The sequence below is a fragment of the Nicotiana tomentosiformis genome, chromosome 8 (assembly GCF_000390325.3).
Source record: "Nicotiana tomentosiformis chromosome 8, ASM39032v3, whole genome shotgun sequence".
Classification (NCBI taxonomy): domain Eukaryota; kingdom Viridiplantae; phylum Streptophyta; class Magnoliopsida; order Solanales; family Solanaceae; genus Nicotiana; species Nicotiana tomentosiformis.
In genome coordinates this window covers 130,972,736-131,035,532 of record NC_090819.1, presented here as the reverse complement: position 1 = coordinate 131,035,532, position 62,797 = coordinate 130,972,736, and the positions used below count along the sequence as shown (strand labels likewise).

Here is a 62,797-nt window from a genome sequence, read left to right as displayed (position 1 = left end):
AACAATTAACTACATAGATAACAAAATTCTTTCAACATTGAGAGGTAACATCTACCTCGAGCAAAAGGCAGAGGCTCTTTTAAGTGATCCATTAACTTAAATGGATCAGTACAAAAATAATAATGCAAAAAGATAAAGTAGTACTATCAAAGTATCAAGCTATAACAAGTTTGGCTGCATTCACCTGTGCTTTTCTATGGCCAAAGCGTACAGAGAGAAGTCTGCTTGCTAATAATATGGGGGAAAGTATTTGAGATGGGTTTTTAGGGATTTGAGGGGCAGTTAGGTTTTTAACCATATTTATGCAAGTATTAAAAACCCTTGCATTACTAATGTCATGGTTTTCTATGCATTGCTTATACATAGGATAATACCAAGTATGATGTATAGCAAGTATTAGTTTTACACAGGTTGAAAAAATATACAAAACAATGTATTAGTAATGCACAAAGCTAATGCTTGCATTATTTTTTCTAATACCTCCTACCAAACGACCCCTAAAACTTAAAACCTTGCGTGAACACTGTATACAGATAAGGACACGGTTTGACACATGGCACGAGCGGAAAGTGACACGAGGCGGAATATAAGGTGAACACGTTCGTCATTGGACTTTCATATTCATATAATAATAATAATAATAATAATAATAATAATAATAATAATAATAATAGTATAGTAGTAGTAGTAGTTTGTCAATGTGATATACCCAATAATAAAATCGCAATTAAATTAAAGGGACTTATATAGTCATTGAATAACTTTTTTGTTCTATATTTTTCTTTATTCTATTATTCAATGTATAGTATCTTTACATTGTTAATAGAATTTTTTATTAGCATATTACTTTGTTTAATATTTTTGTCTGCTTGCTTTCTTTTTGTAATATAAGAGAAGATATATATATATATATATATATATTATTAATCTTGAAATATTTATATATATATTATTATAAAAGCATGAATACAATGTCGGTTTACAAAAAAAACCTTATAATATTAAGCATAATAACTCATAATAAAAGGACATAATCTGAATTCTAGATATTAGCCTTATAATCCTATTAGTTTTAGGACATAATACTACACGTTAGGAATCCTACGTGATTACCTTTAGAAATCATATTAGTATAATTACTTTCGGGTTGTCTAATTCATATAAAATTGAACAAGTAAATATATGTAATCATATTACTTTTAATATAATTTCATTTGCGGATAAAATTGTAACATTGAAAACTTTTACTAATTAATACTAATTCGCATGGGGTTCATATAAAAAACAAGATTCCTACCCATTGTTATGTTCCATAGTCATATACTATAAATTTCACATGGACTAGAATAGATAATTTCCACTGCCGCCTCATACTACCTACGTAAAGGAGTGCATTGCCTCATTCATTGGAGCACGCACGAATTTGGTAAAATTAAAAAAGACTTCCAAGAAATTGATATTTGCAATTTAACTGGGATCGATTACATGAGAATTTAATGTAAGAAGTGCACGAATGAATTTGAGTTTGTATGTTCTCATCTTCAAGAAGGTTTCGGTTAATATCAGAAATAATGTCATTAGATTTGTATATCTTGGTGTTCAGAAGTATAATCTATCGTGTTCTTCTCTTTTTCTTTGATTTCTTTCTTCTCTTTAGGTCAATTATGTATAGGTCCAGGGAGTAATTCAAGATTTATTGTTGTATCATAAAGTGGTAGATTTATTTTAACCAAAGTATGAACTTGAAAGTTATGATGATAAGTTGGTAACTAATAAAGGTGATACATTTTAAAGTTTGAAATTTTGTGCCTTATAAACATTAAAGAAAATATATAAAAAAGAGGCAAATAAAATTAAACAAGTAAATATTTTTAGTCATGTAATCATATTACTTTTAGGATATACTTCTTAAAAATTTCTATTACTAATATAAATTGAAAACCTATTATAATGGACTATTAATAATTCAATTTGAGAATGTATTATATTTTCCAAATTCATTTAGAAAAAGGAGATCCTATATTATTATAAAATTATAAATACAATATTAATTTACCAAAATAGCCATAAAATATTAAACGGACGAACTCATAGGGAAAAGGCATAACTGCAATTACCTAATATTTGGACTACAATACCTTATGTGCTAAACTTTAATATTTAAAATTTTAAAATTAATAAAATTTTATCTCTTAAATTCTGATTAAAAATATGTTAGAAGGTTTAATAAAATCAATTTCATAAGAATCCTCCGTATTTGCAATACATTATCACTCCATAATGTCCAATACAAAAAAAAATAAAACTAATATTAAATGGACTGCATAAAGAGTTGAAATTGAGAAAGAAAACCTACGATAATATATTTTAATATTATATTTGAACTATTTTCCTACTCAAATAATATTGTTTTATCAATTTTTCGTATAATATTAAAAACTACCCAATTATTAAACAACAACTAAGAAAATATTTAAGAATATAAATGTGTGAGAAAGAGAAAAAAAATGGTTGGTAACAGTCAATACCACTAATGATTCTACAGATATAAAGATCTAAAAGTGAAATATCATATCAATCTTTTACTCTTTGAAAATAAAATTTATGGTGGATAAAATTATAATTAAGATTAAATATTCAAAACAAGAGATGAACTAATATTAATATCTGAATCAACATAGAATAAAATATTTTTTATGTTAAAACCAAATTGTTAAATTTTTATTTAATTATTTAGCAAGAGAATCCAATGCAATTATTTTTTAAATTCATCATATGAGTAAAATTCTTATTCAAGTTAAAAAATATCTTAGGGTACATAAATTTATTCCATAAAAAGAGCATTAGAACAAAAAGTAAAAAGGTTAGTATATTATTAAGAATCAAAATGCTATACACGTGTCTAAGGAAACACAATCAAAACTAAATCCTAAACAAGAACAAGCTTTCAAGACTATATTATAAAGAGTCGCTCTGATATAACGGATTATATATTCTTTGTAGATGCCTCCGGCTGAATCGAAATAATATTTCTATGTCATGCATTATTTGCAAATATCATATCAAGAAGCATGACATTGTTAGCAATAATAGCAAGTGGTATACCAACAACGATTTTATTATGAGGCCACCCACTTTAGATTTGATATATTTCTTCAAACAACTTAAATAACCATCACAAATATATTAAAGCAGAGCAATGATGCTAATTTTATAAGGAAATCAAAGTTGATAATATGAGATGAAGCACTTATGGCTAAGTGTCAAACGATCGAAATAATTGCCTGGAGTTCTAGAGATATATTAGATATTAATGAACCGTTTGGTAAAAATTAATGATTTTGGAGGTAATTTATGTCAAGTACTACCAATAGTTCCAAAATCGACAAAAGCAGAGACTGTAAAGGCTAGCTTGCCAAAGTTATACTTTTGGCCTCAAATAAAAAGATTCAACTAACAAGAAATATAAAATAAGAACAGGTCCAGTATTTAGTGTCTTCTTGCTTCGTGTCGGAAACATAAAAGATGATTTGGTTCTTCCTGAACACTTGGTTCTCAATCTCAATGGTAATAGTAGTGCATTTAATTAGAGAAATATTTCTATCATTATATTAAAACACAATTCGTGAAAATCGCATGATAGAATTAAAAAGATATCTTAGCTAGCAGAAATGAATATGTTGATCAACTAAATAAAATATTGATTGCAAAATTTTAGAGTAAAAACAAAATGCTTTTCTGTTTTTAACTCAGCAGAAAATGATACCAATAATTACTACCAAGAAGAATACTTAAATACTAGATGGCCTTCTACCATACATATTTGTTGTCAAGTTTATTATTTCTTACCTATGTTAGTGTCACAGTATATATTATAGACTAATTTAAAATTGATCTTCCATTGTATATAAGTTGATTTTAAAGAAAAATATGCATGTCATACCACTGAAAAACTTACATACGCCGAATAGCTTATGTAATAGCACACAGATGATATATAGAATTTTTGACAATAACATCATACATACAAAAATTATAATACTGGTCATGTGCTTCTAAGTATATTCTTATCCCTGAATTCAGCTTTCGTCTTTCGAAACTAAAGAATATCCTTTTAAATTTGTGTGAAAATAAATTTTAGTATGTTTATGTTTTGCAAATATAATAAATAAAGCACATGGACAAACATCCTAAATATTAGACTATATTTACCGCAATATATTTTCTTGTACGAACAACCATTTATTGCACTTTCAAGAGGGATATCAAGATCGACAACAAGAGTTTTGGATAAGGCAGAGCAACCAAAGCATTAGGAGGAGACATACACAAAAGAATATTGTCCACAAAAAATGTTCGTTAAGATACCATCATATTAAATACTTTTAAATTATAATACATAATTATCTAACTAACATGACAAAAATGATCATTTGTGTAAGTTTTGATAATGTTATTTAATTTTAAATTCATGTATTATGCTAATGTAATAATAATATTTTTCAGCATTTAGATGATTGTTGTATTATTATACATAAAATTTATCTCATTAATTAAATTTTATTGTTCCTTCACATAAATAAATATTTAAATCATCATCTGTCATTATTAACGTGCAACGCACGTTCATAGATACTAGTATATATATATATATATATATATATATATATAATCTTGAAATATTTTTTATTTTAAATTTTATTCTGTTGTTGTCAATAATATTATCTAAATTTTAATGAATAAAATCTCTATTAAATTACAGGAATTTATATAGTCATTGGATAACTTTTTTGTTTTTTATTTGTTATTGTTAATAATATTATCTAAATTTTAATGAATAAAATCTCTATTAAATTAAAGAAATTTATAAAGTCATTAGATAACTTTTTCGTTATGTATTTATTTATCATATTATCCAATATTTAATATAATTCCATTGTTAATAGAAATTTTTATTTTTATTAGCATATTACTTTGTTTAATATTTTTGTCTACCGTTTGTTTTTGAAATATATTAGAAGATATATATTTATTACTCTTGAAATATATGTTTTATTTTAAATTTTATCCTATTGTTCTATCAAATTAATGAGGCTTATATAGGCATCAATAACTTTTTTCTGTCTTTTTCTTTATTATATTGTCCAATATTTAGTATTATTTCATTGTTAATAGAAACTTTTATTAGCATATTACTTTATTTAAATTTTTGTATGCTAATTTATTTTTATAATATAATAGAAGATATATTTTTTTATTTTATATTTTATTCTACTGAATAATAATTTTTGAATAAACAAATGTTTTATTTATTAAAAGAAAAATATAAATTATTAAAAAAGAAATTTTAAATTTCCATTATTTTATATTTTTGTAATTTTAATTTTTTATTTTAAAATAATTTAAAAACCCCAACTTGAATTGATAATTGTTTTTAATTTTTTTAATTATAAAATATTTTAATTTAAAAAATCCAACTTGAATGGACACTGTTTTTTAATTTTCTGTGATTATAAAATATTTTATAGATATTTAAATTCAAAAATAATAACCAATATCTAATTATTAGCTAAATAACTAATTATTAACTACTTATGTCATGCGGCTTTTTTCTAGGATGTCACTTGACTTAAGGAGAGGGTTTTTTCCTCTCTTTTTAATAATATATAGATATAGATATTGATTGTCAAGATCAATTAATCAGACCTCAATCCTTAACAAAATGATTTTATGAATATCCAATATTTGATTTCATTTATTGGATGTATTAATTTGTTAAGAAAACGAGTTTCTAAAATTAGAAATGTATCTCGCAAAAAATAAGTTAGAATGTCAAATCTTATAGTTACTGTTATACTAACGTAAACAACTAAAAACACTGAATTTAGACATACTAAGTTCTAAACATACTTTAGTTTTCTTATATTCTCTTATAATACTGAATATAGATATTCTATCATATATCAAAGGAGATTTAATACTTCATATAAATCCAAAAGAGTTACTTTGTGCCCCATTTGTCGTTCAATGTTTCTATAGGGAATTCAATTAAACCTCCTTACCTTCTTTTAACTTCGTTCATGCATGTGTATATATATATATATATATATATATATATATATATGATTTTTTAGAAACTATTACTTATATGTTTAGCGAATTTTTTTCACAAATTGGTATCATATGGCACCACAAAATATTTTTGTCATTGTTGCGCTTATAGATTGGTGTTTTTCATAGAATATGATCAAATTATTTCAAGTAACTTTGGCTAATTACATTTACGGTCGAGATCTTTTATTCAAAATTGTCCAGAAATGGTAATAATGGAGGTAATAGTGTGAAAGAATGTTTTTCTCGTGGCATTTGTGGCTCATTATCTAGATGTTTTTTCCTTTACTCTTTTAACTCAGCAATGATGTGAAGGTATATGCTTTGAACTTGTATCTGAAAATAAAATATTGTGCCCTGGGGCCTACATAAAATAATCCAATTAATTGGGTTCATATTTTATTGTCAAAGTTTTGCTCTTTTTGTAACTTAATATATTAATAGTGAACGTGCTTCTTTTTGGTAAAAAGTATCTTTATCCAAAGTTAAAGTATTTGACAAAGTTTTTGAAAAAAAAAAATGATAGTAACTTCTTCCTAAAAATATTTATTTAAAAAGTATTTTTGAGAAAAACACGCTTAAAATTATTTTTTAAAAGCTTGGTAAAATATTAATTGCTACTGAAACAACAACAACAACAACAACCCAGTAAAATTCCACTAATGGAGTCTGGGGAGGGTAGTGTGTACGCAGACCTTACCCCTACCCCAAAGGAGTAGAGAGACTGTTTCGAAAGACCCTCGGCTCAAGAAAACAAAGAGACAAAAGGACAAAATGAGATAATATTAGTATCACCACAACAATCATAGGAAAAATAAGAACACCATGAAATGCAGAAGAAAAATGCAAAGCAAAAACGATAGCTAGTAAATAGGACATGCACTGAAAAACAAAGTAGTAAAACACAACATTGTCAATAACTATCTTAGACAAAAACCCTACATGACTAGTCCCACAATGATACAGAGTATAATTGCTGCTGAAAAGTAATTTTAAATTGATTAGACAAAGGAAAGTATATGTTTTTTAAAAATCTTTTTAAAACAAGCTGATTCGAGAAGCACATCCAGGTTATAAATCTTCTAGAAACTTTCAAAGATTTCGATGAAGGAACGTTTAAGGCACTAAAAGACAGTCTACTGTTTTCCACCGTTTCGGACAATATAGATAGAGTTATAATTTATAAATATTGTCCAAAATGAATTCCAACAATGGAGAGACGGTTTAGGAAATTAAAATTGAATTAGTCTAATTATACTTCGTTTTGGATTGTTGAACCATTTCTTCTGGCGTCATCTGATTCTGGAAGGCTGATTTAGAGGGTGTTTGGGTTCGCTTTTAAGCTGGTCAAATCAGTTTTTAAGCTCTTTTTAATTTTTTTCAGGCAAAACTATAAAGTGCTTTAAATAAGTTTAAAACTGTTTAAAACAAGTCAAAAATAATAAGTTGGGCAACCCCAGCTTATTGTTTTTTGGTCTAAAAGCTATTTCTACTGAAAAGATATTTTCTTAAGCCAATCCGAACGGGTTCTTAATTACATTTGAGATTCCATAAGTTTCTTATTAGTTTTGTAATGTTCGCAATAGCTTAGGTGCATAATAACAACTCACTATAATTCCACAAGTAAGGTCATGGGAGAATAGTGTGTACTATGGTGACCAAATGGATTAGAAAAAAACAGTTATTCATCCATATTATTAGCTAAAAAATGAGTTGGATAATGAACCTTTTAAAAATGGGTCAAATATGGAAATGAACCATATTATCGAGTTAGAAAATGGATAGCTAATGGACTTAACTTTTATAATTGTAAAGACGCAAATTGGGGGTTCCTCAAGTTAGGGAAACTAAAATTTTTCCCAAAAGTGATCATATTCAAGAAGCCATAGGTAATATAGATAACGTATTATCCGCCAGTTAACCCATTGTCTACCCGTATTAAATATGGATCGGACCAAATAATTAATCCATTTTTGCATTACCCGTTTTCGACTCGTCCAGTATTCGACCCGCCCGTTTGCCACCCCTAGTGTGTACGTTGACCTTACCCCTACCCTAAAGGCAGAAAGACTATTTTCGATAGACCATCGGACTAGCTTGGACGTAGAAATGTATAACTATAATAACGGAGAAATTTGTCCAAAAGTTATCCCTTTCCATTTTATGCCATCTCTATCATATAAAGATGGAAAGTATACCGAGAATAGATTAATACCTTAAGACATTACTAATGACCACACTGGGGCCTCACAATTACCGTGAGAGATCCGATCTTCCATTATACGCTATCTCTGTCATATGAAGATGGAAAGTATGTCAAGAAAAGGTTAAGTCATAGGGATACATATTGGCCGTCACTTCGACATTATGCTAATTAAGGTGACTTGACATACTTTTCATCTTCATACTTTCCATCTTCATATGACAGAAGTAAAAGTATCAAAACATAGTAACAACAACAACAACAACAACCCAGTATAATCCCACTAGTGAAGTCTGGGGAGGGTAGTGTGTACGCAGTGGGGTCTGGAGAGGGTAGTTTGTACGCAGACCTTATCCCTACTCTATGGTAGAGAGGCTGTTTCCGATAGACCCTCGGCTCCCTCCTTCCAAGAACTCTCCACCTTGCTCTTGAGTGACTCGAACTCACAACCTGTTGGTTGGAAGTAGAGGGTGCTTACCATCAGAGTAACCCACCTTGTCAAAACGTAGTAAAACTTATTAAAAAAAAAGTAAAAAACGAATAATATTAGGCAATAATAACTAAATTATCGTGCACATGAATAAACTAAGCAAAATAAGCACATATTTTCAACCAATATAGCAACATTGGCTAGAGAACGGCCAAGTTAATGAGCCATTTGGGTTTTCCAAAATTAGGGGAACGGCCGTAACGTTAGGTTTTAATTAGACGTGACTTTTAGACTTTTAATCATTTACTAAGTTTTAAATGAAAATAAATTATGGGAAAAAGTAAAAAAAGATAAATAGCATCCTAGCCATATGTGCCAAACCAGCTAGTCTGGTTCGATTAAAACTTTCCTCTCTTGTCCTTACACTACACTATGTGTCATAACCAGTTCAAAATATGCTTTCATAAAAAAGAAAAGCCAATTTATGGTAAAACTAAAATATCCCTGGAACACATCTAAACTTCCTTGCAATTAATAGAAAAGAGTTTTTTTTTTTGTTTTAATGGTTCAAAAGAATTCCCTTCTTCCCGATTTATGTGATATTTCTTTTTAGGTCACTCCAAAAAGAATGACACTCTTCTAAATCTAAAAACAATTAACTTTATACTTTTTTTTTTCTCACAATGAAAAGCTATGATAACCACATAAATGACATGTTTAGAGCCACAAGTTTTAACAGTCTTCATAGTTTTCTTACTCCATTCCGATTCAAATTGTCACATAAATTGAAACAGAACGAGTAGCAGATTAACTAATCATAGCAGCACAGGGCAAGCATGCCTTGGTGTCTGTGGCACTGTAGTACATGCCGCTGCCGCAGGGGGATTTATCAAAACGGGCTCAGCAGATACCTTCACCGACTATTTTTTGTTTAAGCGGTTGGATGGACGACTATAAACTATAGCAATACAAAGATAAAGTAGCACAAAAACAGACCCCAAGACTGGAAGACGAAAGGCATTAAATGCAAAAAAATTGACTTTTTCGTCCATTCAAGCCTAAGTACACACATGAATGCTGTAACAATACGAATCCTTAGAGCACAAAACAGACAATTTAAATTCCAAGGGTAGCTGGTAAGCATGTTTATCAAGAGGTGACTAGTTTTCATTTATAACAAGGCAGAAGTAGAAATGTATAAACATAATAATGGAGAAATTTGTCAAAAAGTTATCCCTTTCCATTTTACGCCATCTCTGTCATATAAAGATGGAAAATATGTCAAGAGCAGGTTAATTCCTTAAGACATCACTAATACATTGGGTCCTCCCATTTTTCGTCGTCAGAGCTCCAAACTTCCATTATACGCAATCTCTATCATATGAAGATGGAAAGTATGTCAAGAAAAGGTTAAGTCATAGGAAGATGGAAAGTATGAAGATGAAAAGTATGATTATGAAACCACCAATATGATATAAAAAGTCACCTTAGCATAACGTCCTAGTGATGGACAATATGTACCCAATATTGGAACAACCTCATATAGAATTTCAGTAGTAGACAGGTATTCAAGCTTTTCCAAACCCCCAGCCTCTTCGATCCGCTTAGTATAACCACCAGTGCCGCCATCTTCCCCTTCAATACGCTTTCCAAACTTCAATATACTTTCTACTGCTTTTAGACTGATGGTGCCACCAGAGAAGCCAAGATAATCACACAGAGGATCTATGCAGCAATCCATCAAGTCTCTAAAGCCAAAAGCGCGAGGAATAAAAAAAATCAGAGTTAGTAAAATAATCAGTATACAAGAGAGATGATTTACCCAGAAAAAGAGGTTACATACTTGGCGTAAGCAATGCCACTGGTACCGATAATAGCAATTGAAATTGCAGTAGTAGCAATACCCATTTTTTTAGTTGTAACCAGTGTGCGTAGAGGTTCTATTAATCCAGTATCAAATACAGCCTGTTCAAACATTACAGACAACTACTTAGATAAATGGCAATGTAGAGAAGGTTTCATCAACTAAAAAGTCGATCACTAAAAGTAAAAAGGATTTTTTTTTGTTTGGGGGGGGGGGAGGGGGGCACATCTCCACAACTCTTTTTTCATTTCCATTTATAATAACTACTAGACCAACTATTTCACTCTCATATTCACCTAATTGAGAGTTCTTTGGTTTTCGCATCCCTAATGTATGCACTACTTTTTACTCATACGCTTATCCTTTTATTTTTTATGAATTACTGCCTAATCAATTTATTTCTTTTAGGGAGGAATAGCAGTTTTTCTCCCTTTGTTAATTTGGGGTAGCACATTTAACCTTTAAGTAAACAAAATGACTGCTTATATTTGTTTTTCTAACAGAGACTAACAGTCCAAACAAAATATTTACTACTGAGAGCGGCTTTTGGGTATTACAGGTAGAAGACTTTAGAAAAGACTTAATTATACGAAGAGGAAACAATTAGAGCTCTTTCCATTCATCCACAGTTCTAGTTTTAGTTTAAAATTTCAATTTCATTTCTCCGGGCAACTACTTTCTTTCTCTTCCTTTATTTTATAATTGACAAAAAATAGTTCATATTTTGCACCTTGAAAACTGAACTCTTTCACAATTTTGCAAATATATGAATGTATTAAGGGGTAAATCGTAAAATAAATAAGGATTAGGTGTGAATAAAAAAGTAACGGATATGTTAAGGGTATAAAATGCAAATAACTCTCTATTTGACCACCCAACATTTGTAAAATTTGCACCTTAGAAGACATGCAGAAAATGTATGCAAGAGCTGAATATATTAAGTTGTCCTTTTAAATCCTGACGACATACCTTTGCTCGATGCGTGCTCCCAATAGTAATGTATGCTATAGACACGCAGACCATCTCTTCCTATATTCCACTCTTTAGCAAGCCCAACAGGCAATCAAGGACGTTACGTTTAGCAATACTCCGGGTTGCGATCATCATCTTACAAAATTCAGATCTTCACTTGGTTAATAGAAAACAATAGTCCTACACAGTCTAATTTGCAAATAAGAGGAATGCCCATTGAGAGCAAATGCTCTCTATGTGAAGAGCAACCCGGGGACATAAACTGCCTATTGCTACATTGAAAAATTACTCCTCAATTGTGGGATATGGTTTTCATCATTCTAGGCTCAAAATGGACAATGCCCGGAGATATCTAGGAAAGTAAGGCCCCATTTTGAAGTTTACAAGTATAATTTTGAGCGTTGAAGATGCTTTTCAACCTAAATCTAAACAACTCCAAGTTTTTCTTCTTTCTTTTTTCTTCTTCTTTTAATCAAGGACAAGTTTCTTATTACGAGCTTACATACATAGAAATTTTGTCCCAAGATCTAAAAAGGTTAAGTTAGTGAATACCAGTTATAAAAAACTAAAAAATAATGTAGGAAAAAAAGGAATGCAGCGTAGATGGCCAGCGCTGGAGCTGGGAGGTGGACTTGCCCATGACTTAAAGATGACAAAGAACCTATTTTTACACCTTCAGTCGAACGATGTTACTGTAAGAAGACTTTTTTAAAATATTGTGGTGGACAGCTTTACCAAATGGGTGGGCTCTTCGGAGGCTATTAGAAATTAGGCAGTAAACACATCAAATTTGACATTGAATCAGGAACATGCTAAATTATAATCTCACTACATGTTATTTAAGATGTTTCTACCTTTCAATCACTTAATTTATTTTTGTTTGTTCCTTTTTTCATTGGTTAGTTCATCAAAGTGTTTTGGTTCAACCACGAAAGCTCCTTATACACGCGTACCTCTTTCTGGTGCTCATCTCCCAGCTCGCTAATACGAATAACTATATGGATGGCAGGGGGGATTACAGAACGTAAGTGATCTCTGAAACATCAATTGACGTATATATCAGATAGGAAAAAGTAGGTTAAATGAGGAAAATAAAAATATTCCACTCACTTGAAGAGATCAAGTAGCACCGGAAGAACATAAGCCTAAAAGAAGGCCTTAATCATATCACTACGGCTCACAACAGGATGAGGAATGAATTTTAATCTAGTGCAATATCTATTGGAGGCCATATCTACACCACCAGAAAGGTAATAAAGTGCCCAACATGCATTTTTCAGCACTTCTTCATCAACATTTGAAGTAAGAAGGTTACGAAGAGTTGGAAATGTTGGTTTCACCTGACAATTGAATTGTACTCAGTAATGTTTAGCATCAAATAGTTGCAGATGCAAAAAATAAAATCAACAGTAATTGACCGGCCTTCTCAAAGGGCGGTTTTGGCTTGCCTCCACAAAATTTTGATATAGTCCACGTGGATTTTCTCAGCATTAAAATCTCGTTAGTGTTGTTCAAAATTTCCATTAAATCATCCAATGCCCCACACTCAATTAGAGCATAATCACGACCTACAACGGATTGAGCAACCTTTCCTAGTTTCTCCACCGCCTATATTTGGAAGGAAAAAATAATCAGTCTGCTAATAAACATAGCTTCAGTCTATACAGCATAGGGGTCTGCCAATTTTAAAACATACCTGCTCACAAACATTACCATCTGGAAAATGCAAAAGCTTTAGAAGAGTTTCCACCAGCTTATTCTCAATCACCAAATCAGTTAGCTCCAACAATTCAGGAATACCATCTATAATAGCCTTAGCAGCTTCAGACTGTGAGCACAAAATAAGAATAAAGCAAGTGTGGAGCTACAACCAAAAGACACTAAAGAAGAGGCACAAAAAGGTGATCAACACATCACTATATACCTTGAGCTCTGATGAATCCTCTCTCCCTAGAATTTCATTAAGTAGAGGAACAAGTTCACCAGAGTCTCGAGCATCTTCTAGAGCAGTGATTATACCTGTGAATAAAAATTTGAACATAAGTGATATGCTGTCACGCCTCAACTGAGTGAACCCGACCGAGCAAGCCTGTTAGATTTCCTTCTACCCAAACTCATCCACAAATGAAAATAATACATATTTTTATTAATTAGACAAAAAGGTGTTCATGTTCACAATACTAATTCATTGCCAATAGTTCCATTGTTTTTAGTCGTCTTAACTAGAACAAGGAATACAACCATAATATAACGTAGTTAGTCTTTCCCAGCACCAATACGTAACCCACACTATGTCTACGGAGCCTCTATAGATAAAGAAGAGTACAATGATAATGCCGGCAACAAGGCCCCGGCTATACCTCAAACCGAATACATAAAGTACAAAAGAGAAATGACCCCGGAATGAAGTGGGGCTCACCGAGTCAGCTGGGAAGAAGGTGTACTGCTATCACTGATCAATATCTCCTGCTGTGGAACCACCTTCATCCATTTAAAGATGTAGTGCCCCCGACAAAAGGGATGTTAGTACCGTCGAATAGCACTAGTATGTATAACTAAACAGTCCCTCAATAGAATGATAAATAATACAAAAAAGATTATCATAATATCAATGAAAGCCTTAATTTAGGATCAAGACAGTGTTCAAATCAATTATCATATCTCACATTGGGATATTTTTAGTATTGATATACCATTATCCATAATACCATTATTCACAAAACCAGTACCACCGTATTCTTAGCACGAAGTCTGATCACGACCCGATCGACTAGGCCATCTCATTAGAGATATCAACCACAATTTCTCTCAATATCAATACCAGCGTCTTTAACACGGAGTCCGATCACGATCCGATCAGCTAGGCTATCCATTAGGGACATCGACCACAATCACAATTTCAAATTATAAATTTGCAGCACAATCACCACCATGTGTGCGGCATGGTGTCCGAACACGACCCGATCGGCTAGGCTGTCTTATTTGAGACATCAACCTTTTTATATCAATCATCGCATTTCGTATTACTTTCACATCTTTTTATCTCATTGGCACTAATCGCCATAATTATAAGATCATTCTTGGCACGTTGGCCATATTCATTATTTCATGCCCATCTTATCAATTTCAATTATCATCATCATCATCAACAACAAATACAATTAAAATCAAGGTGTGTAATACACATGTGAGCAATTTAGAGTCTAAAGCACATAGAGATATTTTTTTATTTGTAACCAGTGTGCGTAGAGGTTCTATTAATCCAGTATCAAATACAACCTGTTCAAACATTACAGACAACTATTTAGATAAATGGCAATGTAGAGAAGGTTTCATCAACTAAAAGGTCGATCACTAAAAGTAAAAAGGATTTTTTTTTGTTTGGGGGGGGGGAGGGGGGGCTCATCTCCACAACTCTTTTTTCATTTCCATTTCTAATAACTACTAGACCAACTATTTCACTCTCATATTCACCTAATTGAGAGTTCTTTGGTTTACGCATCCCAAATGTATGCACTACTTTTTACTCATACCCTTATCCTTTTATTTTTTATGAATTACTGCCTAATCAATTTATTTCTTTTAGGGAGGAATAGCAGTTTTTCTCCCTTTGTTAATTTGGGGTAGCACATTTAACCTTTAAGTAAACAAAATGACTGCTTATATTTGTTTTTCTAACAGAGACTAATAGTCCAAACAAAATATTTACTACTGAGAGCGGCTTTTGGGTATTACAGGTAGAACACTTTAGAAAAGACTTAATTATACGAAGAGGAAACAATTAGAGCTCTTTCCATTCATCCACAGTTCTAGTTTAAGGTTAAAATTTCAATTTCATTTCTCCGGGCAACTACTTTCTTTCTCTTCCTTTATTTTATAATTGACAAAAAATAGTTCATATTTTGCACCTTGAAAACTAAACTCTTTCACAATTTTGCAAATATATGAATGAATTAAGGGGTAAATCATAAAATAAAAAAGGATTAGGTGTGAATAAAAAAGTAACGGATAGGTTAAGGGTATAAAATGCAAATAACTCCCTATTTGACCACCCAACATTTGTAAAATTTGCTCCTTAGAAGACATGCAGAAAATGTATGCAAGAGCTGAATATATTAAGTTGTCCTTTTAAATCCTGACGACATACCTTTGCTCGATGCGTGCTCCCAATAGTAATGTATGCTATAGACACGCAGACCATCTCTTCCTATATTCCACTCTTTAGCAAGCCCAACAGGCAATCAAGGACGTTACGTTTAGCAATACTCCGGGTTGCGATCATCATCTTACAAAATTCAGATCTTCACTTGGTTAATAGAAAACAATAGTCCTACACAGTCTAATTTGCAAATAAGAGGAATGCCCATTGAGAGCAAATGCTCTCTATGTGAAGAGCAACCCGGGGACATAAACTGCCTATTGCTACATTGAAAAATTACTCCTCAATTGTGGGATATGGTTTTCATCATTCTAGGCTCAAAATGGACAATGCCCGGAGATATCTAGGAAAGTAAGGCCCCATTTTGAAGTTTACAAGTATAATTTTGAGCGTTGAAGATGCTTTTCAACCTAAATCTAAACAACTCCAAGTTTTTCTTCTTTCTTTTTTCTTCTTCTTTTAATCAAGGACAAGTTTCTTATTACGAGCTTACATACATAGAAATTTTGTCCCAAGATCTAAAAAGGTTAAGTTAGTGAATACCAGTTATAAAAAACTAAAAAATAATGTAGGAAAAAAAGGAATGCAGCGTAGATGGCCAGCGCTGGAGCTGGGAGGTGGACTTGCCCATGACTTAAAGATGACAAAGAACCTATTTTTACACCTTCAGTCGAACGATGTTACTGTAAGAAGACTTTTTTAAAATATTGTGGTGGACAGCTTTACCAAATGGGTGGGCTCTTCGGAGGCTATTAGAAATTAGGCAGTAAACACATCAAATTTGACATTGAATCAGGAACATGCTAAATTATAATCTCACTACATGTTATTTAAGATGTTTCTACCTTTCAATCACTTAATTTATTTTTGTTTGTTCCTTTTTTCATTGGTTAGTTCATCAAAGTGTTTTGGTTCAACCACGAAAGCTCCTTATACACGCGTACCTCTTTCTGGTGCTCATCTCCCAGCTCGCTAATACGAATAACTATATGGATGGCAGGGGGGATTACAGAACGTAAGTGATCTCTGAAACATCAATTGACGTATATATCAGATAGGAAAAAGTAGGTTAAATGAGGAAAATAAAAATATTCCACTCACTTGAAGAGATCAAGTAGCACCGGAAGAACATAAGCCTAAAAGAAGGCCTTAATCATATCACTACGGCTCACAACAGGATGAGGAATGAATTTTAATCTAGTGCAATATCTATTGGAGGCCATATCTACACCACCAGAAAGGTAATAAAGTGCCCAACATGCATTTTTCAGCACTTCTTCATCAACATTTGAAGTAAGAAGGTTACGAAGAGTTGGAAATGTTGGTTTCACCTGACAATTGAATTGTACTCAGTAATGTTTAGCATCAAATAGTTGCAGATGCAAAAAATAAAATCAACAGTAATTGACCGGCCTTCTCAAAGGGCGGTTTTGGCTTGCCTCCACAAAATTTTGATATAGTCCACGTGGATTTTCTCAGCATTAAAATCTCGTTAGTGTTGTTCAAAATTTCCATTAAATCATCCAATGCCCCACACTCAATTAGAGCATAATCACGACCTACAACGGATTGAGCAACCTTTCCTAGTTTCTCCACCGCCTATATTTGGAAGGAAAAAATAATCAGTCTGCTAATAAACATAGCTTCAGTCTATACAGCATAGGGGTCTGCCAATTTTAAAACATACCTGCTCACAAACATTACCATCTGGAAAATGCAAAAGCTTTAGAAGAGTTTCCACCAGCTTATTCTCAATCACCAAATCAGTTAGCTCCAACAATTCAGGAATACCATCTATAATAGCCTTAGCAGCTTCAGACTGTGAGCACAAAATAAGAATAAAGCAAGTGTGGAGCTACAACCAAAAGACACTAAAGAAGAGGCACAAAAAGGTGATCAACACATCACTATATACCTTGAGCTCTGATGAATCCTCTCTCCCTAGAATTTCATTAAGTAGAGGAACAAGTTCACCAGAGTCTCGAGCATCTTCTAGAGCAGTGATTATACCTGTGAATAAAAATTTGAACATAAGTGATATGCTGTCACGCCTCAACTGAGTGAACCCGACCGAGCAAGCCTGTTAGATTTCCTTCTACCCAAACTCATCCACAAATGAAAATAATACATATTTTTATTAATTAGACAAAAAGGTGTTCATGTTCACAATACTAATTCATTGCCAATAGTTCCATTGTTTTTAGTCGTCTTAACTAGAACAAGGAATACAACCATAATATAACGTAGTTAGTCTTTCCCAGCACCAATACGTAACCCACACTATGTCTACGGAGCCTCTATAGATAAAGAAGAGTACAATGATAATGCCGGCAACAAGGCCCCGGCTATACCTCAAACCGAATACATAAAGTACAAAAGAGAAATGACCCCGGAATGAAGTGGGGCTCACCGAGTCAGCTGGGAAGAAGGTGTACTGCTATCACTGATCAATATCTCCTGCTGTGGAACCACCTTCATCCATTTAAAGATGCAGTGCCCCCGACAAAAGGGATGTTAGTACCGTCGAATAGCACTAGTATGTATAACTAAACAGTCCCTCAATAGAATGACAAATAATACAAAAATGATTATCATAATATCAATGAAAGCCTTAATTTAGGATCAAGACGGTGTTCAAATCAATTATCATATCTCACATTGGGATATTTTTAGTATTGATATACCATTGTCCATAATACCATTATTCACAAAACCAGTACCACTGTATTCTTAGCGCGGAGTCTAATCACGATCCGATCGGCTAGGCCATCTCATTAGAGATATCAACCACAATTTCTCTCAATATCAATACCACCGTCTTTAACACAGAGTCCGATCACGACCCGATGCTATCCATTAGGGACATCGACCACAATCACAATTTCAAATTATAATTTTCCAGCACAATCACCACCATGTGTGCGGCATGGTGTCCGAACACGACCCGATCGGCTAGGCTGTCTTATTTGAGACATCAACCTTTTTATATCAATCATCGCATTTCGTATTACTTTCATATCTTTTTATCTCATTGGCACTAATCACCAGAATTATAAGTTCATTCTTGGCACGTTGGCCATATTCATTATTTCATGCCCATCTTATCAATTTCAATTATCATCATCATCATCAACAACAAATACAATTCAAATCAAGGTGTGTAATACACATGTGAGCAATTTAGAATCTAAAGCACATAGAGATATTTTACAAAATTTAGCATAATAGCCTTCATTTAAACTTGACTTAAAGTCGAAACATTATTAATGCACATCCCATATTTTAACACATCCTCAATTGGTAACATAACATGAATAAAACATTTGGGATTCTCGTTGAACATATATATTTCAACTCAATCTTACTCGGAATAGCCAGTTTCATAATGAATCACTCGGAACTTACATAATTTACATGAATATCGTGGGATTCAATTCTAAGAGAAGAGTTTAGCCAGCATACCTCACTTGAGCTTTCTTAAACTCTAAAACATTTTGGAGTTCTTAGCAACTTCAATCTATTGTATAAATATAACAAATTGAATCAAAATTTGGAAGATGATCATGGTTCTAGCTCACTTGAGCATTTTATCAAACATTAGATTTGCATAAGGTTTCAATGTCCTTTTTATGAAGGATTCCATCATCCCACAACCCAAGCTTTACCATTTTTAGCTCAACAATCTTCCTATACCCTTTGATAACACATGTATGTAAAATAAACAACTCTCATTCCCAAATATTACCTTGCTAGTTACCCATTTTCAGAAGATTTCGAAATTAGGGTTTAGGGTGTAGAATCTTACCTCTAGGATGAAGACCTAGTGAGCTTCCCTTCTAAATCTTCCAAAACTTGAGCAAGAATTGAAGAAAATTATTGAAGAACACCTTCTCACTCTAGGGAACTCTCTCTCACTCTAAAATATCAGATTATGGCTCAAAAATGGCCCAAAGAGTGTCTTTAACGAAATAGGGTCGGGTTTTAAAATCCAAAAATGGAGCTCCGGAACAGTTCTGCGGTCGCATATGCAATCGCATAATGTATATGCGGACCGCATATCGGTCGCATAATTGCTGATAAAATGATCAAAAAGGCTATCTGTGTATGCGGTCACTATGCGGTCCGCATAACTATTTTGTGATAGCATAATGCACCGCATAACATTTATGCGGTCGCATAGTCAACCGCATAATTGTTTCCAACTGACCCAATTAACTGTCTCACTCTGCGGCCATTATGCGGTCCGCAGAGTGATTCTGCGGTCGCATAATGGACCGCAAAAATGCACTATTCCGCTAAAAATTTTCTTTTACTTTCCTGTGCATTGCTCAACCCTAAACGTTCGAGCCTAGTCCGGCACCATGAAACATTATTTTCTTTGCAAATTTTACCGGGCTTTACACTTAAGTTCTTCAAAATTTTCTGGGGTGTTACATTCTCCCCCGCTTAGGATCATTCGTCTTCGAATGAGGGTTCAAAACCTGTTTTTAACATCTTATGCCACTCAGTTTGTTTCATACCACATTCGAGCAGTCCCAAATTTGACTAACTCCCAACATTTCCAAAATTTTCGCCAGAGTTTCCTTTGTAACTAGGTCCATCCACCTGTCAGAGAGCCCCATAAACACATCCTAACCGCATATACGTATGCCAACGACGTAACATAATACAAAACAACACTAACTGTGGCCTCACAAACAATTATATTACCAACATAGAACACCCTTAACATCAAATGTACAAATCATACTTACTTTATAAAAAGCAACTCTTAGAATTTTTCATAGATCACAACTTTATAAATACATGGTCATTCAAACAAATAAGGATACTTTTTCTTCATTTCTTCCTCGGCCTCCCAAGTAGCCTCTTCAACCTGTTGGTTTCGCCACAACACTTTCACTAAGGCAATTTCTTTATTTCTCAATTTTCGGACTTGCCGATCAATAATAGAAATCGGAATCTCTTCGTAAGTCAATCTCTCATTTACCTGAATAGTATCGACCGGAACAATGAGTGTCGGATCTCCAACCACTTTCTTCAACATAGACACATGAAACACCGGGTGTACTAATGATATCTCAGGTGGTAGCTCAAGCTTGTACGCCACCTTACCGATCTTCTGAATGATTTTGTACGGTCCGACATACCTCAGACTCAATTTCCCTTTCTTACCAAATCGCATTACACCCTTCATGGGGGAAACTTTCAAGAATACCCACCCATCTTCTTTGAACTCCAAATCCCTATGACGAACATCCGAATAGGATTATTGACGACTCTGAGCAGTCTTCAACCGCTCCTTAATGATTTTAACTTTTTTCATAGCCTTATAAATGAGGTCTGGCCATATCAACTCTGCTTCCCCAACTTCGAACCATCCAATGGGAGATCTACATCTCCTACCATATAAAGCTTCGAACGGCTCCATCTGAATGCTAGCATGATAGCTATTATTGTATGCAAATTCTATAAGTGGTAAATGATCATCCCAGCTACCTTTGAAGTCTAGCACACAAGCACGCAACATATCCTCAAGCGTTTGAATAGTCCGTTGTACCTGCCCGTCCGTCTATGGGTGAAAGGATGTACTAAGATTCACCTGAGTACCCAAACCTTGCTGAAATATCTTCCAAAAATTAGTAGTGAATTGTGCTCCCCGATCAGAAATGATGGAAACTGGGGTGCCATGCAACCTGACTATTTCTTTGATATACAACTGAGCATACTGCTCCGCTGTGTCGGTAGACTTAACTGGCAAAAAGTGTGTTGACTTCGTGAGTCGATCCACAATCACCCAAATTGAGTCAAAATTGAGCGGAGTGCGCGGTAATCCTACCACAAAGTCAATATTAATCATTTCCTATTTCCACATTGGAATTTCTATGTTCTATTCCAACCCACCGGGCCTTTGGTGTTTGGCCATCACTTGCTGACAATTTGGACATCTTGCCACAAAATCCGCCACATTCCTCTTCATATCATTCCACCAATAGACTTCCTTAAGACCCTGATACATTTTCGTAGAACCTGGGTGCACGGAATACCTAGAAGTGTGAGCTTCAGTCATAATTCTTTCCCGGAGACCATCCACATTTGGAACACAGAGTCGCCCTTGGTACCTTAGTGTACCATCATCCATGCCAAGAGAAAAGGCCATGGTCTTATGTTTATGAATCCCCTCTTTCAACTACACCAACAATGGATCGTTGTATTGCTGCTCTTTGACTTTCACAACAAGCGATAATTCAGCCCTATTTTGCACAATTACCCCTCCTCCACTAGAGTCCGTAAGACGAACTCCCAAACTAGCCAATCGGTGAACTTCTTTGGCCAATGGCCTTTGATATGCCTCCAAGTGTGCTAAGCTACCCATAGATTTTCGGCTAAGAGCATCCGCCACAACATTAGCCTTCCCCAGATGGTACAAAATATCAATGTCATAATCCTTGAGTAATTCAAGCCATCTTCTCTGCCTCAGATTCAATTCCTTCTGTTTGAAAAAATATTTAAGGCTCTTATGGTCCGTGAATATATCAACATGGACCCAATATAAGTAATGACGCCAAATTTTCAATGCAAATACCATTGCTGCAAATTCTATATCATGTGTTGGATAGTTCTTTTCATGATTCTTGAGTTGCCTAGAAGCATAAGCTATCACCTTTCCATGTTGCATTAATACACAGCCAAGCCCGATTCTTGAAGCATCACAATATACCACAAATCCATCTATACCCTCTTGTAGAGTCAACACCGGTGTCGTAGTCAATCTTGCTTTCAATTCCTGGAAACTCTTTTCACAAGCATTTGACCATTGGAACTTAATTGCCTTATGCGTCAATTTAGTCAATGGAGAGGCAAGAGTAGAAAACCCCTCCACACACTTTCTATAATATCCAGCCAAGCCTAAGAAACTGCGAATTTCTGTTGGAGTTGTAGGCCTCGGCCAATTCTTCACAGCTGAAATTTTCTGAGGATCAACATTAATTCCTTCACTAGAAACTACATGACCCAAGAATATGACTGATTCAAGCCAAAATTCACACTTTGAAAACTTTGCATATAACTGGTGTTGATGTAGGGTTTGCAGAACTACCTTGAGATAATCAGCATGGTCTTCTCGACTTCGTGAATATACAAGAATATCGTCAATAAACACTATCACAAAAGAGTCGAGGAATGGCTTAAAAACTCGATTCATAAGATCCATGAAGGCTGCTGGGGCGTTTGTTAGCCCAAACGACATTACTAGAAACTCAAAATGCCCATACCGGGTTCTAAAAACTGTTTTCGGAATATCTCGCTGCCTGATCTTCAATTGGTGATACCCGGATCTTAAATCAATTTTGGAGAAGTACCTGGCACCTTGTAATTGATCAAACAAGTCATCTATCCTTGGCAGTGGATACTTATTCTTGATTATGACCTTATTAAGTTGCTGATAGTCAATACACATACGTAGTGACCGATCTTTCTTTCTTACAAAGAGAACAGGTATGCCCCAAGGCGACACACTAGGTCGGATGAAACCCTTTTCTAACAAATCTTTCAATTGTTCCTTTAGCTCCTTCAATTCTGCCGGTGCCATTCTATAGGGTGGAATAGATATATGATGTGTGTCTGGCATCACATCAATCCCAAAATCAATCTCCCTGTCTGGTGGGATCCCAGGGAGTTCATCCGGAAAGACTCCAGGAAATTCATTCACAACAGGAACAAACTTAAGTGTAGGTGCCTCAACATCGGTGTTCGTAACTCGGACTAAATGGTAGATACACCCCTTGTTGATCATTTTCGTGGCCTTAAGGTAAGAAATAAACCTACCCTTCGGCACTACATCATCACCCTTCCACTCAATAACTGGCTCATTTGGAAATTCGAACCTAATAATCCTGGTTATGCAGTCAAGCTTGGCAAAACAAGAATAAAGCCAATCCATCCCCATTATCACATCAAAATCGACCATTCTCAATTCAATAAGATCGGCCACGGTGTCTCGACCATGCACTGTGACAACACAATCACTATAAAACCACGCGGCCAAAATAGACTCACCAACAAGAGTAGATACAGAGAATGGCTCATGAAGCTGTTCTGGTTCTATCCCAAATTCCATAGAAACATAAGGTGTGACATATGACAAAGTGGAACCGGGATCAATAAGAGCATATACATCATGATATAGGACGGCTAATATACCTGTGACAACATCTGGAGAAGCCTCTAAATTTTGACGACCCCTCATAGCATAGAAACGGCTAGATCCTCTCGAACTTTGTGCTCTACCCCTAGCTGCACCACGCCCTACAGATGTTGGAGTGCCTCGAGTTGGAGGAGGTGCTGCGGATGTAGTAGCTGCAGAACTAGCTGGCTGTGTTGGGGCCCTCCCTGCACCCTGGCGTGACGAACGACAATCCCTCTGAATGTGACCACTCAATCCGCATCCGTAGCATATAGGTAAGTCCATGTAGCATATTCCTAGGTGCATCTTTCCACAACGAGGGCATGGGGGCCTCCTCTGCTACTAGAATCTACCACCGTGACGACCCTGCTGATATGAGCCCCTGTTGCCCTGATTGGGCCGGAAACGGCTCCACTGCTGCTGCTGACTGGGCCCTGATGGCGGTGCACTAGCTGAAGACTGAGCAAAGGACTGTGATAGCCCTGACGACCCTCTTCTGAAGGCTGACTTGCCACCACCAGAAGAACCACCAAAGTTGCCCGCAGACCGGGCCTTATTACTACCCTCTCGCTCCTTTCTGTTCCTTAATTTGCGGGTCTCTATGGATTGAGCGAACGCCACCATCTTTCTATAGTTCATATCAGAATTCAAGGCAGCTGTAGCAGCCTCATTAATTACCAAGGGACTAAGGCCCTATACAAATCGGCGAACTCTAGCCTCCATAGTGGGTAGCATGTAAATAGCATATTTAGATAGGTACGCGAATCTCATATGGTAATCCCACACACTCAGGCTACCTTGCCTCAGGTTCTCAAACTCAGTAGCACGGGCTGCCTTAGTCTCGGCCGGCAAGACTCACCCCACCTCGCCGGAGGGCTCCCTTCTTCACGGGACTCCTCCCATAGTTCAAACCAAGAATATGCCACCTCTTTCAGGCGGTAGGAGGCCAATTCCACTGCCTCTGTTTCGGTAGCACGCATAACTCTGAGAGTCTTGTGCATCTCATCAATGAAATCCTGGGGATCTTCCTCTGGGTTAGTACCTGTAAACACTGGAGGATCCAACTAGAGAAACCTGTTCACCCTAAAACTAGTAGAATCCCCTGGCTGACTAGAAGAGGTGGGTGCAACATTTGACCTCTGGGTCTGGGAAGCCACTATTTGGCCAACATTTGTATAGCTCCCCTAAGATCAACATCAGAAACAACAGAATCGGAGCTGGAACTGGAGTTGGAACTGGTATATCAGTTGGAGGGACCGTTGCACCCTTAGTAGGTGTAGGGACAGGTACGGTCTGATCAGTTGTAGTAGAGTCAGGCAGTGTAGTAGCTGGAGGAATATTCTCACACCTCGGGTGTTAACCCGCATCATCAATTATAGGATCAACTGTCACTACTGGGTTGACATTGGCTCTTTGGCCAGTTCTTGCCTTCTTCTTAGGTGCCATGTACTGAAAATTAGAGCAACTTAGGAGTTAAAAGGAGGAACAATCTTACAACCAGCCTTATCGCACGATCAAGAACATGAAAGAAGGGTATTATTCCTAAATGTCCATGTAGCATTCTAATTATAGATGTGGTCGACAACACACCGATAATAAGGACTCTACTATACACGGCTTCGATCCTAGGACACTTTAAAACCTTAGGCTCTGATACAAAGTTTGTCACGCCCCAAAACCGAGGAGCGCAACCGGCGCTCAACCTAGTGAACCCGACTGAGCAAGCTTGTTAGATTTCCTTCTACCCAAACTCATCCACGAATGAAGATAATACATATTTTCATTAATTAGACAAAAAGGTGTTCATGTTCACAATATCAATTCATTATCAATAGTTCCATCATTTTTAGTCGTCTTAACTAGAACAAGTAATACAACCATAACATAATGTAGTTTGTCTTTCCCAGCACCAATACACAACCCACACTATGTCTACGGAGCCTCTATAGATAAAGAAGAGTACAATGATAATGCCAGCAACAAGGCCCCGGCTATACCTCAAACCAAATACATAAAGTACAAAAGATACATGACTCCGGAATGAAGTGGGGCTCACCGAGTCAGCTAGAAAGAAGGTGTACTGCTATCACTGATCAATATATCCTGCTGTAGAACCACCTGCATCCATTTAAAGATGCAGCGCCCCCGACAAAAGGGACGTTAGTACCGTCGAATAGCACTAGTATATATAACTAAACAGTCCCTCAATAGAATGACAAATAATACAAACAAGATTATCATAATATCAATGAAAGACTTAATTTAGGATCAAGACAGGGTTCAAATTAATTCTCATATCTCACATTGGGAGATTTTTAGTATCGATATACCATTGTCCACAATACCATTATTCACAAAACCAGTATCACTATACTCTTAGCACGGAGTCCGATCACGACCCGATCGGCTAGGCCATCTCATTAGAGACATCAACCACAATTTCTCTCAATATCAATACCACCATCTTTAACACAGAGTCCGATCATGACCCGATCGGCTAGGCTATCCATTAGGGACATTGACCACAATCACAATTTCAAATTATAAATTTCCAGTACAATCACCACCATGTGTGCGACATGGTGTCCGATCACGACCCGATCGACTAGGCTGTCTTATTTGAGACATCAACCTTTTTATATCAATCATCGCATTTTGTATTAGTTTCACATCTATTCATCTCATTGGCACTAATGGACTTAATTATAAGATCATTCTTGGCACGTTGGCCTTATTCATTATTTCATGCTCATCTTATCAATTTCAATTATTATCATCATCATCAAAAACAAATACAATTCAAATCAAGGTGTGTAGTACACATATGAGCAATTTAGAGTCTAAAGCACATAGAAATATTTCACAAAATTTAGCATAATAGCCTTCATTTGAACTTGACTTAAAGTCGAAATATTATTAATGCACATCCCATATTTTAACACATCCTCAATTGGTAACATAACATGAATAAAGCATTTGGGATGCTTGTTGAACATATATCTTTCAACTCAATCTTACTCGGAATAGCCAGTTTCATAATGAATCACTCGGCACTTACATAATTTACATGAATATCGTGGGATTCAATTCTAAGAGAAGAGTTTAGCCAACATACCTCACTTGAGCTTCCTTAAACTCTAAAATGTTCTGGAGTTCTTAGCAACTTCAATCTATTGTAGAAATATAACAAATTGAATCAAAATTTGGAAGATGATCATGGTTCTAGCTCACTTGAGAATTTTATCAAACACTAGATGTGCATAAGGTTTCAATGTCCTTTTTATGAAGGATTCCATCATCCCACAACCCAAGCTTTATCATTTTTAGCTCAACAATCTTCCTACACATGCATGTAAAATAAACAACTCTCATGCCCAAAAATTACCTTGCTAGTTACCCGTTTTCAGAAGATTTCGAAATTAGGGTTTAGGGTGTAGAATCTTACCTCTAGGATGAAGACCTAGTGAGCTTCCTTTCTAAATATTCCAAAACTTGAGCAAGAATTGAAGAAAATTATTGAAGAACACCTTCTCACTCTAGGGCACTCTCTCTCACTCTAAAATATCAGATTATGGCTCAAAAATGGCCCAAAGAGTGTATTTAATGAAATATGGTCGGGTTTTAAAACCCAAAAATGGAACTCCGGAACAGTTATGAGGTCGCATATGCCACAGCATAATGGATATGCGGACCGCATATCGGTCGCATAATTGTTGATAAAATGATCAAAAAGGCTGTCTGTATATGCGGTCACTATGCGGTCCGCATAACTGTTATGCGATCGCATAATGCACCGCTTAATATTTATGCGGTCGCCTAGTCGACCGCATAATTGCTTCCAACTGACCCAATTAGCTGTCTCACTTTGCGGCCATTATGCGGTCCGCAGAGTGATTCTGCGGTCGCATAATGGACCGCAGAAATGCACTATTCCGCCAAAAAGTTTCTTTTACTTTCCTGTGAATTGCTCAACCCAAAAAGTTCGAGCCTAGTCCAGCACCATGAAACATTATTTTCTTTGCAAATTTTACCGGGCTTTACACTTAAGTTCTTCAAATTTTCCGGGGTGTTACATATGCGAGTTCAATAAAATCAGCAGAAACAAAGCTAAAGCAGTTCATACCGTAATCGAACAATTTTTGGAGTTATTTGATCGCCAACAACTTCATCAAATCGCAATCACCATACTTAAGAACATCAACTATTGATGGAACATCCAACTGTAAAACCAACAAATCAGTTACCTTTTAAAACCACATTCAGACTATCGTTGGAAACAAAATACAATCAGCTTGCTAATCAACACACCTTCAGTGTATACAACATTAGGGGTCTAAAACACACCCGATCTGACCGCTTAGGGTCAATCTACCTGGTTTCTAAGAACACAAAAGACTAATATACGGATCCAGTATTCTAAGTTTTACCCATCAAAAAGCTAAATGGGTATGCACAATGTACTGATTAAATAAGAAGAAAAATAACAATTTACAAAAAAAAAATACCTCATCGTAATCCACCTCGGGATCCTTAGACAGTTTTCGAAGATGCTTCGCAGCTCCACGTGTTACCATGGGCATCTTAGTAAAAATCCTTTAAACGTGAAAACTGCAAGAAGGAAAATAGGTAGTATTATGGGGAAGGGAATGGAAGGGAAGGGAGGAAGATAATTGAATCAATGTAACCGTAAAACTGAAAGATAGAAGCAAAGAGTTAACAGTAGTACCGGAAAATACCTAAAACAGAGCAAACAGCTACAAACACAACACTAATACTAATGGCAGGGATAGACTGATTAAAATGTCAAAAACAACAACTATAAACACAACACTAAAACCAAAAGGACTTGCAATGATGAATTATACAATTAAAATTTGACGTTTGACATTAACTCAGAGATTCGTCAAAGGAAAACTGTTAAGGCATGGGTCCTCCGACTGTTAAGGCAGCGATTCAGAGCAGAAGAGCAGAGAATAAAGGGAAGAAGAAGAAGATCATACCTGGAACTTAGCGTTGAAGAAGAAAGAAGATCTTCTGAAAAACTCTTTGAAAGCAGCGAAAGAAAAAAGTCCAAAGTAGCAGGCATTTGGATGATTTTTATTATATTTTAAAAAAATAGTTTTTGAGTTAAGTTGAAAAACGGTACTATGAAATTTGAAATTATGTTTTGACATATATTTTACTGAACAAAAATATTACAATTTCATTAGTTTGAAAAAAGAATTTCTGAAAACTTATAAATTTTCATGACAAATACTTTTTTTAAAAAACAAGCCGGGAAAAAGGAAAAGATTTCACCTTCCTCATTCCTATCCAAGTTAGTTTGAATAAGAACCCATAAATAGAGAACCTTTTCTTATGTATGAATCAATGTAACCCTAAAACTGAAAGATAGAAGCAAAGAGTTAACAGTAGTACCGGAAAACACCTAAACAAAGCAAACTGCTACAAACACAACACTAACACCAATGGCAAGGATGGGCTGATTAAAATGTCAAAAGCAACAACTATAAACACAACACTAAAACCAAAAGGACTTGCAACGATGAATTATACAATTAAAATTTGACATTTGACGTTAACTCAGAGATTCCTCTGACTGTTAAGGCAACGATTCAGAAATGCTATTTTTCTTCAACATAATCAAAAACCGGTACCGAGATTTATTAATTTTGTGAAGAACTATATTTTCCGCGACATCAAAATATTCTTTTCCAAGCAAAATAAAACTTACATTATAACTAGAATAAAAATAGAGCCTATATTATAATGCTTAAAACATTGACCTTATTTTGGAGGAAGTAGTTCACCACAGAATAAATGCAAGCATTGACAACGAAGTGCTTCGACGAGTGAGTCCATCCCTCCAAGTAGAGTGCTATTGACTAAATAAATTCAGTGGATGAACTCAATGGAATGTTTTCATTAGAAAATTTGTTTGACATGGAAAATACTTTAACAAAGCTAACTTACATCATTGTTTCTTCTTCATATAATTTTTTAAAATATTAGATTAGACTCACCAAAGGTAATAAGTTGACTATATAATTTAAAGAACCCATAACAATCAGAGTAAAGAAACTTAACTAGAGCACCTAATAGTAAGAAAACAAATTCAACAACTCATCACCTCATATGAAAAACCACAAGACATCCTACAAAAGTTTTATGACCCTTCAAGAAAGTCTCCAGAAGAATTGTATAATGCAAATCGCAAAGGATAAAATTATCACATAGACGAAACTCTACAAGAAAAAATATATATACAACATCGCTGTCTTTCTTGTGTGTGAGTGCGTGTTTTTTGTTTTTCGGTATTGATGGAAAGTACATGAAGAGGCAGTGAGGATGGTGTTTCTATATCTGGGCTAACCAATTCGGGCATTGAGCGATTAACCGACCTGTATCTTGGCGTGGCAAGCCGGTATGGCCGGTGTTTGCAGCCTTTGCGTGGCTGGCTTCTCTTTGCCTTATTTTACTAAGATTTGAGCCCCATTTGCTTGAAAGACAAAAAAAGCAGAATCTATTCCATGACTGAATGTTGGGATATGTTGAACCAAATTATAAATTATATTGCAGTCCTAATACGAGCAACAAATACCTTTTTTTGATGAAATTTCAGTTTTGGGGTGTCATGTTGTTTGTGATTTGGAATGATTCTTCTTGTATCTGTAGGAATGCAATTGCGGTTGCCAGATTATCGGCGGTGGGCTGTGCCCAATCATTTAATGTTGTTTCTGGTACAAGAGGCACCACACCCCGATTGTTTGGTTCATTCTCATTGTTTCTGTTGTTGATTGGATTTTCTATTCCCTCAGCCATGTCTGGTTCAATTTGTTCTGTCGAGTTTTGTTGCTGTTTGCTTTTCTTGTTTGCACGATTTAGTGCCTTGAAAACTTTCTCAGGATCTGATAATGCTTCGAGCAATTCACCAGTTCTTGAGGAGTTCCTAGGTATGCACCTGTAACACCCAAGACTACAAACGTTAAAATTTCAATGTATTTGGTTTAGAATGAAAAACATTGACTACACTAAGATTTCTAGCACTTCTTTTAGCTGCAATTAATAACACTGTTAATTCCCAGACAACGACGCTAAAATTTTGATCACGCCCAACTATGCCTTATAAAAAGGACTTAGCAGTCGTTGCAAATATATTCCGGCTAATAAGTGCAGAGTCGAATCCCACAAGGAATTAACCTATCAAACACAGCTACTAGACTCGGAGAAATTCACACAATCAATCTTCAAAAGTATTTAAGTAACAATTTGGGTTTTTATTAACTAAGTATTACGTAATGAAAATGCAATAATTAATAACTAACTACAAATGGGTTGTAAACAAGAATTGGAATGATCTAAGGTTGTAATTTCCTTTATTGTGGGAATCTTTTTCGCTACGTTTTCTACAAATTAGTCTAAGTTTTCTCTATCGACCATGATCACTATAACTGTCGTAACTCTCTCTCGAGTAATTACCACAATTTACTAGACATATTCTCCCGAATTACGCTAGCTGGCATTAAGTACAGCTCAATCAGATCGCACCAAAGTTTCGTTATCCCTAATCCCACCTTTAAACCTCCGTATTGATCCCTCATATATGTTTAGGAGTGATGTTGTTCAACAACTACCTAAATATGTATCTCTCCCGAGTAATACATACTAAATAGGCACATCTAATTGAGGGCTCTTCCATCAACCACATGAATAAAATAGTTGAACAAAAATACTACGGCAAATTTATATTAACATAACAAGAAAATCATCCTTCAATAGGTTTCATCAAAATCTTAGACTATGAATTTAGCTACTCATGATCAAAGTAACACTATACAAAGTATGTTGCATAATTAAAGTACAAGATAAATATAAAGTGATGTAGAAATTGTTGACTCTAACTCCCGACGGTTGTTCTATGCGCTATCCTTGCCTCCGATTGCAAAATTCCTTACAAGTGATATTTTTAGGTCTATTTATATGTGTAGAAAAAGACCTAAACGTGTAGGCCAAGTCCTAGTCAAACCCGAAAACGAATTAAGCCTTCAAAACTCGTATTGGACCTGGCCCCAAGCCTGGCGTCGCCAGCTTAACGCCTGATGAACCTGGCTCTAGGCCTGGCATAGCCAGCCTAACGCCTGGTTCTGCTTGGCCTTTGCCTTGCATTGCCAGCCTAACGCCTGCTTCAAGCCTGGCCTTTTCCTTGCAATGCCAGCCTAACGCCAGCTTCAAGCCTGGCGTCGCCAGGTTCTCTCATTCACTGCTCCAGCGCACGCTTTCGACTTGTAGGTCTCTTTTTTCTTCTACTTTCATCTCTAATTTACCTACACGTAAAATGGACCCTATTACACACAAATAAGGTGTATTTTTTTGTTAAAGCGTATAAAAATACAAGGCGAATAATGTGCTAAACCATGAATTATAGCCACACATCACCAACCTTCTGAGTTCTTTGCAACCTTCTGCATTTTGTTGAAGTTTAGCAGCGCCATGGCCTACTTTTTAGTTTCGCCTATTAGGGATGAAGTTTAGGGATTTTGTGAAAGTATTTTGGAGAGATTTTAGGGTGAAAGTGAATTTGGAGGGATTACCGTGAAATTTTTTAAGAAATTCAAAAATAGCCATATTTACAAGTGGTCATTCAAAAATAGCCACAGTTTCAAACATAATCCAAATTTAGCCACTTTTCATGTAAAAATAAATTTGAACGAAAACCTATTCAAAATACGGAAAATACTCAAGCATAATATACTGGAGTTCCAGCATAAGTATATTGGAACTCCAGTATATTATACTTGAGTTTCAGCATAAGTATAGTGGAACTCCAACATATTATATTGGAGTTCCAGCATAAGTATACTCGAACTCCAGCATATTATAATGGAGTTCCAGCATAAATATACTGGAATATACTGGAGTTCTAGCATAAGTATACCGGACTTCCAGCATAATATACAGGAGTTCCAATATAATATACCGGTACAGCATAATATGTTGGAAGTTCGTACACAGGTGCACCGATCTCCAGTATATTATGCTGGAACTTTCTGTATTGCAGCAAAATAGTGGCTATTTTTCAATGACTTTGCAAACGCTGGCTATTTTTGAATGACTAGTCCGAAAACTGGCTAGCCCGTGCTAGTTTTACTGTAATTTTTGGAGCATTTCTTTTTTACTTTAGTTTTTATCAGTTTCGCGCCCCTATCCCGCTGAAATCAAGTACTATTAGAGACCAGATATTAACTTTTGTATAGACCATAATAAGTGTGGTCGTGTATTTAGAAGATTAAACTGCGTGTTAAAGACCAATAAAAATTCTCATCCATATAAGTACCCTTTAGGTACCATATTTAAAATTTATTGCTAAATGCTAGTCCCAAATAAGGCTTTTTCTTGTAGCGTAAAATGTCAAAAGCAACAACTATAAACACAACACTAAAACCCAAAAAACTTGCAACGGTAAATTATACAATTAAAATTCTTAAGTCAAATCGATGTTTGACGTTAACTTAGAGATTCGTCAAAGGACACTGTTAAGGCATGGGTCCTTCGACTCTACACTAAAGTCCACTTTTATTGAAGGATTCACCGATGGATTTAATGGATTGATTGCGAAATAAGGAGGACGTTGTTTCAAATAGTGTTGGGGAGAGCAGAGAAAAGCAATTAGGGAAGAAGCAACAACATAAAAAGAAGAAAGAAGAAAAAATGGCGATACAAAGAGAAGAAAGGAAGAGTTTAGAAGATCATGCCTAGAACTTAGCCTTGTGACTTGATCGCAGTCCTGAGTCTATATTCAATTTGGAATTCACTAACTTCGATTGTCCAATTAGCCAACCGACCCGATAATTCATGCTTATGAAGGACATTCTTCAAAGGAAAAGTTGTCATGATAGCAATGGATGACATTAAAAATAAGGCCTAAGCTTTTGAGAACCGATTACGAGAGCTAGTCCAACTTTTCAAGGTGCAAATAACGTGTCTCCGCCTCCGATAAAATTTTACTAACATAATAAACAGGAAATTGCATACTTTCTTCATCCCGGACCAAAACAACACTTACTTCTACTTCCAAGGCTGCTTGATAAATTAACAATTGCTCACCGTCCTACGGTTTTGATAGCAACAGAGGGCTAGGCATGTACCTTTTTAGGGTTTTCAATGCTTGCTGGCATTCTAGAGTCCACACAAAATTGTTCTTCTTTTTCAAAAGCAAAAAATAAATGATGGTATTTCTCCAAAGACCTTGTGATGAACCTACTTAGAGGCGCCAACCTGCAGGTCAATCTTTGCTCTTCTTTAACACTTGTTAGTTGATATGGGATATCCTTGATGGCTTTGATCTTATCGGGGGTTTACTTAGATTCCTCTTTGAGAGACCAAAACCCCGAGGAACTTACTGGAACCAACTACGAAAGTGTATTTCTCTGGGTTGAGCTTCATGTTGTATTTCCTTAAAATGTCAAATGTCTGTTGGAGATGATTCAGATGATCTCCTACATTAAGAGACTTAACCAATATATCGTTAATATAAACCTCCATTGTCTTACTAATTTGTTGTTCAAACATTTTATTAACGAGCCTATGGTGAGTGGCTCCGGGATTCTTAAGCCTGGAAGGCATCACATTATAGTAGTATGTGCCAAATTTTGTGATAAATGAGTCTTTTCTTGATCTTCTGAGTGCATCCTAATTTGATTATTCCTGAATTATGCATCAAGAAAACTCATTAATTCATGCCCGACCGTAGCATCAACCATTTGATCAATATTTGACAACGAGAAAGAATCCTTGGGGCATGCCTTATTCAAATCTTTATAATCTACACACATTTTAAATTTATTATTCTTTTTAGGCACTAATACTATGCTTAGCTAACCAATCGAGGTAATTAACCTCCCGAATTGAACCTATATTCCGTAACGAGGTTATTTTTTCTTTGACAAAACTATTTCTGACCTCTGCTATCGGTCGCTTCTTCTACCTTACCGGCGGGAAGTTAGGATCTAAACTCAGCGTGTGGACATCCACTTCCAATGAATACCTCTCATATTTGGATACGACCATGAAAAACAATCGAGATTAGCTTTTATAAAATCAATAATTTTTAACCTGCGTTTGAGGCTCAGCCCCGTTCATAAGTGAAATTTTCTTTCTAAAAACGTCGTGAACAAGGACACTTGTTCGAGTTCTTCAGCAGTTGATTTGGTCGCATCCGTTTTCTCTGTTACTTGAAAAGACCTCGGTACCTAATAAAAATTCAATGACCCCTCTTCTCCATTGTCTTCAATAGGAGTGGAAGAGGGCACCGACTCCTGTAGTTGCTATTTGCTTGTTTCTTTCCCTTTGCTACTCGCAGCAGGTTGACTACTATAAAAAAGCCTTAGGCGGTAATTATATAGCGGCAATAAGGCAATCATCGTTTATGAATTATTTAAACGGAAATATTAACGACACATGATCATTAGCTAGTAAAAGATATCCTTTTACCGACAATAAAAAAAAATTTGCAACAAAAAATCATTAATTAAATTTTAATTTTTTATTATTTTGAACTTTCCCTCTGTACAAAAAAAGATAAAATCTTTCCCTCTAATTTTTTTGGACAAAATATTACATTCCCTCCAATTAGAAAACAATAAGAAAAAATATTTTCTTTAATCAAAAGGGAACTGAACGACGGTCTCCAGGAAACACATTCTTAATTCCCTTAATCTTACATGCTTGCAATCGATTTTACAATTGATTTTGGGTTGATGTTTCTCGATAATGCTCAATCTTCGCTGTCAATCTTCTCCCTCTCATCCGTCTCCAACTTCTCTTTTCGTGTAGGTTTCAAGATTGTTGCAAAAATCATTCTTCTCCTTCACATTCTTGTCTTTATCGGCAAAAGATTTTGCTTACCAGGTACCAATTTGTGATTTTTGATATCCAACTATGGCGTTTTGGGATTTGTGAAAGTATAGCTTTTTCTGTGTTTGCTAAGTCCATTGTGATATCTGGCTGCTGTTAGATTGATAGTCGATTGATTGAATTGATTCCTCTATTTCTCTATTATTTTTGAATTGGTTCCTCTGTATGTTTTCTAAGGCTAATACTATGTTTGTGATTGTTCAGAAATTATTTTCTAAGTGTCGTTGATGCATATTGATGTTTTAGTTGAATACCACTAGTCGAGATATGAATTAAACTATGTTCAAAAATTTTGCCCAAGTATGATATATATATATATATATATATACTGCTTTTTATTCTATTGCTCGTTGATGGTTTAGTGTGTTATTAGGCTTATTACTGGTTTTTACCTTATTATAAAGAGGAGTTTTAGCGGCTAAAAGGTTCGCAAAATATTTTACCTTATTAATGCATTGATAAAATAATCTGACAGGCGGCCATCGTTTTAAACTTTCCTTGCTCCTGCTTTGCATACTACTTGCTAATATAGTTAGACTTTGTTTAAAACCTCTTTAAACAAAGAGATTTGGCATTTTTAACTAAATAAGTTACATGCAACTACACTTTATTCTAAGGAAATGATCTTTAAAAAACAACAGAAACACGTCAATTATTACGAGGGAATGAAACAACAACAACAACAACTCAGTATAATCCCACTTTTGGGGTTTGGGGAGGGTAGTGTGTACGCAGACCTTACCCCTACCCTGGGGTAGAGAGGCTGTTTACGATAGACTCTCGGCTCCCTCTCTCCAAGAACTCCCCACCTTGCTCTTGGGGTGACTCAAACTCACAACTTCTTGGTTGAAAGTGGAGGGTGCTCACTACCAGAGCAACCCACTCTTGTCCATGAAAAAAATGAAATAAAAATTTTAAAGGGAAAAAGAAGAAAAAGTAAAAAGAGAAAAGACCAAAGGTTGCATTTTCCCTAATAATTGTTGCATTCAATTCCTCTCATTAAGAACAATTTTACTTTTCCCACTTTCTCCGTATATATCACTTCTAATCTTCATTGCAACTAAAACCTGATAGAGAATGGAAGTTGCTGAGACACCAAAAGGTTCTCTCTTTAAGTGTAGGTGTTGTAAACTCTATTAATATCAACTGTATGTATGTTGTAGCTCTAGATTTGTTAATGTATGTAGGGGCGTTCTTTGAGTGGGGAGACTAATCATGTTTTCTTCTCTCATTTTTTCACTACTTTGGTCAGTTTTTCTTGATTCTTATTGAGTTTTGATTACATGCATTTTTTGATACTGTAACTTACATACTGGGAAGTCAACTAACGAAAATTTATTTTGCTCGTTAGCTTGATAATTTATGGGCAAGACAAAGGTTTGATTTAATAATTGATACTTTAGTTTCCTGTTATGCCTTCCGTTTGGGATCAAAACTTGACATCTGAAACTAGACTGATTTAGTCTATGGTGTATTATGTTATGGATTGGGGCTAACTTCTTTTAGGAGGCCTAAGTGTTATACATTATTTTTACTGTTTGCGGCTTCTCAAGAAGGCTATGCATCATTACACTGTTTTCTGTATGAAAATCTTTGTAATTGATGTATTTCTTTGTGCTTACTATGCATTTCTTTCTTTTCATGTTTGGTTTAAGATAGTCTTTAACTGAAACATTAGATGGATGATCTCATCGCAATTATAATTTTATACTTTTAACATATAAACTAACTTTATTTCGGTTAGTTTTAGAACTAGTTAAACTGATGCTTAATGAACAAAAGAGTTATAAGAAAATCGGTAAAAATGACGTATATATATCTGGAGAGTCAACAAACAGGAGTAGTAAGTTTTTAATTTTTTAAAATATATGATATATGGTTCTTCTATAAATTACAAGTTTAATAATTATATTCTTAAAAAGTTTATGAACCAATATGTGAATACCATAGAAGAATTATAATTTATAAGTTTAATAATTCTATAAATAGATGATGAACATCTAGGTAATTCGGAGGGGCTCTGATACCATGATAAAATGGACGTTGGGCCTAACTCAACCCCAAAAACTAGCTTGTGAGGTGAGGATTGCCTAAGACCATATGAGGAGACCAAATACCTCAAATCCCACCGATGTGGGACAACTCAACAATTTCTTAGAAGAAGTTTTCTATCCCAAATCGGGGAGAAGCTTATGTCTTAAAGTCACTAGGAAAGAAATGGAAAGATTACAAGTGCGATTTAAAAAGTGAGTATATGCGAAAATATAAGACTAAATATGCTTTGCTAAAAAATAGACCAAGTCGCATACCGAGGGATCAATGGAGTAGTCTTGTCTCTTATTGGCTTTCGGATAAAGCTAAGGTATCAACAAATCTTTAAAACACCTCTAGTTGATTATTTTTAATGTTTTAACTTTAGTTATGCTCAATTTTTATTTATAATTTATAAGATATCGTGTTAATATTTTAATGACAGAGGTTTACCCAAGCAAATAGAAACAATGGGGCTAAACAAATGATGTCTCATACCGCAGGATCCAAAAGTATTGCCACCTTGATGGATGAGCAGGTAAACCTATGAAAAATACTAGCTATAATATTTTAAAATCCTTTTTTTTCATGCATATCTAACATCAATTTTATTGTGTTAGGTTTTAAATGGGATAGAGCCTACACGAGCACAAATTTTTATATTAACTCATAAAAAACATAAGGATGGTAGACCACTGGATGATGATTCTGCCAAGGCAATTGTAAGATTTTTTTTTATTTAATTTCTAAATTGTGAAATAGTTAGGGGAAAAAAACTTAAAAGTGAATAAATGAATTCCAAATTAGATTTATTGTGTATTCTATGGTCAGAAAATGATAAATGAAAGGATGAGCAATAGTGAGAGCTCTACTGACCAACCTCCTCGCAGTGTCGCTTCGGAAGGCGATATGTATTCCCAGGTATTCGGAAATGACAAAAGTGGGTATGTTCGTAGTTTAGGACGTGGTCCAACTCCTTCTGTTCTATGGGGTAATAGATCTTCCATAGAAAATATTGTTGCGGAGGATTCATCTAATGAGGTTGTTCAAAGGTTAGAACAAGAGATAACCGAGTTAAAGGATAAGCACAATGAAGAAATGAATCCGATGAAACAAAATCAAGAGAGGATGCAATCAGAATTACTCCAAATGAGATAATTCATGCGCAAATATGCTTCTAATGAATCGACGCCTCAAAATATCAATGGCAGCTCAAGTGAACAGGTAACTCGATTTCATTAGTTTTAGACATTCTTAATGAGATTTTAATAATATAAAAGTATTGTTATCTAATGTGTTAATATTTATTAGGTCCCCGATGCCAACAACGGCCATGAATGAGTACCATAAACATCAAGGATACCTAGTGTTGCTGAAAATACTTCACTTTCTGACGGTACTACTCATCTTTATCCTTTAGTGCGCTACTGTTTGAGTTTTTTCACCGTAGATCATTAAGTAATCTTCTTTTATGATCTTAGTATATCTTTGTCCGAACGTTTTCTTCTTCCTTTAAAGATTTTATCTATTCATTTGTTAAATATTATTATATATCTTTCAAACTTCTTACATCTCTTTCCTTCAGAAGATTGCAGCAGCTCAATCATATAACTATGGTAATTCAGTATAAATAGAACAGGACTAAAGTTTCTTGCTGCACACATAGGATGCATTCCATTGTGGTTGAACAGTGGTATCTAATAAAAAATCCAGTTGATTTTTTGTATGTCCTAACAATAAGCAATACATAGGTTTCCATTACTTACTCCCTGATGTTATCTTTTGTATAAAGAATACAGTGTAGTCTTGTTGAAGAGCTCTAAATCAACGACTAGTTTCCCTGTGGTGGCATTGAGCTGTGTTTGCAATATAATTTGTTGAGGATTTTGACCTTGATATTGATTATTAGATACCATCATCATATTTTGCTGTAGGAATTGCTGTTGTTGCATCACTTGCTATTGTTGCATCAGCTGTTGTTGCTTTTGCTGAGACATTATTGCCATTTGTATGTTCGTTGGAGGTGCTATGTTGTTTGACATGGCAAAGGGGTCATGTTGATTGAATGGGTTCTGTGCAAGGATTTCATACCCGTATGCACTATAGCCAGCATTTTGCAGATGTATTTGCCTCCTAGCTACATCATCTTCATATAAGCTGTCAAGTAATAACTTGTTGAATCCTCCAGCCAATTTTTTATCTAGTGTGACTTGGCTCGTATTGTTGCTCGATGCAGTAACAAGAGCCAGTTCCCATCCTGTTGGATAGTTTGAGCAGGTTTTGAGACCAAAAATTGAACTGTTATTCTACATTAAAAAAAACTTTGGCTTGAGGCAGTGTTTTGACATCACAAAAATTGAGATTTACAGAAGAACTGCAGCTTCTTTTGAAGTGAAATTCCGCCAAGTCTTGCATAAAGTTTATATGTTTTTTGTTGTCTACATTGGTGTGATCATCTCTGTCTTGTATTCCTCTTATATTTAGTGATTACTAGTAGAAAAAGAAGATTTGCTTGCTTATGCGTACATCTACAGTGCTCATAAATTTCATCTATTGACATAGTTATTTTATAATTTTAGGTCATACAGTTTGATGATCGATAATTTAGCGGGTGGAAGATTTCAATATGACGAAGAGTTGCAAAAATTATTTGAAGACTATTATTCATTGGGATTAGTCATATAATGACATTAGCTATTTACTTCAAACAATATAAGTTTATTTTTTAAGTTACTGTGATATTAATATTTTGGATTAGTACTTCCTTTTGTTTGTTAAGATTTAATGAGATACATTATGTTTTTATGAATTAATATTAATATGTTTTGTTATTTGGAACTTTTTTTGAACGAATGTAGTAGCTATTATTAATGGTGGCTAAACTATTCCCGTTATAGCTTGTCAGTTTTAGCGCCAATTTAACAGGATATACCGATTATAAAAATGGACGATAAAAGGCAAATTATGATGTTTCCATAAGAAATATTGTAGTCATTATAATTGCTGCTAAAGATGACTTTTAGCAGCAATTTAATTGAATCTACTAGCCATTAAGTCCATCAACATCCTCTTATGTGAAGGTGATGTCATCCTCCGCAGCTTCTCAGATCCTCTTGCCATGAGTTATCGATCTGGAGACGGATTACGAATTCTCGCAATAGTTCAGATTCTCCTTGGGCTATTCTGAATATATCCATCTTTCTTGCTCGGACCTTTCTTGCTCTAGCATGAGCTTTAATAAAAGAATCTATAAGCATTTCAAGAGAATCAATGGAATGCTCCGACAAAAGATAATACCAAGTTAAAGCACCCTTCGTCAAGGTTTCACTAAATTTCTTCAACAAGACAAATTCGATCTCGTGTTTTGCCAAGTCATTTCCTTTCACAACCGTAGTGTAGGTCGTGATATGCTCTTGTGGATCCGAAGTCCCATCATACTTCGAATATTCGGTATCTTAAACCTTTTCTGAATCAATTCTGGGTTTGCACTTGGTTAGAACGGCAACTGCGTATACTTTTTGGAATCCATTCCCTTTAGCACCGACGACGCTACCGGTACATGATCCATATGAGCATGGAATTCTTTAGCATTTTGTTCCATTCGTTCATTCATCTCCCTCATGAATATCATGAGCTCGGTTTCGAAAGGATCGTTAGCATTGTTGACATTCCCGGATCCACTACCGGTACCTCCTATCTCGTTAAAATTGAACTCCTCCCTTGGAGCGTCGTTACCGATTCTTTGAACTATTTGATTTGTAGGGACGCTGGTGTCACGACCCCAAATTCCCTCCGTAGGATGTCGTGATGGCACCTAGTCTCTAAGACTAGGTAATCCTATCAATGCGGAATAATAATAAATATCTGAAATAAATATACTACAATACAAATAATTTCAACTCCCAAAATCCGGTAGAAATAAGTCACAAGCTTCTAAGAATTTATTCTCAATGTCTCTATATGTCAAGGTCTAAATAAAATATAAGGAAGCAACATAAAATGATAGAAGGGGACTCCGTGCGCAGGTAACTCACTGACGTCTAGGCTGGTAAAATGTACGTGGATCTGCACAAAAAGATGTGCAGAAGCGTAGTATGAGTATACCACAGCGGTACCCAGTAAGTGCCAAGCCTAACCTCGGTAGAGTAGTGACGAGGTCAGGTGAGGCCCTATTGGAATATAATAATGGGATGGTAAAATATTTATCAATGTAGTAAAATAAAATGACATTGGAAATGAATCAAATAGTATGTCACATTTAATGACACCAAATAATTACAAATAATATCTCTTGGAATCAAAACAGAATTTTCTTCAACTTTATGAAAATCATGACAATTAATCGAAAGCAACTATGGCCATAAATCAATATCAACAAGGGCACTACCGAGGTACCGCTTCGTAGTCCCAAGTTATAAATAATTTCACAATATCTCATTTCCTTATATCACCGCGGGAGCCTTCACAATTTATTTAAAGAAAATATTTCTTCCCGGAAGAGCATCCCGCATTTTAGCCACCCTTATCACACCGCATGACTTCTAGTAGTCACCTCTACTAGCCACGCGTATCAAGCCACCCTTATCTCACCGCATGTGTTTCAATACCCAGACCTTATACCACCGCATGCGTATCAATATCACAATATATCACAATTTTCACCTCAAGTGCTCAAATAATTTAACTTGCCAAAATAATTCCACAACAATATTTTTCCACAATAAAGAGCTCACGGCTCATGCCAAAATAAATCATCAATAATAGCTTGCCACAATAAAGAGCTCACGGCTTATGCCAAAATAAATCATCAATAATAGTTTGCCACAATAAAGAGCTCACGGCTCATGTCAAAATAATTCATCAATAATAATTTTCCACAATAATGATCTCACGGCTCATATCAAAATAATTCAACAATAATATTTTTCCACAATAAAGAGCTCACGGCTCATGTCAAAATAATTCAACAATAATATTCTTCCACAATAAAGAGCTCACGGCTCCCTCACAATGAGTATAAAAATATTCAGGAGTAAATAATTTAGGAAAATAATATTTCAAAATCTTTACTACGTTGCTTCAATATCAAGTTTAAAAATGTCAAATACTTCATATTAATAATATTTAATTTAAAGAAAATCAACCTTCAAATAATGCACAGAATAAAAGAAACCAAGTTTCAACTAAACAGGTAAAACAATTAGTAAGAAAAGATCAAACAAATTTGAAGTATATATCTCACATCAATGATGAAGAATATAACAAGATAAAATAATTTAATAAATGCGCAACAGTGATCTACACAATTTAAAAATATAATCTTTCGCAATTTAACCCGTGTACACACTCGTCACCTCGTGCACACGACTTTCAACATATTTTAATAATCACATCAATACCAATCCTAGGGGAAATTTCCCCCACACAAGGTTAGACAAGTGACTTACCTCGACTTGCTCCAATTTAATCAAGTATTATGCTTTTTCCTCGATTCTTCGACTCCGATCGACTTGTATCTAGTCATAATTAATCCGATACAGTCAACAAAAATTATAGTAATCAATTTCATAAGAAAATATTATATTTTCATTAAAATCCGAAATTAGCTCAAAATTTGCCCGTGGGGAACACATCTCGAAATCCGGCAAAACTTATAAAATCCGACAACCCATTCAATTACGAGTCCACCCATACCAATTTTACCAAAATCCGATAACAACTCGACCTCCAAATCTTAAATTTTTGTTTTTGGAAGATTTTGCAAAAATCTTGATTTTTCTTCCATAAATTCACGGATTCATGATGTAAATGAGTATGGAATCATGAAATATAATCAATATAGGATAAGGAACACTTACCCCAATGTTTTCCCGTGAAAATCGCTCAAATATCGCCCAAGAACCGTGCTCCAAAAATCCAAAACGAAATGAATGAAATGACCATTTTTGGTCCTTAAGTTTCTGCCAATCCGTCACTAAAAGTCCATTTTCCGTCACTAAAAGTCCATTTTTCGTCACTAAAAGTCCACCAGAAACTGCTCTACCAGCCTTTCTTCAATTGATCATAACTTCATGTACAAATGTCCAAATGATAAATGGTTTAACTTTATGGAAACTATAATCCAACGACTACAACTTTCATGTTTTGAAAATATTCTGATTCCTTATGAATTGCGAGATATAAGCTTCCAAAGTCGTCTCCACGCATCAGAAATTTCTGGCGAAACTACTCTACCAGCCTTCATTCAATCTGTCATAACGTTCAGTACATATGTCCAAATAATGAATGGTTTATCTTTCTGGAAACTATAATCAAACGACTAAAACTTTCATGTTTTGAAAATGTTCTTATTTCTTATGAATTGCGAGATATAAGTTTCCAAAGTTGACTCCACACACGAAATGTGTGCAACAAATATTTCTGCAACAGAAATTTCCAGCACTCTTTGTCCGAAATCCATTCTGTTTACCTTCCGAAATCCACCCGAGAATCTCGGGACCTTAACCAATTATTCCAACATGTCCCAAAATATCATACGAACTTAGTCGAGGCTTCAAACTACATCAAACTACATCAAAATGATGAATCGCATCTGAAATCAAAATCAATGAACTTTGAACTTTCAAATTCTATATCTTGTGTCGAAACACATCAAATCAATTAGGAATGACTTCAAATTTTACACACAAGTCATAAATGACATAACTGAGCTATGAAAATTTTCAGAATCAAATTTCAACCCCGATATCAAAAAGTCAACCCCTCGGTCAAACTTCCCAAAAATTTAACTTTCAGCATTTCAAGCCTAATTCCACTACGGACTTCCAAATAAAATTCCGATCATGCTCCTAAGTCCAAAATCACCATACGGAGCTGTTGGAATCGTCAAAATTCTATTCCGGGGTTGTTTGCACATAATTTGATATCCGGTCACTATTTAAACTTAATCTTTTAATTTTTCATCAACATTCCATATCTCGGGCTAGGGACCTCGGAATTTGATTCCGGACATACGTCTTAGTCCCAAATCACGATACAGACCTATCAAAACTGTCAAAATACTGATCCGAGTCTGTTTGCTCAAAATATTGACCAAAGTCAACTTAGTTGAGTTTTAAAGATCTAATTCACATTTTAATTCATTTTTCACTTGAAAACTTTTCGAAATTTTTTTACGGACTGCACACGCAAGTCGAGTAATGTTAAATAGTGCTTAGATCACATAATTAATTATTAAATTTGAAAATGACATTTTAGGTCATCACAACTGGGGGGAATCCTAACTCCTCCATTAGAATTACTGGAAGCAACCGAAAGCGCCTGCTTTGATTCTGTCATCACTTGGTCTTGCCTTGAGAGGTGATTCATAATTTTCCTATGTTGCTCTCTTAAGATTTTGACCATTTTCCTAACGTGTTCGTCATCCGCAACATCAGGAGTTGGCCTCCTCACATGTCGAGGATATAGACCTTCGCGAACTGGAGATGTTTCATCTCCTTCATTGCGGGTTTCGCTAGTTGAACCATCACGTTGGAACACATCCTCATGTTTGTTGTGTGCTGCAACATCATAGGAATTGTTCACATCATTAGATGCTTTTGCTTAAGAAAGGAATAAAAATTTGTTAGTAATAGATGAACGGATCAAAGCAATTACACAATTGTCTATGCCCCACGGTGGGCGCAAAACTATTTACCCGTAAAACGGTGCAGTTGAATTTGTAACATAGTTTATAAATACGTCAACTAATTTGACCCAAAAATATGAAATAGATAAGGACATAAATAAGATTATAAATTAAAATTAAAGGAAATACGAGCCTGGCTATGAATTTAGCTTCTCCGGTAGCAGAAACAAGAACAATATTAAGAACAAAGTAAAGAGCAATTTTATAGAATGAGTGCTGATTTTAGCTTTTGTGTACGTAATGTTTCGTCCCCTACAATGGATACTAATTATCCTATTTATAGCTCTATTTAGGGAGACAAGATCCTCACATCAAGCTCCTCTTGAATGAGAATAAAATCACCATTGATGGTTGCATAACGATTAATCATACATATGCAGATTCCTTGTAACTGCTGCTCGTTGAATGGTGTCTTTTCCAACCAATGTTTTACTTTCATAATCTTTGTTCTCGGATTCGATGCCTTGGGGACTCTCTCAGCACCGATCATATGCTTACATCCGGTGCCAGCTATTTGCTGACGCACATCTAACATGTTTTTAGTTTCATGTATCATCTCGTGATTTGTCCAACTGTCGCTAACCAATTTTACCCCATACAAATACTCGTGGCAGCTACATATGTTGTTGCTTAGTATTGAATTTTTGTACATTAGACCTAGAGAAAAGCTGTTTTGCATAAATCGCAACTCTATCTATGAAGGAAAAAGGGAAAGAGATACATGAGGTTCCTCTTTTAAGAAAGTTCCCGAGAGGGCTCATGGTCCATGATTTATGTTTCATCTTTAGTTTGTTTAAGAAATCTTTTGTACCTTGCACAGTTAAAAGTTAAGAGAAGTCTTGCACAATAACAAATGAAGTCCTTTTATCTGTTTATTGTCTTCCTGTTATGGATGGGTAATATCTACAATTTCGCTTTATATCGAACCACAAGAAGTTGTAAGTACAAAAACATGGCATTGTTATTCAGGTATAAGCTTCTATCTCCTCTAACAACTAATTTTCTCATTGCTAAATACAAGAGAAGAAACTGATTTCTTCTAAATCATGAGTCAAATTGTAAAATTAGTTCATTGGCAATCATTTTGAATGAAGATGAGCGACTTATTGATTAGGAACCCAGAACTGAGTGAGCAAATGTTGACATTTATTTTGATATATTAAGTAGCTAGCTCCATTCAACTTGAAAGGTTCGTATTGTAAACAAAATGATACAGATGTAGTATATAAAGATCATACGTATATTCAAAGTCTGTTGGTTGCTTCCCAGCTGCTGGTTGTACCATCACAAATGCAAAGTTTCTTGTAGTTCTCACCAACTCCTGCAGTTCTAGCAATCACTGTTGCTTTAACGCCTGGATTTGATTTATCTTCAGTTGCATATACCGCTATAGCTCGCCCAATCAGGTCAGCAACTCTCAACTTCTCTTCAGCACCAGAATAAAACGTCTCCCCTTTCTCATCAACATCCAGTGTTCCCAGGTCACCGAGTGGCTGAAAATGAAAGAACACATCAAATTAAATTGCAGCAAACTGACGGTTTGGTGCAACATTTTATGTTATGATATTACTGTGGGAACAATCCTTCTTTTAAAAGAAGACTAGAGGACAGAAGAAGAAGCTCTTACATCGGATAAAGCCTAATTCCACTGTCCTTTGAAGATTGGAAGATAGTGAAGGCCGACTTCCTTTTAAAAGATCACTCAACGATGTGGCAAATCCCCTTTTTTAAGTCTATGAATTGGAAGCAGGAAAGACTCTTCTTGAAAGCAATATGTTGGAAACTGTAATACCCCAATATTTTAAATGAGGATATATGGGATATTTAGTAAATAATTTAAGTTTTAAAAAAAGAACTAACTAAATAAACAAAACAAAACAAAATAAGGGAAAAATGATAACAAATTGAAACAAAAGGGCGGAAGCCCATTACAAACATATCTGCCAAAAGTTTAAAAGGGTTAGGGGAAGGGGAACGAAGCAAAAGCTTCACGAGAAACGAAAAAACAACAAACCTCCAGGGAAAGAAAGAAGAAAAAGAGAAAAGAAGTTGATGCAGTGTGCTGGAACCATAGCTATAACTGTTGAGGAATCTTAAGTACTAATTGAGTCTTACGGGTAATATTTGAGCTTCTTCTTCTGGTAAATTTTAATTTCGATTCTCATGATAGAAAGATTATACAGAGTAATAGAAATTACACTAGTTCATTCACGTAATTGAGAATTTTCTTCCTAAAGAATCAATAGAACTTTATGAAATTGGATTGATAAATTATATGAATAGGTTGGAGTTGATAGGTTAGTAATTACTCATATGTGGATAAATATAATTCGGCGAATTAAGAGTCAGGTATGAAACCTCGAGGGTTGGGTATTCTAAATTAGCTATGAATTAGACTAAACAAGGAAAATAACATGAGATCGATATTATGTAATTATAGATTGATTGGAGGAAGTTGTACGAATTGCTCGAGGTTAAGCATTTGGTATTTCGTCAAGAGTACTGTGAGTAGTCATCTTACCGCAATTTGTGTTTTCATAACTTGCATGATTTACACATGATTTTTAATATGAATATATTACCGATTATTTTGAGTTGGATGTGGGACAAGCCTTTTACTCGATATGATATCAAAATAGTTATTTGAGATGATTACCGTTGTATTAAAATATCTTGTTGTCACTAGATATATTTTACCGTAACTTGAATTTACTGTTATCGAAATGAAATTACATGATTTGATAAGAACCGAAATTCCCTATATTATTTTAAAATATTTTTCTACGGTATATACGGATTACAGAGTCAAATATAAATGGGAGTAGACATTGAAGGATCCCGTAGCTAACGACAGGTTAGTTAGACCTAGTGCACCTTGTAATTACCGATTACCGTTATATCCCTCGCTGGTGGGAAGGTAGAACTAGCATACCGTTATTGATTTCCCTCGAGTAGGGACTACCGTTATAATTGACTTCTTGCGAAGAAGTCCACAGTTATACCGATTACATGATCTGTTCATTGAAACCTCCCAAACATGACTATTGATATTACACGGTATTTACCGATCTTATTACCGAATTGTCAATTAATTTATATTACATGAAAAACATGATGAGACTGTTTATTGTTTATTGTTTATTGTTTCTGAAAGAGCATTCTTATGATATTTTCTGTTTAATATGTATACTAGCATGTTTTCTAACTTGTCCCCAATAAAAACAGTTGTGGTTAAGTGTTATTACTCATTGAGCTAGCGACTCATTCCCCACTAATTTATTTTTACAGAGACATCAGTTGACGCGGGCGAGGATTTCGTTAATTAGAGCGCACAAGTTGATAGTTCTTGGTGAGCCTCGCACTTGTTCGCGTGGGAGGAGATTTTATTTATTGTTATGATATTTTCTTTGAACTCTTAGAGTCGCTCCATAGTCATTCTTTTAGTGTCATGAGTATTCTTTTGTTATTATAGACTTATGTTGAGTATCGCTCATTCTTATCAAAGTTGAAGATAAATTAATATTTCTAGTTGTTAGTGGGTGGACTATTAATGTTAGATATTTGTTTTGGTTAATTGATAAAGTTATTGTTGTTTGAATTGATATTAGGATGTTGGTTGTTGATTTGAGACAGAAATTTTTTTGGGATAGTCAAAAAACAAGGAAAATTCTGTCCGATTTTCTGTAACATACTGATGAGGCTTACTGGGGGCACTTGCTCCTAAGTGCCGGTCATGATCCTAAATTGGGTCGTGATAGAAACGTGTCAGGCTAATAGAAGGAAAAATATTTGAAAGAGAAAAGCAATAAATTGCACAAGACAAGACAAGATTTGCGTGGTTCGGCAATTTTGCCTACTCCACGGCCATACAAAGAATAGCTATTTATTAATTAAAGAGAGAAATAAGAAGTTGAGGGATGATTTGCAAATGAAAATGCATACCCCTTTTATAGGCATTTGAATACCCTGCCGAGGTAAGCGCTTACATCATAGGAATGTCGATGTAAGCGCGTACCTCATAAGAATGCCGATGTAAGCGCTTACATCATAAGTTCATCTCTTTTTTATTTTATTTCTTTTGTTTTGTCTATTTTTCTTTCTTTCACATACAACAACCTGTTTGCTACTATCAATCTCCCCCTCAAACCTATGTTACATCAAGAAAGAAATTAAAATAAAGATTTGATATTCTCTGGTGGCAACTTCACCCTATCAGTCTTGAAGGCTAATTGAGGCAGTGCACAACCTCAGTTTGTGAACACCAACAACTTTGGTCAGCATGTCTGACGGGTTCTTTGATCCTGGTATCTTCTGTAGGAAAAACGTTTCTTCACTTATCAACTCTCGGATATGATGATACCTCAACTGGATATGCTTTGATCTTGCATGAAACACTGGATTCTTGGCAAGATGAATTGCACTCTGGCTATCGCCGAAAAGCTCACAATTGTCTTGCTCTTTACCTAACTCTTTAAGAAAATTCTTGAGCCAAATCATCTCTTTTCCAACTTCTGAGATTACCATGTACTCTGCTTCAGTGGTAGATAGAGCAACACTTTTCTGAAGTCTAGACATCCAACTAACATCAGTACCACCCAAGGTGAATACGTAGCCTGTGGTACTTTTTCGACTATCCAGATCGCTGCCTAAATTTGCATCAGCAAAACCTTGTAAGATAATATTGCTCCTTTAAAAACAAAGTTCCATACCTAAGGTGGCTTTGAGATATCGCAATATCCATTTTACACCTTCCCAATGCTCCTTTCCTAGATTTGACATGTATCTACTAACAACTACAACTGCATGGGCTATGTCAGGTCTAGTGCAAACCATAGCATACATCAAACTTCCTACTTCTGAAGCATATGGAACTTTGGACATGTACTTCCTTTCTTCATATGTCTTAGGTGATTGGTCCTTCGACATATTAAGATGGATTCCGGGTGGAGTGCTTATGGTCTTTGCATCATGAAGACTGAACCTGCTTAGTACCTTATGTATGTACTTTTCTTGAGACAATTTAAGGTTCCTTCAGACATGTTTCTGCTAATCCTCATCCCAAGCATTTGCTTAGTTGGTCCTAAGTCTTTCATTTCAAACTCCTCCGCCAGTTGTTGCTTAACCATGTTAATCTCATTTATGCTAGATCCTGCAATTACCATATCATCAACGTACAACAGTATGATGATATAGGATTTATCAAGTTTTTTGATATAATAGCAATGGTCCATCTCATATCATGTGAAACCATTATTATGCATGAATCCATCAAATTTCTTGTACCATTGTCGGGGTGCTTGTTTCAAACCATACAAACTCTTCTGCAACTTACACACAAGGTTTTCTTTACCAAAAACTTGAAAACCTTCAGGTTGCTTCATGTAGATGTCTTCTTCAAGGTCACCATGCAAAAAAGCAGTTTTAACATCTAGCTGCTCCAAATGCAATTTTTTTGCAGCTACAATACTTAACACCAACCTGATAGTAGTTAATTTGACTACAGGAGAGAAGATCTCGGTGTAGTCAATCCCTTCTTTCTTCTAAAAGCCTTTTACTACTAATCGTGCTTTGTATCTCTTCTTACCATCATGCTCTTCCTTGACCCTGTACACCCACTTGTTTTGCAATGCCTTATTTTCTTTTAGTAACTCTGTAAGTATCCATGTTTTATTCTTTTGAAGAGAATTCATCTCTTCTTTCATGGATGGCTTCCACTTATCAGAGCTTATCACCTGCATTGCTTCAACAAAATGCTCTGGTTCTCCAGCATCAGTCAGAAGTAAATAGTGGAGAGAGAGAGAGAGAGAGAGAGAGAGTTAACCTATCTGGAGCATTCATGACTCTTTTACATCTCCTTAATGTAGGTTCAGGATTAACTGATCCTGAATTTGATTCAAGTCCCGACTCCAGATCTGGTTCTCTATCTGATTCTATCTCTGGTTCTGGTTCTGATTATGATCTAGATTCGGCTTCTGGTTCGACATCTTCAATTTCAGATCTAGTTGTAGGCTCTCTAGCCACTTCATTTTATGAGATTTCTTCTAACTCAACTATTTCAGATGTCTGTCTACTGGTACTGGTTGGTTCTACTTCAATCTTGTCTTTGTACATCACATTTTCATTAAATGTGATATTCATGTGTCTTAGGATCTTTCTATTCTGATCATCCCAAAATCGATAACCAAAATTATCATCACCATAGCCAATAAAGAAATATTTCTTGGCCTTAGGATGAAGCTTATCTCTATCATTATAGTTTACATGCACATAAGCAACACAACCAAAAATTTTCATATTTGAGAGAGTTACCTCCTTTCCTGTCCATACCTCCTCAGGAATTTCAAAATCCAGCGGTACAGATGGTCCCCTGTTTATGAGGTAAGCTGCCGTGTTAACAGCTTCAGCTCAAAAATACTACGAAAATCCAGAATGTATTCTCATACTTCTGGCTCGGTCATTCAGGGTTCTGTTCATCCTCTCAGCAACGCCATTTTGTTCCGGTGTTCCAGGAACTGTCATGATCATTCTGATCCCATTCTCAAAGCAGAATGCTTTAAACTCTTGACTATCATACTCTACTCCATTGTCAGACTTCAGACATTTTAACTTTAGACTTGTCTAATTTTCAACTTTTGCTTTTCATCTTTTAAAGTTAACAAACACATTAGATTTATTTTTCAAAAAATAAACACATACATTTCTTGTGGAATCATCAATGAAGGTGACATAATAGCGTGAGCCTCTCAGAGAAGTTACAGGTGCTTGTCCCCACACATTTGTATGCACTAGTTCCAGCTTCTCTTTCTTTGGCATCCTTCCCACCTTTGAGAAACTTACTCTCTTTTGTTTCCCGTAAATGCAATCTTCGCACAAACCTAATTCAACATGCTTTAGGTTTGGAAACTTTTCTTTGGATGCCAATAACTTCATCCCTTCTCACTCATATGCCCGAGCCTCCGGTGCCACAATGTTGTATCACGACTATGATCAACTGTTGCTATAGTATCTCACTGTATTGCAGTTGCATACAGTGTTCCCTTCTTGAAGCCTCATGCCACAACCAAATTTCCTTTGGTTATCTTCCACTATCTTTTACCGAATGTTGTTGTATATCCTTCACTGTCAATCTGACCCATAGATATCAGATTTTTCTTGAGGTCAGGAACATGTCGAACATTTTGCAATTTCCATAGCGTGCCTTGTGAAGTCTTTATATGAACTTCACCTTTCCCTAGAATGTCTATAGGTTCGCCGTCTGCTAGATAATATTTCCCAAATTTTCCAGCAATATTATTATGCAATAATTCTTTGCATGATGTATAGTGAAAGGATGCACCTGAGTCGAGAATCCAAGATTTGACTGGACTATCTGTACAACAAATTAGTGCATCACCGACTTGTTCAGCAATTGCATTTACTGAATTATCATCCTTGTATTGATCGTTCTTCTTCTTCTTTGGCTCTCTACACCGACTAATGTAGTGGCCTTTTTTATCGCAATTCTAACACATAATGTCTTTGCGATTTTTGAATTGCCCTCTTCTCCTTGACTTTGATCTGCCACGACCATGACTTTGCTCTCTTTGGTTGTTTCTCCCCCTGCTTTCGGTATTCAAAGCAGATCCTGGGGAATCACTTGATTCTCTCCGGCGACTATCTTCGCTTAGAACCAAGTCTCTAATATCATCCAATTTGAGTTTGGTACTTCCCAATGAACTGCTAACTGCAGTTACTGTTGTAGACCAACTCTCCGATAGATATGAGAATCAATGCCCTGACTTCGTCATCGAATGTTATATTGACAGAACTCAACTGAGTTAATATTACATTAAACTCATTGATATGTTATGTGACAGATCTACCTTCTGTCATCTTTAAGTTAAACAATCGACGCATCAAATAGACTTTATTTGAAACAGATGGCTTCTTATACATATTTGATAACGCCTTCATCAGGCCTGCAGTGGTCTTCTCATTAATGATGTTGAACGCCACATTTTGTGTTAGCGTTAAACGAATCACACCAAGAGCTTGGCGATCTAATAGATCCCAATCCGCTTTGGCCATAGTCTTTGATTTTACCTCGGTCAGAGGTAAGTATAATTTTTTCTGGTACAAATAATCCTCTATTTGCATTTTCCAGAATCCAAAATCTTTGCCATTGAACTTGTCAATCTTAACCTTCCATTCTTCCGATGCCATTTTTCACAAAAACAAATTTATGTGAATAGTTCCTCTGAATAGTAACGATGATCAATAGTGTCACACTATTCTTGTGAATAGTACCTGCACCAGTACCATAATTTTCTACCAGAATTATATTGTTTGTGCTCTGATACTAGTTTTTGGGAAACGTGTCAGGCTAATAGAAGGAAAACTATTTGAAAGAGAAGCAATAAATTGCACAAGACAAGATAAGATTTAAGTGGTTCGATAATTTTGCCTACTCCACGGCCACACAAAGAATAGCTCTTTATTAATTGAAGAGAGAAAGAAGAAGTTGAGGGATGATTTGCAAATGAAAATGCATACCCCTTTTACAGGCATTTTAATGCCCTTCCTAGGTAAGCGCATACATCATAAGAATGCCGATGTAAGCGCTTACATCATAAGTTCATCTCTTTTTGATTTTTCTTTCTTTTGTTTTTTGTCTACTTTTCTTTCTTTCACATACAACAACAGGTTTGCTACTATCACAATCATCTTATTTAAGTTTCCCAACTACCAAATATTCTCAATATAGAAGTCGGCATGAAGAAAGAAATAATCGAGCATGCATCCCTGCGTGGGAAATGTCTGACCCTTCGAGAACCAAGGATCAGGGCACTCACCATTTTTATCACATATAACCTTAAACCAGATTCTTTCTCATTATGTCAAAGTTAAAGCAAGGAGGACTACAAGTCAAAATACCTAACCCTGATAAATGCATGTTGTTTACATAGTAAGTAAATTCCCATCTCCCACTACCCAAAAAAGAAAGGACCGGGGGGGGGGAGGTGGTTCGGTCATTTTGCCTTCTAGAATCCCGTTAACCTAAATAAGATTATCTGTATGTGCTTTTACTGTTTTATGACTTGCGGGGTAGTTAGTTCGGGATTTGGAAGGGTTTGGGTTGAAATAGTAATACTTGGTTCCTTAGTTGGCTTTAAAAAGGTTAAGTTTGACTTCGGTCAATATTTTGAGAAAATGACACCGGCATTAGGATTTAACGGTTCCCATAGGTTCGTTTGATGATTTTGGACTTGGGCGTATGTTCAAATCGGGTTTTGGACAACCTAGGAGCGTTTAAACGCTTAATAGTGAAAGTTAGCTATTTGAAGGTTCTTTAAATTTGGTTTGGGGTAGGTTTTGTAGTAATCGAGGTCTATTTGGAATTTTGAGCCTCGGAGTAGTTCCATATGGTTATTTAAGATTTGCACGCAAAATTTGGTATCATTCCGAGTAGTTTAAGTATGTTTCGGCGCTTTGGGAGTAAGCTTAAAGAATTTAAAATTTCTAAGTTGAATCAATTTGGTTTGAGGTATGATTCTTAGCTTTGATGTTGTTTTACGCATTCCTAGGGTTTGAGCGAGTCAGTTTTATGATTTCAAACTTGTTGGCATATTCGGGAGGGGCCCTAGGGGCCTCGGGTGTTAACCGAACAAGGCTCGGACCAAGTTTGGACTTAGGAACAGTAGTTGAAGCTTCCAGCTTCTGCTGCAATCGCACCTGCACTTGGCCAGCCATAGGTGCAAGCTTGCAGAGGCGAGCCACAAGCCGCAGAAGAGGCCCAGAAGGGACCTGCCCAGTGACCGCAGAAGCGAAGAAATTGACCGCACCTGCGAAGGCGCAGGTGCAAAGAAGGGCATCGCAGGAGCGGACGAGGTCGCAGGTGCGACACATGCACCGCAGGAGCGGTCTCGCAAAAGCGAGCCACTGGTCGCAGAAGCGGACGAGTCGGCTAAGGGGGAGGACCGCATCTATGAGGTCCTTTCCGCAGATGCATAGCCGTAGATGCGGTTGACGAGCCGCAAAAGCGAAAAATCGCTTGGCAGAATGTCTTAAAAACGAGGCTCAGCCATTTTTGAGCCCATTTTCTCCATTCTTGGGTGATTTTGGAGTTTCTTGAGAGGGGTATTCACCTAGAAACTTGGAGGTAAGTTAATTCTACCTATTGTGAATTAAATACATAGATTATGGGTAGATTATGACAAGTAAATTGTAAAAATCAAGGGTTTAGATGAAAACCAAGGTTTTGATAAAAATGAGATTTTAACCACGAAAATGGTTATAGAATGGGATGCAAATTTTATATTTGAGTTCTTAAGGTTATGGGTGATGATTTCCTCTGAAAATTTTCGGAATCCGGGCTAGTGGGCCCGGGGTGAATTTTAGGAATTTTACCAATTTGGGTTGGTTAATTAATCTAATAATTTAATTTCATGTTATTGAGCATGTATTGATTAAATTATATAACATTTGGTGAGTTTTGGATTTTTCAGCACCAAATTGAGGCTTTAACGGGAAATTGTGATCGGGAAGTGAGCTTTGAGACGAGGTAAGTCTCTTTTTTAACCTTGTAAGAGGGAATTTACCCCATAGGTGTTGTAAATAAATATTTATTTCTAATTGTGGGGGCTATGTACGTACGAGGTGACGAGAGTCCGTGCGTAGCTACTATTATGCTATTGTTCGGGTAGTTTTAGGATCCAATTCATGAACTTTTGGAATTTTGCACTATACTTGTTAAATTAAAATGCCTAAATAATATTAGAACGTGTTAAGGAAATTTTGAAAGGTAGTTAATGAAATTTGTATTACCTTGGATATAAATCATTAATAATTGTTTCAATCAAATGCTTACAAAATATCCTTCTCTTCTTGTGGAGCGGGCCGAACGCCTCGGCAGTAGATAGATGCATCTATGGATCATGCCACATGTTCCTCGGTAGTGTACACGTCACTCTAGATCAGGCCGTACGACCTCAGCATATATCCTGCTTAATAATAACAATTACACGATGCTTTGACATTTTATTGCAGCTTGTGAAGATACATGATTTATTGGGAATTATTAAATTATGAAAGAATTATTTATTTCTGCTTGTTAAGGAAATTATTGTTATCCGCATAAACCATGTTTATTTAAAAATCTTTATCTTAATATTTATTGACCCATAGTGAGTGTCTAAGTCGACCTCTCATCACTACTTCTTCGAGATTAGATTTGATACTTACTAGGTACACAATGTTTACGTACTCATGCTACGCTTGCTGCACTTTTTGTGCAGGATTTGAGACAAGTGCATCAGGCGGTCCTACCAGTGCGCATCCCCGTTATCCCGAGGCCTAGTGGTGAGCTGCCTTTCCTGAGCCGTTCTGCAGCACCTAGTGCCTCTCTTTGTATTTGTATTCTGTCTATTATGTACAGACAAAACTTGAAATTTTGTATAATCTATTAGATGCTCCACTTGTGACACCACGTCTTGGCACATACACTAGTAGAATTGTGGTCTTGAAATTATTATTTTGGTTTTTATTTATTTAGACTTTCTTTGTTTTTAAATCTTGCAAGTAAGGAAAGTTTAATTACTCATAAATTTATTAAAAGAGGAAATATATGTTTAATTCACAAGTTGGCTTGCCTAGCGGTAATGTTGTACGCCATCACGACCTATAGGTAAAATTGGGTCGTGACAAAAGCGGACAGAGCATGGAGACAAACTAATCATGCATTAGAACCTCATCCATGGATGTGGCTCCTTTTGACACTCCAATATAAGGGGAAAAAATGATACAACAAGCATGTGTAGCTATTTATTTCAGCCTTTGAAGGACAAAGAGAAAAGGAAAAGTTTCGCAAAATCCCTTTTCCAAACAATATCCAGTTTCTAGACAGTTTCCATGCCTATTGGGTCAACCTTTAATTGCGAGTTTGACTTGTATTAAAAAATATAAAAATATTCACCAAAGGATTGTTGACCATTCTTAATCCATTTTTGTGTAGTTTAAGGTGATTCAGAGACCCGAGAGCTTAGTATTGATTTATTGAAAAGGGTGTTTGGATTGTGAATTCGAGGTAAGTGAGACTTTAAGCTTTGCTTAGATTACTTTTCGAAGCCTGCTTTTATAATATATTTTGTCTACCCGGTCCATGCATTGGGAAAAGTGTGTGTTTGATAGATGGTGGTCTTTGAACCAGCCGCATGTGTATGTTTACCCGTAAAAAAGGTATATAATTTATATGTGATTTCTAGACAAGTGAATTAATTCGATCCTGAAATAATAAAAATATTGAAGAAATACGCAATACTTAGCCTTGAAGTGAAGATAAAATAGCTAAACAGTAATTACGGGAGCATGGTTTTCGAGCACAACAACAATGAGATCAAGGAACAAGAAGATAAAATTATATAAAGTTTTGAATTGATTGTAGCATACGTTTGCCAGAAAAGCCGTGTCCTTTACAATGATAACAGAGCTCACTATTTATAGCTGCACCTAGGGAACAAGGTCCTAGGATCATGATCTTCTTTAATATTAATTATGATGGCCCGAAGAAAGTGTAACGGTGAGCATAAATGACAAATTCTCTGTTATGGGAAGTGTACTAAATGCTGTAAAATATTCTCCATTAAATTCTACCGGGCGGAGGGTATTTATTGCGTCTTTACGAGTGCGACAAACGGGACAGTTGCCTTCGATTTTAACTGTCCCCCACGTTAGGATCCACGTGTCACTCTCTTAAGAGGCCACTTAGCATAGCATATTTTACCCTATACAGATAGTCCCCAGCTTTTCGGTGATATAACTGTGTCACCGGAAAGTTGGTAGAAGCACTCCTTTTGGCGGGAATTACTATGATTCCCTTAGAAAAGCTTCTGACGATTGATCAACCGCATGCCTCTCCGCATTTGATATCCTACACAAATGTCATCTCATGATTCAGCATAACATTTTCCGGTTATCGAGGTAATCATGGGCACGAATTTAGCCACCTAAAACTTTATTATACGTATCAACCTCCTTCATTCATACACTATAATTCTCCAAACTCTCTAAAACTTTTTTTATTCAACTTGTATCTTGTTCTTCAAACTTTCATTAACTCTCTTCAAACGAAAAAGCATTTCCTTCTTCCATAACATATAATGGCTTCTTCTTCAAAGAATACCAGTTCCTTAAAGAACAAGAACAAATTCGAGGACGCTGCTCCTCCAACAGTGAGAACCATCATCCCTAGAAGTCTTGTTATGACAAAAGACTTAGAAGAGAAATTTTCTTCTATTTGTCCTCGTACATGGGCCGTTAGCAGGTATCCTTCTTCCATTTGTCCTTCCAGCATTCCTGCTGTGAAGGAATACTGTCATTGCCAGGAATTAGACATTATCGCTCCCGACCTGGCAGAGCGGATAACCTTACCCAAGCAGGGTTTTACGTACTTCTATACATATCCCTTTACTTTGGGGAAATTTTCTCTGAGTTGAGAGATTGACTCCGTCATTGAGGACTTTTGCCTCTGCTATCAAGTGTGTTTGGAATAGGTGAGTCCCTCAGTGTGGAGGATGATTGCTTTCCTTCGGCGCCTGTGCCAGGAAATGAGGGAGGAGCTAACTTTAGCTCATGTGATGAACCTTTATTCCATCAAGATCTTCCGTGGGGGATGATTAACTTCAGCAAACGGGGACACCATGCATTGTTGTACAACATGGATGATGATAACGACCGTGGGTGGATGGAACGATTAGTTTCAGTTGCTACCAGTGACATCATCTCGGCCTCGGTTCCTTCTTTCCCGGAACTGTGGAACTACACTCGTAAGTATACAATCTCCTTCTTTCCTTGTTAAAGATCCTTTCCTCATCATTATTAACTTTTCTTTCTTTTCCTGCCTCAACGACTCGGTGGGTTCCCCCTGGGGTTGAGGGCTTGGACCAATGGGTTGAGAAGATTTTGGACGTTACCACGCCCGAAACCCGCTCGTGGAAAGAGTTGTCTTTGAAATACGGGTGCAAGGCCAAAAATCATGGTAAGTTAAACTCATTATGTCCTTACTTTTTCTTAAGAGAAATTTATTTCACTCCTTTCCCCTATTGAATATAGGTCTACCCCAGGGCTTAGTTGTTGTCCCTGAGGAAGACATTTTAGCTGATCCTGCTGATGCAGCGAGGCTGCTGCAGAAAGTTTTTTCTCAGACAGACGTCTCCAGGCCTACTTTCGGTGCAAGTGCTTCTTCTCGGAGTCCCTGGCTGGAGAACAAGCAACCAAAAAGAAGGCGTTCCTCTGCGGTCGGGGGAAAGAATAAGACGGCAAAGAATGCTGTCCCTGAGTCGTCTACAAAAGTCGTGTGGTGACGAGCCCTCCGCTCGGCTCGACCATAGATACCGTGATGATTGACATTGATAGAGAAGCTAGCGAGGAGGAAGCTTCTCTACATAGAAGACAACGACCTTCCTCAACTCAACAGACCGTTCAATCTGTTGAGTTAGTTACACCAACTGATGACGATGTCTCGGTGCTCTGGCGAGTATGAAATTGTGGAAAATTACAACTCCCACTTCTGGGGCTGAGTATCGAGTCCCTTCCATCTTCGGTTGATGAACAACCAACAACCAGCACTGCATTTGTCGCAGCTGCTTCTCACCCTTCAACACCATCAGCTTCATCTCCATCTTCACCAACACCAGCAACTGCTACATCATCTCTACCTTCGTCAACGCTTCAACCAACAACTTCTACATCATCTCCACCGGTCGTATCTGCCCGAGAAGAGGGTGTCCTTCTACCCCTAGTCCCTAGTTCATGGGAATTTGGGGAAAAATTATGCTCCTCCTCTGAAGATCCCCAAAGGAGGAGGAGTGTTACTCTCTCGTTCTCCACCAGATGCAATTTTCTATCCCGGCCAGTGAAACTTTCTAACTACCTGAAGCCTTTGGCTTCAGAAAAAAGATTAGGAAAAGAGTTCTTGTTGAGCATCTCCATGCACAATGCCGCAGCGGTACATTCTTTACTTCCTTTGTTATTTATTCTATTTTGCCTAAAATTATCCTGAGTTTGCCTTTCTTGTTTTGTAGGCCAATGTTTTTCTTCCGAGGGCCTCCAAAGGTTGATTCGGGAAAAAGAAGAACTTACCTCCGTACAAGATCAGCCTTTTGCCAAGCTGGAGAAAACTGCTGCTCGACTCTCAAAATTGGAAGCCAAAGCTACTGAGGCCATTGCATTGGAGACTCGTTTGCAGCAAAGCGAGCAAGAAGTGGTAACCATTAGCCAAGAGATTGGTCTGTTGAGGGTTGAATTTGACAAAGTCAGGGCCAAATGGGCTGAAGTCCATAATGTCGTTCTTGCCGCAACTGACCGTAAGGCTACCTCCACTGAAAGATTGACCAACTTAGAGACAGCCTTGAACTCCAAAACTGAAGAGCTTGCTGTTGCGGGGTGAAACATGCCCAGTTGGAGGAGAAGTATAGGAAGACTATTGAGCATAATAGGCTTTTAGCTCAACTGTCCGTGACGTCGATGTTAGTCTCAAATCTATTAGATACGCTCGGAAAAACCTTTTTGCCGAGGTAACCCAACTCAAAGAAGAACTTAAGCACCAAACGACTTCTCTCATTTTTAAGACAACTTATGTTATGTATAGCATGAGGAGAAAAACCTTGGAGGAGGCTAAAACGGGTATCATTGACTTTGATGCCGAAATCTCTAATGTCCTTGAGCTTGAGTTAGTTGCTAAAAGGGGTTTCCCGGCAGAGCCTGATGCTTCCGATTCTTTCGATTCTGGTTCTAAAACTTCAGGAACTGAAGAGGAAACGGAAGGCGAAGAGAAGTCCGTCTTATGTTTATGGTGCTCTTAAAGAGGACGTCTCTTTTTTATTACGGCATTAACATTTGAAGTACTTGTTTAACTTTCAAATGATAAAATCAATTCATAGATCATACAAGAAACAAGATGGAAAATAAAAGGACTTTACTTTATTGCTTTCGTTTTTAAAAAGTACATAATCATTCGTTATGGTAAAAATAAATTGCCATTTATTGTGGCTAATTCATACAACTTGTTTCTACGGGACTGTCTGTGCAGGCCCTAATCCCGATGATATAACTATGTTCTCGATTTTTGTGTTTTAGTCGACATGGCAGTCATTGTTGCCGTATTCTCATATAATTCCCCCCTCGTGTTTAAATGCGAAGAATGCGAATTGGAACACTGAAAATCTTGCACCTTCGAGGATCCCACTAATGAATTTCTAGATAATCTTCAGCTCTGTAACAAACTTTGCTTCCACTTAGGAATTTATGTTATCGAGAAAAAGACGATCTAACAATTCTCTAGTGGTTTGCACTTGTGAACGGTTGGGTAACCTTTGCTTGAAAGAAAACTCACTTCCCGCTCGTGCTCGATTTGGACGTTATTCGGTACGCCTATAGCACTCCAAGTAGTTCCTCAGGCCATTTACCTTTAGCCGATTCCAACCTTTTCTTGAGATTTTGTATAATCACTTTGTTTGTTGATTCTACTCCACCGTTTGCGCTTGGATGATATGGTTAATATGTGATTCTCTTTATTTTCAAATCTTCACGGAACTTGTGATCTTCGCATTAATAAATTGTGACCCATTATCGCATGATATCTCTTTTGGTATTCTAAACCTACAGATTATGTTCTCCCACTAGAAATCCACAACTTCACGTTCGTCGATCTTCTGATAAGCACTTGTTTCAACCCACTTAGAAAAATAGTCAGTTAAAATTAAAAGAAACCTTACCTTACTGGGGGCCGACGATAGTGGTCTGACAATGTCCATTCCCCACCTCATGAACGGCCACGGAGATAGAACTGGTGTAATGGTTCTGCTGGTTGATGTACCAGTAGTGCATAGCATTGGCACTTATCACATTTTTGCCCGAAAGCTTTGGCGTCTTGTTCCATTCGGGCCTAATAATATCCTGCCCTTACCAGTTTTAGAACTAAAGAACTTCCACCCGAATGGTTTCCGCATATCCTTTCATGGACTTCTCGTATAACATAATTAGCTTCGGACGCTCCCAAGCATCGGGCCAGCGGGCCTTGGAAAGATTTCCTGTATAGTTGGCCTCCTTTGAAGCTATATCGAGTTACTTTGGCGTGCAACGCCCGGGACGCCTTGGAGTCTTCGGGAAACTTCCCGTGCTTGAGATAATCGATGATCTCATTCCTCCAGTCCCAGACCAAATTAGTCGTATTTACCTCATAGTAGCTATCTGCGTCCAGGACCGAGTG

General features: G+C 36.1%; 3 protein-coding genes and 1 long non-coding RNA gene across 14 annotated transcripts; 1 reads left to right on the top strand and 3 right to left on the bottom strand.

Annotated features, from left to right (window-relative positions):
- Positions 1-9,932: 9,932 nt before the first annotated feature.
- On the bottom strand, positions 9,933-13,616 carry LOC104098666 (importin subunit alpha-6-like). Of its 6 annotated transcripts, none has more exons than XM_070182805.1 (8): positions 13,505-13,616; positions 13,277-13,408; positions 12,691-12,920; positions 12,534-12,615; positions 11,578-11,852; positions 10,588-10,709; positions 10,231-10,492; positions 9,933-10,118 (listed from the first exon to the last, which is right to left on the bottom strand). In XM_070182805.1, the coding sequence occupies exons 5-8, from the start codon at positions 11,629-11,631 to the stop codon at positions 10,056-10,058; spliced, it is 501 nt and encodes a 166-aa protein (XP_070038906.1). In that variant the 5' UTR covers positions 11,632-11,852; positions 12,534-12,615; positions 12,691-12,920; positions 13,277-13,408; positions 13,505-13,616; the 3' UTR covers positions 9,933-10,055. The 6 variants fall into 6 exon arrangements, with proteins under 6 accessions (XP_070038906.1, XP_070038910.1, XP_070038911.1 ...); XM_070182809.1 differs by having other exon boundaries at positions 11,578-11,731; XM_070182810.1 differs by having other exon boundaries at positions 11,578-11,715.
- LOC138898153 (importin subunit alpha-4-like) lies at positions 12,726-14,644 on the bottom strand. The gene is made up of 5 exons (XM_070184194.1): positions 14,608-14,644; positions 13,505-13,599; positions 13,277-13,408; positions 13,003-13,188; positions 12,726-12,920 (listed from the first exon to the last, which is right to left on the bottom strand). The coding sequence occupies exons 1-5, from the start codon at positions 14,642-14,644 to the stop codon at positions 12,726-12,728; spliced, it is 645 nt and encodes a 214-aa protein (XP_070040295.1).
- A 2,432-nt stretch (positions 14,645-17,076) lies between these two features.
- LOC104103139 (uncharacterized) lies at positions 17,077-28,987 on the bottom strand. Of its 2 annotated transcripts, none has more exons than XR_011410639.1 (5): positions 28,925-28,987; positions 28,048-28,144; positions 17,655-17,749; positions 17,427-17,558; positions 17,077-17,338 (listed from the first exon to the last, which is right to left on the bottom strand). It is a non-coding gene; the product is annotated as an uncharacterized lncRNA (long non-coding RNA). The 2 variants fall into 2 exon arrangements; XR_011410638.1 differs by lacking the exon at positions 28,925-28,987 and adding an exon at positions 28,430-28,694.
- A 6,550-nt stretch (positions 28,988-35,537) lies between these two features.
- Positions 35,538-40,706, top strand: LOC104108736 (uncharacterized). 5 transcript variants are annotated; one of them, XM_070182802.1, is made up of 7 exons: positions 35,538-35,831; positions 37,996-38,199; positions 38,314-38,406; positions 38,489-38,590; positions 38,700-39,092; positions 39,180-39,264; positions 40,448-40,706. In XM_070182802.1, the coding sequence occupies exons 2-5, from the start codon at positions 38,092-38,094 to the stop codon at positions 39,024-39,026; spliced, it is 630 nt and encodes a 209-aa protein (XP_070038903.1). In that variant the 5' UTR covers positions 35,538-35,831; positions 37,996-38,091; the 3' UTR covers positions 39,027-39,092; positions 39,180-39,264; positions 40,448-40,706. The 5 variants fall into 5 exon arrangements, 4 of the variants coding, with proteins under 4 accessions (XP_070038903.1, XP_018630588.1, XP_018630587.1 ...); XM_018775072.2 differs by lacking the exon at positions 40,448-40,706 and adding an exon at positions 39,803-40,434 and having other exon boundaries at positions 38,700-38,789; XM_018775071.2 differs by having other exon boundaries at positions 35,539-35,831; positions 38,700-38,789.
- The last annotated feature ends 22,091 nt before the right edge of the window (positions 40,707-62,797 follow it).

Bases quoted from the DNA above. Each gene is read 5' to 3' on its own strand.
- LOC104098666 (XM_070182805.1), bottom strand. From the start codon at position 11,631: ATGGTCTGCGTGTCTATAGCATACATTACTATTGGGAGCACGCATCGA. The intron at 10,710-11,577 runs GTATGTCGTCAG...ATGTTTGAACAG, and splicing joins GGAGCACGCATCGAGCAAAG to GCTGTATTTGATACTGGATT. The intron at 10,119-10,230 runs GTGACTTTTTAT...TTCATATGATAG, and splicing joins CACTAGGACGTTATGCTAAG to AGATTGCGTATAATGGAAGT.
- LOC138898153 (XM_070184194.1), bottom strand. From the start codon at position 14,644: ATGGCGATTAGTGCCAATGAGATAAAAAGATGTGAAA. The intron at 13,600-14,607 runs GTAATACGAAAT...TTTTATTCACAG, and splicing joins TGAGATAAAAAGATGTGAAA to GTATAATCACTGCTCTAGAA. The intron at 13,189-13,276 runs GTATGTTTTAAA...TTCCAAATATAG, and splicing joins ATGGTAATGTTTGTGAGCAG to GCGGTGGAGAAACTAGGAAA.
- LOC104108736 (XM_070182802.1), top strand. From the start codon at position 38,092: ATGCGAAAATATAAGACTAAATATGCTTTGCTAAAAAATAGACCAAGT. The intron at 38,407-38,488 runs GTAAACCTATGA...TTATTGTGTTAG, and splicing joins CCACCTTGATGGATGAGCAG to GTTTTAAATGGGATAGAGCC. The intron at 38,591-38,699 runs GTAAGATTTTTT...TTCTATGGTCAG, and splicing joins ATGATTCTGCCAAGGCAATT to AAAATGATAAATGAAAGGAT.